The 72,089-nt window shown below is 40.3% G+C and overlaps 2 protein-coding genes across 2 annotated transcripts in view; both read right to left on the bottom strand.

The window, feature by feature from the left end:
- Positions 1 to 5,846: 5,846 nt before the first annotated feature.
- otog (otogelin) lies at positions 5,847 to 55,800 on the bottom strand. The gene is made up of 53 exons (XM_034116372.1): positions 55,719 to 55,800; positions 55,157 to 55,258; positions 54,302 to 54,459; positions 52,824 to 52,945; positions 52,363 to 52,571; positions 51,733 to 51,863; positions 51,546 to 51,652; positions 50,562 to 50,671; positions 49,392 to 49,517; positions 48,391 to 48,499; positions 48,002 to 48,048; positions 46,920 to 47,065; positions 44,918 to 45,050; positions 44,023 to 44,200; positions 42,801 to 42,925; positions 42,285 to 42,497; positions 38,846 to 39,011; positions 37,425 to 37,499; positions 37,096 to 37,139; positions 36,583 to 36,748; positions 30,549 to 30,656; positions 29,774 to 29,912; positions 29,282 to 29,416; positions 28,890 to 29,036; positions 28,531 to 28,650; positions 28,033 to 28,149; positions 27,688 to 27,844; positions 27,441 to 27,467; positions 26,857 to 27,036; positions 25,124 to 25,402; positions 23,671 to 23,788; positions 23,355 to 23,434; positions 20,326 to 23,132; positions 19,818 to 19,995; positions 19,566 to 19,717; positions 19,377 to 19,466; positions 19,080 to 19,266; positions 18,627 to 18,847; positions 18,271 to 18,409; positions 17,594 to 17,782; positions 16,966 to 17,175; positions 16,769 to 16,873; positions 15,795 to 15,899; positions 15,581 to 15,682; positions 14,872 to 14,970; positions 14,667 to 14,707; positions 14,381 to 14,456; positions 13,974 to 14,152; positions 13,543 to 13,647; positions 12,864 to 12,983; positions 11,674 to 11,719; positions 8,708 to 8,787; positions 5,847 to 7,425 (listed from the first exon to the last, which is right to left on the bottom strand). The coding sequence occupies exons 1-53, from the start codon at positions 55,798 to 55,800 to the stop codon at positions 7,225 to 7,227; spliced, it is 9,588 nt and encodes a 3,195-aa protein (XP_033972263.1). The 3' UTR covers positions 5,847 to 7,224.
- A 9,104-nt stretch (positions 55,801 to 64,904) lies between these two features.
- aph1b (APH1B gamma secretase subunit) overlaps positions 64,905 to 72,089 on the bottom strand; it is a 7,635-nt gene continuing 450 nt past the window's right edge. Inside the window, exons 2-6 of the mRNA XM_034116759.1 lie at positions 70,645 to 70,815; positions 68,076 to 68,149; positions 67,755 to 67,877; positions 67,425 to 67,552; positions 64,905 to 66,513 (exon numbers count right to left, since the gene is read on the bottom strand). Coding sequence (XP_033972650.1) covers positions 66,346 to 66,513; positions 67,425 to 67,552; positions 67,755 to 67,877; positions 68,076 to 68,149; positions 70,645 to 70,815 — 664 coding nt within the window. The 3' untranslated portion in view covers positions 64,905 to 66,345. The remainder of the gene's footprint in view (positions 66,514 to 67,424; positions 67,553 to 67,754; positions 67,878 to 68,075; positions 68,150 to 70,644; positions 70,816 to 72,089) is intronic.

Genomic DNA, 72,089 nt, shown 5'->3' on the forward strand with positions numbered 1-72,089 from the left:
TTACTATATGTAAAAATGCCCAAAAGGTTATTGAATTCAGATTTTCAAAAATGTGCATGGTTTGCAAGATAATAATTAGTAAATCAAAATGTTTACCACTTAACTTCAGTGTAATCAGAAATGAAGAAATACTGCAGCAGCTGATCGCCAGTGAGGATGAGTTTGGGAAGTGTGTAGTGCCCCCCTTCCCGCAGCTGTGTGTGTGTGTGTGTGTGTGTGTGTGTGTGTGTGTGTGTGTGTGTGTGTGTGTGTGTGTGTGTGTGTGTGTGTGTGTGTGTGTGTGTGTGTGTGTGTGTGTGTGTGTGTGTGCGTGCGTGCGTGCGTGCGTGCGTGCGTGTGCAGCTGTTTTGGGCTTTGACAGTCACTTTCCATTAAAGTCACTGAGCCCTCTCCCACAATGCATTTCTCTCTTGCTGTGGGCCAGCTCAGGAGAAGTTCAGGGACAGGTTGGCTGGGGAAAATTCACAAATTGTCATTTTATTCTTTTGAATTTATACATGTTAATCCCGGAGGCCGATATACGTTGTTTCTCTCCTTCCTGACCGTTTTTTGAAGCCACTGCTGAAAGGCATCATGGGTCATCGGGACAGTTTATGCACATGTTACACTACTGTACTTTAGGTTTTGTTGTTAGCTGTTTACCTTAAACACAAATAATGTTTGAGTTACAGTTTTGCAAAAAAGATCCTGAAACCTTCCATCTCAGTTATTTTGATGTGATTATTAAAATGTTTGTATTTAACTTTTACCAAATGTATCTTGAAGTACCAGTGACCCTATAAATGTATTTTATATTTTTCTCTTTTTATTCTAATTTGTCTTTATCTTATGTCTTGTCTTAAATAAATGTAATTTTTGAAGTGGCAGAAAATAGAAATTCTAATTTGAAGCACAGCTACCTCTTAAATTGTACCTGTACAGTACTTGAGTACCTTTATGTTGTACTTAAGAACATGACTTTAGTTAAACAATTGTCTTTACTGAATTAATGATGACTAAATAATGGTTATTAATTAATGGTTTTGAAGGCATTTCAGAGCTTTAGCTTTTTGGGTTGGCAAAATGAATGCAGACATGAAGCACGTAAAGGGTGGGTGTCGTTTGAAGTGGGGAGGGGCTGCAGCTGTTGTAGTGTAGTGGGGTAAACTTCAGCCCCCGTCCCCCACAGCTGACCCATAATACAACAACGCTATGCAACCACACATAACATTTTTATAAATCCCAATTCAAGTGCACTAAACTTGTCATGAATGTTTAACAACTGTGTGTTTTGCACTTTGTTCCCCCAGGTCCTCGCCTTCTCCTACTGAGTTATTAGTTGATTATTGACGGTAAACTAGAGAATTTTATAGAAATTAAGTCAGCAACAGCCGCTTTCTAAACATGATTACAGTCGTGGAAAAAATATTTGGATGCTTTACCTATGTTAAGGTAATAATATTTAACCGTTTAAATTCTTTACGACTACTACTGCATTCAAGATACGGCTTCAGAAAAGAATATAAGTAAAAACTCGAATTGTGGTGGTAAAGTTTTTTCTGTCAGTGTTTTATGATGCTTCCGTATTTATATGAAGTGTGAATTTTACTGCTGTGGATTTTAAGGTTGAGCTATTTTTAACTCCCTTATATACTGTTGGGTAATGTAATACAGTGAATCATATTCGATAAGATTATTATGTTTGTAGCCATCCTTTGATATCACTCACACGTTTGTCAACATTTCAAGATGTCAGAAAAACTGCAGTTTCCCGCTTGGGGACTTTTCTTAAATGTTCAGGTTCATATTTGTATTTTGTTCCTCGTCTACTGTGACATGTCTCCATGCTTTAATGTAAAAAAAAAGTATTTATTTTTCTCATACTGCCTGTGCTGCAGCACCTCTTTTCACCCTCTGTCTGAAACCAGAACCAAACCAAATATAACACACTACATCATAGGGCCTCCATACTATACTATGATACTTTTATGGCAAAATATGGTACGAAAAGTAAAACAATTTCTGATGGAGTTGTATACAAACTATTGCATTGCATTTATGACATATATGCTGACATTTTTATAGAACGCTTAACTATGACTGTTTTTTATTGAATGCCATAAGTTGACTTTAGTATTCAAGAACACTTCTCCCACCATTGCTCCCCCTCCTACGGCTGAGTATGGGGGAGGTTTCCAAAGTCGGGGTCAGACCATCATGTAAACTAAAGTTTGTGCTTTAACCACTTCACATGATTATCTGGGTAGATCTGCACTGTTCCTGAAGGACTTCCCTGCACTCCACTCTCCATCTGAGCTCTTTGTGATCTCCTCACCCGCCCTTTTGCAGCTCATCAGATATAAACATTGATGGCCCGGCTTACATGTCTGCTAAGAAATCCCTGGATTTGTGGGTTCACGGCTCGGTATCATTTTCCCGTCTGCCCGTGCCAACACACTGCAGCATGTAATCGGCCGTCCAGCCAGTCTGGAGTCTGAGACACAAGAGGAGGAGGAGGAGCAGATTTACTGGTCTGACTTCCTCTGGTTATCCATCCTCACACATCTGGAGGAGTGTTTGATTGATAGGGGACACTGAGCCTCTGAAATTAAAGAAGTAACAGCAGTGTTTTCATGTTGCACTCAAATCTGCTCAAATCTGACTAGACACAGCAATCAAGGGAGTCAGAATACTTTTTTTAACAAAGTATACGGTCTATAAACAAACACTATTAAAAAATTAGAGCATTCAAACAACAATACTAAAACATAGTAAAGTGTTGAAATATTATAAATATAGCGTATACTTACACTGAAATATATTTTTATTAGGTGGACGTTTCTTTTAGGTGCTAAAATGCTTTCGTTGCTGCCTCCGTCTGCAGAATTGCGTTGGTTTGCTTATTTTGCTGTTCCTCCTGCCTGCTTCTCCAAACTGTAGGTAAAACACGCCAAACAACCCGACTACATAAAACTTCACCTATCCTGTTAAAAGGGGCCCTACTATGGTTTTTAGGGTTTTTTATTTCCTGTAGTGTTATTTAGGTTTTTGTGCATGTAAATGGTCTGCAAAGGCCCCCCTGCCTGAAACGCCTCGATTGAAGTCCTTTGTTTACTTCTGTAACATAATGACATCACTATGTAACACTCGTGCTTCTATAGAGTGGTGCAGGGATGATGTATTTACCCGGAAGTAAGCTGCGCATGGGTTCCCTCGACAAAAAAGCAATGGGATTTCTCCATAGGATTTTGTAAAATAGCTCGAAATAAGGTCTGTGTAAAACGAACCTGTTAGATAAATGCACGTTTTGTTCAGCCGGATAATATCCACATGTCTACCCTACTTTTATAATTTTATAATCATAAATCTAATCGCCAGAAGCAAAATGCTAAAGTTATGCTATAAACAAACTACAGCAGGGTCGCACGACTTCAACGTCACGCCAACTTAAGATCCATATTAAAAAATACAGATTTGAAATTGTACAAGTTGAAGCTTTTGTTTTAACAGTTTGCAAGAGCGCAGGTACTTGCTTTCAAGCAGAACAGGGCAAACAAACTTAGCGGGAGTGTTTACATGTTCGGCGTAATGACGTACAACGTCCTCGACAACTTCTGTAGTCCTATTCAGCCACTTGTTAACAACCATCGTTTTTCAGATACGTAAACTCTTCAAAAATCACCAGTGGGGTCACTGCTGATGTATTTAATGTCGTAGAACAAAACGTGATCCGTCTCTTAAAGGGCCCATGTCATGCTTCCGGTTATTACCCGTCCCCTTGTGTGTTATGAAGGGTTTTATGCATGTAAACGTTCTGCAAAGTCACAAACCCTCAAAGTACACCCTGTAGCGAGTAAAACTCTAACACAGAAAAGACCTGTCTATGCTGCCCCAGAACGCCTCGTTGGAGATTTCTCTTTTTCTTCCTGGGTACAGTGACGTGACCATACCCAAATGGACCAATCCGTGGAGCTCCTCACACACACACACTCTCTCAGAACAACTGTGACGCGCTGGGGGGGAGGGGGTGCTAGTGGAGCCTCACAGATGCCTCACGCGTCCATTCACGATGTCTCGTGGTCTCGCAGATCCCACGCAGCAAGCGCTCCTCGCCGCGCAACGTCCCACCAACACGGCACCCAGACCCCACGCAGCATTCTCATCTGTTTGTCCTTACTGGTGTCATTTTCTGGTTGCTAACGCCATTGTGACACATAATCACTGATGTTCCGCCTGTAACAGTGGTGGACTCATCAGAACAGAGTGGGCGAGCTGACCAATCAGAGCACAGTGGGCTCATAGGGAGGGGGGGGCAGGAGCTCCAACAAGCCGTGTAGGACAGAGAGTGAATACACGTACTATACGGAGATGCTGTATGAGAAACCAATGTGAGTTTGGAAAATTGCACAATATACATCTATTCTAGTAGACCTTAACAATGGAATTATGATCAGTAGAAATGGCCATGACATGGGACCTTTACATTTGTGTCAACCACAGACCTTATTTCGAGCTATTTTCCAAAATCCTATGGAGAAATCCCATTGGCTCTGAGACGAGGGAACCGGTAGTGGTAAAATGCTAACTCACTTCCGGGTCTTAGGACTCGTCACTGCACCACTCTATTGGCAAGCGCTCCAACACATTGTACGTGAAATCTCCTAAGGGGCTAAGGGTCTGGACTTCTCTAAGGCCCCGCTCACACGGGACCGTTTGCGTTTATGCACAGTATGCGTATTCAAAAAAGTGTTCCGTTCACATGCATTTGTTTCATTTAACGTGTCTGTTCAAACGAGACCGCTGGAAACGCTGTAGTACATATGCCGGGACTGTAAGTGGCGCTGTAACTTCCGCGACAAAATACACCAAAAGCAGTGAAGAAGACTCCGCAGCAGCCCCGCAGCAATGTTGCCATGGCTACCCTTCTGTGGATTTAGCAACATGTAGTTCATGTAATTCTCCATGTCCACTTGTTGCTGATGGTTGTGGTAGAGGAGCTGTATATGTTTGCACTAATATCTGTAGCATGGTCAGTAGCAGTAGCACTAGCAGTAGCTACTGACAGGAGGAGGAGCATGTCTCCGTGGAGAGGACTCGCTCAGAGAGATATTCTCTACAAACACCGGGTGAGATCCTCCTTTGTCAATATAATGGATCAATGCATGAAATCTGACTCTGTTTATTTTGTTTAAGGAGTATATTGGGCGTTAACAATTCTGGTTTGCCTTTTATAATATTATTTCATTCAAGAACCCCTTGTGCGTTTAATTAACACAGCCATGCTACAGCAGTGAGCAGGAGAGGTGGGGAGAGGTGGGGCTATCGTTATTTTTTCAGGAAATATTCGTATAGAGGTGATTACACGGACTCGGTTGACCCCCCAGAGCGTTTCGTTTGCAAATCTATCCACCTTGGGACCCGTTATCGTTTGTGGGGTCAGTTTCTATCGGCCTCGTGTAAATAATAGGGCTATACGCACGCGAAACTATGCAGATACAAGCAGTTTTCTCCTCGTGTAAACGGCGCCTAAGAGGTTGAACAGTCACAACAGAGCCAGCCATCTAACCAATCAGAGTAGACTGGGCTCTGGTTTCAGACAGAGGGTGAAAAGAGGTGCTGCAGGCAGTATGAGAAAAATAAAGAGCTTTTTGAACATTAAAGCATGGAGACATGTCCCAGTAGAGGTACTGAATACAAATATGAAATGTAAAAATGTGCATAATTGGTCCCCTTTAATTAATCTTAACCAGCCAAAAGAATAAAAAGTTAAAATGTGTTCATTATGTGCAGTAACAACATTATGACATGAATAGAAACAACATCATCTCTACTGCACACTGTCCTTTTCTAATAAACAGAGTAAACTATTTTTCCAAAAGAAATATTTATTGAAAACGCAAATGTACATTTGTATGATACAAATCCTCGACTATCCAGGAGGGTCTGTTTGATCTGAATTTAGTCCAGAGAGAAACCTTTATATTGCAATATCAAGCCCTCTTCTGTAAGGAAGGAATACAACCAAATCAAATGTTGCAACATGTCTGTCTGGATGTTCTCAGTTGGTCCTAATGCTTCTCTTCTCTCTCTGTATTTGTCCATAAAATTACAACGTTTGTGCTCTATCAAACTCCAATAAATAAATAAAGTGCTCCACATACAGTTGGGTTTAAATCAGTTAAACACCTCACTAGTGTTGATTATATAAAGTACATTTAAAATCACTAAATATACAGTTGATAGTTGCTTTTTCTAAAATTGATATATATAAGAATTTGGTATTGCAAATCATTAAAAGAAAGTAAAGATATTTACAAAAAAGCACAACATGAGGAATTCTGGGTAAAATATGAATCTCTCTCTCTCTACTTTTAAGTCATGGAAGCACAGGAGCACTCTTAGGTTATGAGCAGAAACAGTGGCTCACCCTTCAAAACAAAATTCAACTTACTTTTGACATTGCTTAACTTTGACCTTTCTCTGCAGTCTGGCAGGGAGGTGGCAGTGCAGCTGTGCAGCGGGGGATTTGGGACCATGCAGAGGTGTTCAAATATTATTTTGATATCAATTAGATATCAAAATAGGGACAATGTGTCTGATGATTACAAAAGTGCTGTAACTACCAAGTGTTTTGTGACTTCCTTTTAAATAATTTGCATTACTTGTTATCTCCTTTAATTTGATATATTAAAGCACATAGGCTTAACTGAGAAAGGCAGCTTTTTGTTTAATAAAAAATAGAAGGAAGGGAAGGAATGATGGGAAATTTGACCATCCTGCTGAGTATTGCAGTATTATAATCACTGCTATGAATTACATGCCACCAGTCTTGCTGCTCTTATTTTACAATTAACTTAAAGGAACATTTAAGCTGCACAGTAAATTAACTTAAAGCTTTTTTTTTTGTAAATGTTGATCAATTAAAATCCTCAAAATAGTCATATGAAGGCTACACTCTTGTTTTACTTCCCTTGAAAGGTAAATATCAGAGGTCAAAGGTCACCTTTAGGGCCCTGTCTGCAGCTGGCCTGCAGTACCACCTCTCTGCCAGCAGAGGCAGCAGAACAACTAACTGGAGAGCAAGACCGTCAGTCATGAAGTCCAGACAATCCCAGCTCAGTATTCCACTCTCGCAACATCCTAAAGCAACAATGCTGAGCTTTCATCTTCCTCTTCATCGTTTTGTGGTTTAAGAGGATGTAGATCTAAACACCATCTGTGTGTCTGTCGGTGCAGTGTGTGTGTTTAGGACCACTGGCAGGAGCAGTCGGTGGGCTCCTGGATGGTGTAGCTGACCCAGGTGGCGTTGCCGCTGCAGTAGAGCTGCACGGAGCGCCGCTGCAGCCCCGTCTCTCTGCAGCACTTACAGAAGCGAGCGTACGTGTTGATGTTGTAGTTGTAGATGCTGGCGGACGGACACTTCCCATCACATGACACGATGTTCACCTGCAGGACACAGAGAGTCAGTGAAAAGGAAGCAGGGCTGCAATAACAGCAAGCAAACTCAGTATTTAACTAAGCATAGTTCAAACAAACCAAAACTAAAATGTGTGCTACAGGTGAGGCGGAGTTGCCAACTTCACTTATTATTCTGGCAAATGAAGCCCAAACTGCTCAGATTAATGCTAAGGGAAGACACTGCCACATTGTTATCTTCATGGGTATCATTTTAAGTTGAGATAGATAGATGATGTATTGCTCTCAGAATCTTCTTAATTTGTTCTTGTTATATTTTGGTATTAATAAGTTATGTTATCGACAGTATGTACAGGAAATGAAAAAGCTCGAATACACTGATTTTTATTCTACATCTAGAAAAGAGATTTACTTCTTTTTTTTACACAAAACAGGAAGAGAGCAAACAGAAATACAAAAATAAGTGAACTTTCCATGAGCAGGAGAGAACATTAAACTTTTCTGTGACTTCTATGTATGAGCTCTATTAATAAGGGCCCGGGCACCCATGCTGCTTGATGGCTTCAGCAGTGATGAACTTAGTAAACTGATATATTTATTTTGTTTCTAAAAAGTTAGTTTCAGACAAAAGGGGGGACCATTTTTCTAGAAAGTTAACGTTAGGACTGGACAAAGTTTCTGTGTAAACAGCTGTTTACACGGAAATTCAATAGATTTTTAAGCATGGGTTATCTAGCGCCTCATAGTGGACACCAAAGGTAGGGTGACCAGTTGCCACATGCCACATATGGTTGATTTGGTGGCACACACACAGGACACGATAAATGTTTTAAACATATTTTGTTCATTTGATATTTTTTCAACAAACAATGCAGTTATCAAAGGAAGCCTAAGTTAGACATTTCTTATGGGATGGGTCGCTTTTTAGTGCATCACACTCCATGCAATACGTAATTTTGTGCGAGGGCCAGTTCATCGCTGCTTTCAGCTTTAATTTATTTTATAATTTATAAAATGGCCATACATTTTCAATGAATATAAACTGAAGAAAAAAAAAAATTAATTCAGAATTTAAAAATGCTGTCGAACTACACTGATAGAAGAATATAAAGGACAGTTTGCATTTTGTGACTTCCACATCATTTCAAGTTGAGCGCATACAGTATGCAGATGATATACTGCCCTCCCTCACTTATTTTCTTTACCTGTGTTTGAATATTGCTACTGTGTTTTATATTTAGACATTTATTTTTCTTTTGTTCACAATAAACAAACACAATTAGCAACACATCACAAAAGTCTCATAGCTTACAGGCCTGTTACTGCGACAGTCGTTTTTTCTGATTGTCATCCTCACCGTCACCTTCTGACACGACTTCCCATCTTCTTTGCCTGTTAAAATGACAACAAACCAAATCGGTTGAAATAAAATTGACATGTGATACCCAAAACTAATCATTTGAACTGCTGCATGTAGAGACACAGCAAAACACCAGGAAGGAGAGGAGAAGGTCAGAGATGAAAAAGGATCATGCACAAGCTGTCAAGCTGTTTTAGTGGATGGGTAAGTTTGCTATGGCCTAAATAAATCCATTGAGCTTCATTAGAGTAAGAGTTAGAAAGCAACGATGGAGAACGTTTCCCAGTCAGTGAGTAAAGACTCATTTAAGCTTCTTTGAAATTAGAACAAACTAAAATATCGAAAAAATAAATATAAAGTGATGGATATTTTATATGTGTAAATTAATTAAATGAATTATAGGCCTACCGTTTTTTGTGCATAAAAAAATGCAGCTGTGTATCATTTTGTCTTTTTTGTACAACTTTAAATTGAAAGTAACAATTAGCCCCGCCCCTTTTCCTATTTCTGGTTAAACGCTTATATCTTAGTTCTTCCGGTTTAGCCTTACCAGCATTGAGTGGCAGGATGGTATAAGAGTAGGGCCGAAAATCTTGAATGAGGACATTTTTTTGTAATAACTCTAATGTCTTGTGGTGTATATGGACCATGCTATGAGGAACTACGAAAAGTAACAACAAATATCTGCCGGTCGGCCTGCCTGTATACTAAAGCTGATGTCAACAGTTTATCATTACTCTCACTGTCATAGTCAAAGAAATGTATTAAAAAAAAGTTAACTTCAAGGTTCAAGGTTCAAGGTTCTTTATTGTCAAACTAACATAGCTACAGAGTAATTATGTCGTTGAAAATCTTAGGTCACAGGCTTCTCCAACAATGCAACACAATAGAGACCAAACTCAATTAGCCAGCAAACGTTAACTATTTACTATGTTGGCTCTCTATCTAACAGGCTTGTTATCTATCTAACACGCTGGCTATCTAAATATCTATCCATCTATCTATCCATCTATCTATCTATCTATCCATCCATCCATGTGTAAATAAAGCTATCTAACGTTTGTCATCTACTGAGTTAGCTAGCTTACAATAGCTATCCATATAACAATCTAGCTAGCGAAATGTTAGCTATCTAGCTAGCTTATCACCAAATTGTTGGCTCAATATAAATTGGAGTTATTAAACACCTTATGGGTAGTGCAGACCTGTGTCTACCGTTCAGGATGTGAGAGTTTTTACGAAAACATTGTTGACGTGTTTCTTCTTTAAAGCAATCTCATACAGCCAACAGCTCCTCACAGCTCCAAACATCGAAATTCTCAAATATACGTTTTTGGATAAAGCAATCACATAGTGGCAATCAAAATAGTTAGTTTTTTGCCTAAAAGCTGTTGTAATTTAATAACAGGCAGTGGCTCAGTCAGTAGGGGCTTGGACTGTGAGCCATAGGGTCGCCGGTTCAAGTCCCCGACCAGACCTAAATATGGAATGTGGACTTCTACTTGGAGAGGTCCCAGTCCCTCACAATTCTTCTTCAAAAGCTTAAAAACTGTTTATTTGCCAAGTATTGGCTGATAAAGATGGCGACGCTATGCAAAGTAATAGCAAATACACTTTAAGCGCAAGTATCAACACATTATATGGCGATGTGGAAATGCCCTAGAGCCAGCGAAGAATAATGGGAATAAGTTAGCGTTGTTAAATATACAGTCGAGTGTTTGCACTGATGATACTTTGACAATAAGGATGCATCACATAGCAGCTTCAGTTTACCACACAGCGCACCCTGGTGGCGGAGCAGCACAGCAGCTGTGGTGCAGCAGCAAGCAGATCTTCTACAGCGGTTACATGAAACACAGGCCCCGTCACCAACCCACATCAGTATCTACTCACACATGCAGACGTCTAAGCCCGACTACTGGGCCACTACCAACAGTACATTGTTGGCAATCAACAATGCACTGCCCAGACAGTGCTAAATTGGGAAAGAGTTTAGCTCTCGTACATGTACATGATCCACAGGGATGGGCGGGGGTAAATAATTAATTGTGACTGTCCTCTCAAGTGTGCCATCATTTTTGGCCCATACCGACCAAAAATCGTTTAAAAATGTGCTATATAAATAAAACTTGATTTGATTTGATTTGATTTGATATGAAGGATTGTGTCCTCGCCTCCTTTTTGAGGTGATAAATCACCTTTAATTCCTTTGTTTTAAGATTTTAAAAAGGTAAATCCCTAAAAATACTGAGAATGTAGATTTAAACATATATTTTTTCATTTTGTTACCCTGTTTTGGCTTTATTCTACTGATTTTTGTTTCACCCAGACCCTGAAATGAGACAGCACTTGAGAGGACGCTTCTGGTAGGTTGCAGTCAGACTTCCTGTGTGTTTTATCATAATGTAATTTATTTTTGGAGGGAGTACATTGTTGAATATCAACAATGGCACTGACAAGCCTTGTTGTTTTGGTACCTCGTTCACAGTTTGTGTTAACTGTGGGAGTCAGGGGGCTAACGGGGAAAGGGAACAGAGAGAATCCAGTACCTGGTGGGATTGGTACATGAGGGTAAGCTGCAGCACATAAACCACAAACCCACTTGCATTTGATCAGATGTTTTTCAGTGACTCATACATCTCTCTTTTGGCACTTTGAAAAAGATATCCGTTGCCATTTTTTCCGAAATCACTGAAAAGCACACTGACATTGACTAACCTGAATAAACAGCAGACAAAATGTTACAGGATCCAATTCAGAAACTGTGATTGAATATTCTGGAATGAAATGGACAAACTGAAGGGCAAACATGTTGGAAACATGTTGAGCGGCAGGTGGAGGCGCTCTTCAGTGTCAGCTGCAGCCTACAGCTCTACACTAACTACACAACTGCTGCTATGCTCAGATCAGATACTCACAAGTTTTGCAGCATCCGTCCATGTAACTTATGACCGTTCCACCGATCTGAGTGCAGATGAGAGTAAACATGTTAAGGAATAATTTGACAAAAAAAAAATTCTGTGAGAAACCTTATGCCTTTTTATCAGAGTTTGTTGTTTGAAAGTTGATATTCTTTGACTGAAATCATTGATGACTCTATTTTGAGGTGTTGTGTATTTATCACCTGAAAAAGCTTTAAGAACAGTGGTTCTCACACTTTTTTCAGTCAAGTTACACTACAAAAACCTGCTTAAAGTGGACCTATCATGCTATATTTGAATAATATAGTGTAGGGCCATACCTATATAAGGTATATTTATACTTTTTTTTTTTTCAAAATACCAAACAGATCATGCATTTTAGCCATGCCTCATTTTGCTCAATTTGACATTTTCTAGCTCTGTTTTAGCAAGGGCAGATTCTGTGAGAACAGCACCATCTAGAGGCCTGGCATATGCACTACAGCGTCTCCAGCGCTTTCGAACGGCAATGGCCGTGTCTGTCTCCTCCTGATTGGTGGAGTTGGCCCAATAGCCGTAGCGCCACTGTCCTGACGTCAGGACAGTGTTCAAATCTGGATCAGTTTTTATCAGATCCGTTGCAGCCCCTTTTTTAGAGATTTGGGTATGGAGGAAAATAGAGAGGGTTGTGTTTTCTGACACTTGGTGAGTTCCCTGGAACACCGGGGACACATATTCATGTATAAAAGACGTACAAAAGTGCATTTTGCATGATAGGTCCACTTTAAGTTAAGGGCCCAATTATGCTTTTTTGAGTTTTCCTTTTCCTGTACTGTATTATATTGTTAGTAAAGAGCAGGCATAAGAGTTACCTCTCACTGCTCCTTTACATCATAGTCCAAACTGCGCTAAGTGTACAGATGTTGTATGAATTATCTACCTTGATCGGAACAAATAAAGGAAAATGAAAATAATATTTGTTTGTGCATGTAAATGGTCTGCAAAGGCTAAAATCCCAAAGTTACCTCCAGAGGGAGTTTCTCTACCACTCACTCCCCGCATGCCTGAAAGGACCTATGAACTGTCACTCTTCGTCCCTCCTTATTACCCCATTACACAATAAATATGTAAAAAATATAGTTTTGCCAGTTTTATGTTAATATCGCACTCATTCCTTCGTGTGTATGTGTGTGATGCCTCAAGCTGACCTTCATACACTCTGTTTCGTTGAAAGGTGGGCAGCTGAAGGAATAGGAGATGAGCGTGGGTCCAGACAGAGTATCTGTGCAGTCGAACTTCATGCAGTTTGATACCCAGGACTTCCCTGGCTGAAAACACACCGACAGCATCAACAACATTACCTTAGGTGTACAGTATAAATACTAATAATAATAATAATAATAATAGATAACGTGACTCTGACTAAGGAATGAGACCGCGTTTCAGGATTGTCTAAGACCTGTTGAGACAAGATCATCGTTCAAAACAAATGGTGGTAATGTTCATTTTAAATTGAAAGATACACCATTTTCTTTCAAAAACATTATGGTTTTATCAGCAGATAGTTTGCACAGTTATCATAGAGATTCCCTGTTTTATACAGTACAGGGTAATACATGTGGTCACATACTGTTCAGCACTTGGCTTGGGTCTCGATATACAGTAATGACTGATGAAACTACCTGCTGATCAAGACTGTGACTCGATTGAAAGCTCCAGAAGAAAGCTATTAAGTAGACCTGGTATTAAAAATGTTCCCAAGATGTCCTTTGTACAGAACTCACGTTGGTTCAGTTACTTGGTTTAAATAACAGATTATTTAAGAAAATACTCAGAAGTAGTGTTTATTGGTAATATACAATTATTGTATAATAGTCGACTTCCTACCTTATAGAGAACTGTTGTGCCGTTCTCGTGTGCGTAGATGCAGGAAATATTCTTACAAACACCGCAGCACGTCGTCTGGTCCTTTGGAGGAACGTAGATCTGATTCTGAAGCACACAAAGTTTTGTGAAACGATGAAAAGAAAAGTAAAAAAAAAGAAAATCAGCAAGAAAATAAGAGAACATACTGTATATGAAGATATGTGTTTATTTACATATAGATATGCGAGTATGTGTGTTTCTCTCCCACTGTAATGAGTGCCGCTGTCCAGATTCACAGATATTTGTTATGCCGACGGGTTTGTCCCTTTCAGTGAATGATATGAAAAACGTTTTTATTTAAAAATATTTGTTATATAAATTCTATTATGAATCTATATTACTTCGTATGTACTTTGTATGTGTGTACTGTAGGTGTGTGATTGTGTTCCTACTGGCTGGCAGTGGGCGGAGCAGTTGAGGCTGCTGGAGCGCAGCAGGTGGAAGCCGCTCGCCGGGTCCAGGCTCCGGCTGCACGTCCTGCTGTGACACAGGCCGTCGTCCTGGTGATCCACCAGAGTCTGACCCGGTCTCAGGACGCCACGCTCCCCAAACACACACACCGCCTCTCGCACTGAACACACACACAATAATGGCAAAGGTCAGCGGTCAATGTCTCAATGTTAGATGGCAAACTGTCAATTAATATAATCAATAATTAAAACGTTTTTAACTTTTTGTACTTTTCTTCATGTTAATTATTTTAGTGCTTTTAACATTTCTAAATTGCAATACATTTCCTTGCTTTTGGAAAAATGAACTACATTTTTGATTGTCTATCATTTGAATTTGCTGTTCTTACCACACTTGTATCTTTTGCAGGCGCACCGGTTCTGTGGGTCAGATAGGAAGGCCCGGTCCAGTTGGGCGGCCTCTCCCTGCAGAACACAAAGTGACCAAACTGGGTTCACATAGAGTATAACACACATGGAACCAAGGACACAGATGAACAGAAATTACTTCAGAAATGGCACAAACAAATATGAGAGTATGTGAGAATACAAACTGTAAATAAAGTTATAAATAGATAGTATATAATATACATCATTACATGTCCAAACACACTTAATAAATAAGTCATGACTTACCAGGCCACATTTTGGCGAGGTCATCTTATCGCAGGAGCACTCTGAAAATAAAAAGTGTGACTGGTCATCATCTTCACATTTCAGACTGTACAGCTTTAAACCAAATTCTACTCTGTCATATACAATGTCCCAAGTCAAGGTAAAATCTAAACTATTTAAAATGCAGGTGGCAATTGTTTCTGTGGGAGGTTTTTAATAGTCGTACCGCATGTTTGGTTGGGACAGCAGCGACTCGGACTGGACACAGACACCACCGACATCCCAACAGGACAACTGAGCTGAGGGCACCTGTAGGGCTCACACACTGCACACACACACACAAAGCTAAAATATGCCAGTCATTTATGAATTCATAGCATGCTGTATTCAATAGAGCGAACCCTGACACTAACTCTCATCACGCCCAATTCACATTACACGCTACATTAAAGTCTCTTTTTCATCACAATTCATTACATACAAGGTTCAGTTGGCACCTTTTATTAAAGTTTCCAACTGTGCCTTTACCAACACCTTTTGGATTATAATGTCACTGCACATATTCTCTCAAATGTTTCCACATTCCCTGGTCCATTTTTAGCACGTCTTTGCAAAACTGTACAGCTGTCGCATTGAAAAACAGATACATTGTGTTTATATATTTTTTATATTTTTATTTTTAACTATTATATTGTATTTAGCTTTCTGTGAAGCATTTTCTTTTATCTTTTATTTGCTTCCACTATCTTAATTGGTATGCACCAAAACAGCAAAGCAAATATAACCCTTACTCTGGTTCCAAACTTATGAACCAAATATGAGATTTTTAACAGAAATCCTCATCTTATTTTTCAAATGTTGAAATGTCCACCCTGTAAATGTAGAAATAGAAAAAGGTAACAAAAAAATGACAAAGTGTGTGTTTGTTCCCTGACCACATTGGTAGGCGGGGCAGCATCGGTCCGTGGCGTTAGCGTCCACTGTCAGCACCTCGCCGTCATGGCAGAGAGGAGGCATCTCCGCGCAGGAAGAACATACTGCATGAAACACACAAATCATTCATCACACTGATGGCATCAAGCTAACCTGCTAAAGTTACCCTCATCATAAAATAAGAAACAGAAGATGGCAGTTCATTTCTGTACTGACTGCAGATGTAAGCAAGGCAGCAGCTGCCGTCGGCTCTGGTGGCGATCAGCGTCTGGTCCTCTCTGCACGAGGGAATCTCCGACTCACAGAGTTCAGGATCACACTCTGCAAAAAAGAAAATATTAAAGTAATAAGAAATATATATTTTAGGAAATATCCTTATTCGCTTTCTTGTCCAGAATTATATACAAATTTGACTGTTCCCATATGTACATTCAAGATTAAACCGGTGACGATTAGCTAAGCTTAGCATTAAGAGTCAAATGGTGGGAAACAGCTAACCTGGCACTGTCCAAAGGTTCAAACATCTCTGAAGCTCCTGAAATCAACAGGTTATATATCCAACATGAAAACAAATATTGACATCTTGTATTTTTTGTATTTAATCTAACAATTCATTGCACTTTTAAAGAGCTGAGAAAGGTTATTTATTATTTTGTTGTTGTAGTTCTCATTTTGGACACATGAGGAGGAAGTGCACCACTCCCCCTGCTTGAAATAAAACCATTTATGTTTGGTAGACAAAAGGATGACATGACAGTAAAGTTACATAACTTGCTAACACACAGTATATTAACCTTGTTTTCAGAGTGAATGGAAAAATGACCTCGAAAAAAACATGGATGTGTTTGATAGTGGTGCACTTCAGCCTCTTGTGGCACAAATCAGCATTACAACACAACAGAAAAATATTCTGATGAAAAAAAAAGAATCACCTGCCAAACTTGTTCACCCACCTGTTTTAACGGATTAAAAAAATCTTACCCTAACCCTCAAGTCAATAACACAGTAGATAAGATGTATTTTTTCACTTTAAGTCAGACAAAGAAAATGGGTCACCAGAATTTTTGATTTCTTCACTTTCCTCTCAGAGCTTCCGTACATCGAAGATGGAGAACATCACATCTGACACAGCTCATCCGTTTGACAACAAAAATAAAGCCATCACTTTACTGATCGGCGAGGAGACTCACCACAGATGAAGTCCGGACAGCAGGAGTCCTGTCTGTAGTACGACACCACCTTCTCTCCGTATTTACACTCAGGAGGGAGCAGGTCACACAAGCTCTGGTTACACACTGTAAACAAAAAACACATGCAATGAGCCTTCGATTTGATGCTGTTCTCTAGCAGATTTTAAATCAGGGTGCAGGAACTCTGGTGGCCTCACCACAGACTTTCTGCGGGCAGCAACTGGTGTCGTCGGCCAGGCTGATGATCACCTCCCCTGCCCGACGGCACACCAGGGACAGCATGTTGGAGCAGTTGTACTCCACGGGAACGATGGTGTCGTTGTCGCAGCGATACATGCAGCATGCATCTTTGGAGGCTTTCCACACCTCACCGTTTGCACGAGGAAATCCAGAACTGTCAGTGCAGGCTGCGCGCGCACACACACACACACACACACACACACACACACACACACACACACACACACACACACACACACACACACACACACACACACACACACACACACACACACACACACACACACACACACACACACACACACACACACACACACACACACACACACACACACACACACACACACACACACACACACACACACACACACACACACACACACACACACACACACACACACACACACACACACACACACACACACACACCATTTTTAGTTTATGGTTTGTCATTTCAAGAGTGTACAAAAAAGCACTGTTTAAAAAGATAATGACAAGTTCCCTTAACAATCTCATGCCTTAGTAATTTGCCTCGAGTTCAAGATCTCTTTCTCTCCCCTACAGGGAGTGGAGAGTGTGTCTTACCACACTTCTCAGGTGAGATGCAGATGGCAGAGTACGGCCGGTGGAGGAGCGTTCCCGCGGGGCACACGCAGCCTTCAGTCAGGCCTGAACACTGATCCGGGTCCGCGTCAAAGTCGTGGTTGGGGCAGGACTGAGAGGTGCAGGCCGGCAGACAGGCCTGATACCGCAGAGTGTCGGGACACATAAAGGCTGCAGGATGACACACAACCACTATGTCAGTCCCTTAAACGCATCACTTTACTTTAGAATTAGGAGCTTAGTATATAATGGTGTTAATGATATCAGTCATATTTAAACATTTAAGTATTTATGTAAAAAAAAAAACATGATAGGATTGTGTAAATTATCAAGTGACTCTTGAATTGCACTTTTTTCAAATTATGATTATTCATTAGACAAAATGAATGATAACCTTTTTTATTACATTTTTCTATAGATATCAATATAATATCACAAAAGTGTATTCTTTTGGTCACAATGATTGTGTAGCATTAATTAAAAGGTGTCACCAAAACTCCAGGTACTAATAACTATGATAACATGAACATTGCCAACAGATAAAATCAAACAAAAACGATTGTGAATGATATTTAACCAGATGTTTTACCAGCAATATTTGGATGGCTCATTGTCAGAGTCACATTATTTGAAGGCTCTGTTAAAGGAAGAAATCTTACGGCAGTAATCTGGAGTCCTCCATTCAATGCAGATGTTGAATTTGTGGCAAGAAGCCACGTAGGCAGCCAGCGCAACACACTGGTTGTTGACGTACTCTGCATCTCGTACCCAAACCTCACAAAATGTGCTTGGAGGGACCTGGACACAATAAAACACACACATAGATACTGCTTATTATGTTAAGATTAAGGCTGATAAATTAAATACATTAGGATTTTTGTAACTTGTGTTTATTCATTTAGTGATTTTTTGTGTCCAAAAATACATCTTTAACAGCAGACTGTCTAAGTTTCAAGCTAACACTGGCTCCTGTGTGAGGAGAGGAACCTGAAAAAAGGTTTACAGATGAACATACGAAGGCGTGGCAGGGGGAGAAGGCGTCGCTCTGCAGCATGTGCATGCAGCCGGAGCAGTTGCTGGTGGAGCAGTTGAGCTCGCGGCTGCGGCTGTGGCTGATGTAGCTGGTGGTGTTGGGAACCTGCCAACTATCGATGAAAATAGCCGGATCCTCGCTTGCGCCCACAGTGGTGCCGTTGGCCATCATCAGGTCATTTGTTGGGTCTCCATCACAGAAACCTGGATTGGATGCGAGAGAGGGTTGAAAGAAATACCAAAAATGCAGTCATAATATATGAATGCCTGAGCATAGACATATGTGGATTTCGCTTCCAGATGTAATTGTTTTGTTGTTTGTTTGTGATCACTCTTGTAAGGAGAAACTGTGAGCAGCATATCATACAGGTGTTTAAAGAGAAACGTACAGTATTTTGTACAATGAAAATTGTTTGCAGAGTACAACTACTCTTACCACAGAGGCCCATCGGTTGAAGCTTGTTGCTGGAGCTGTCTGTGTCGATCACCATCATGCCCGTGCTGTGGTACCACTGCAGCTTGAGACCAGATGGGCTGCGGATCAGGTACATGTTCCCTGTGTCGTATATCTCAAAGCCAAACTTTTTGAATCGAGGCTTGGCGTAGCGAGAGTTGACGTAGAGCTGGAAGAGTGCATGTGATATCACATAGTCTTATTAGTTTTAGAAATCAATATTAAGCTTATGTGAAAGTGAATATACAAAGTAATAATCAAGAAAAGGGTGACTCTTACCCTCCTCTGCAACCTGTTGATTATGATGTGGTTGGATTTGTGCGTGATGTTGAGTGCCACCAAACAGAGGTTGGTGAAATTCCAAAGAAGCTTTGGAAAGAAAACCAGGTCAAAATGGAAGACAATCAATTAAGTCACTTCAATTTAAAATCACTTTACGGGAACCTGCTAAGTCAGATATTGACTCACGTTTGACTCTGAATCAGCAGGGCACTCCTGAACCAGTATGCTGACGGTCTCATTGGGCAACTGGGTCACTATGTATGAGGCAGCCTTGTAGATGGCAACGCTGTTCCCATCAAATGTGATAACATTCAGATCTGGAAACATCGAGCAGCGACCTAGAGCACACAGGAGAGACATCAATGAATGAACACTGGTTTGGAGAAATGTCAAAACTAGGACATGTACTGTCATTGGATGTGTGTTTGTTTTCCTCACATGGACAGTCCCACTTTGGGCAGCATTTGTCTCCATTGACCAGTATGGCAAAGCCAAGCAGTCCGCAGTTCGGAGGTTCAGAGGTGAAGGGGCAGCTTTCAGATTTGTTGAACAGGACAAGCTGGTTGCTAACGCAGATGTACTTTGTGCACTCATCCACTATCTCTGCATACGGAGGCTGAAAGGCAGGAAGTCAAAAAGTAAAAATCCAGAAGTCGCAAAAGAAAAATGTAAAAACAGAGATGTTTATAAGCAGAAAATAAAACTAACATTGAGTGCATCGTAAAGTAAGGAGTGACTTAACAAACAATTGACCTAAACTTTATTGGATACATATCTGGGAAAATATCATAAACTCATACGCTTTTTTTTTCTGAAACTTGTAATACCATGGCCTGTTTCAGCAAGAGGAATTGGCTACAATTATGTGTGATCTACTGTAATTTAAGCTGCAGTTGGTGCTCTTATTTTGAAATGTCTAAAATAAAGATGTATAATGTCAACCTACAATGCAACTCCTTGTTGGTGATACAGCCAAAGACGTTGTCGACTCTACTGTGTGTCTGGTTGTTTCCATCGTTGTGTGAGGTAAAATCAGTGCAGGAGGCGTGGTTGCACCTGGACTTGTACGATTGACTTTGTCCTGCTCAGTAGCTTGGACCGAAGTTGCTGCTGGATGTGAAGAAGTTGATGGTGTGTGAATACCGGGTGTCTGGGTGGAGATCAGGTGTGTATCATGTGGAGGCGTCACCGATTTGGATGTGAATGCTGAAACTTCACTCTCTTTGGTTGTCATGGTTTTCTCAGAGCTGGTTGTCTCTTGGTTGGTGGTCGTTGGAGCGGCTGTAGAGGTGACCGCTGTCAGAGTAGGAGAAGTGGCTGGAACGGGTAAGGTGGGCAAGATGGGAACTGCTGGGGTTGTTTCAGCAAGTTCTGTCTTGCTCGTTGGGGCCACGGACTCTGCAGTTGTTGGAACAGTTATAAACGGTTCTCTTGACGTGGTCATTGCGCCAGGGCTTGGTTTGACAGTTGGTGGGCTAAGAGTGGTCCATATGGAAGATACTTCTGGTACACTTGTTGTTATTGTGACCCTTGCTGTGGCTGGCCTGGTGGTTGACCTCTCAATCGACGTGATTCTGGGTGTAACTCGAGGTGTTGTTCTTAAAGTGGTCGTCCGTGCAATGGTGGTAGTTGTTGTAGCTGGTGTAGCTTTAGCAGTTGACACCAATCGGGTGGTGACTTTCTCCTGGAAAGTGGTTGGCCTTGGAACTGCGGTGGAAGTAGTCCTTGTGTGCAGGGGAGACCAAGATGGAGGTGGTGTCGTTGTAAATCTTGTTGACACTTCCACCCTGCCAGTCGCTGGAAGTGTCGTCTCTGTAATAGGTTGCACAATTACAGGTCTGAGCGTCGTGGTCACAATACCTGGTGGAGCTCTTGTAGAGATGGTGGTGAGAAGTGTCTCAGGACTACCAGGTGCAGGTGAATGTGAGGGTGTGGCCAGTTTCCTCGTTGTAGTGGCTGCAATTTCTGAAGTTGAGATTTCAGGCGACGTTGTAGTTTTGGTGGTCGGGGCTAGGGCAGCAGCTGATGTTGCAGAGGTTTCAACCTCCTTTGATGTCACGGGAATCTGAGGCACTGAAGTAGTTTTCGTAGAAGTTACTTCATGAATGAAAGTAGTGACCACTGGCGTTGTCTTCACTGTAGGGCTGTAGAATGGGGTGGAGAAGGTCTCCCATTGGGGTGGGACCCACGGCTCAGAGGTCCGCACGGTAGACGCAGGAGAGGAGGAGCTCTCAGTGGTTGGTAAAAGTGGTACAGCAGTGGTTTGTGTAGGAGACACCGGCGGTACAGTTGATTTTGTTGTGGCAGTAGGACCTCTGGACACTGTGGTTGCTTCCGGAACATCTGGGGGGCTTGAAGTTGTGGTCTTAGTTGTTTCTTCTGTTGGGACAGCAGTAGACCAGGAGGTTCTCTCGGCATAGGTTTTGGTGGTGGGCACTGGAGAAGTTGTGGTAATCTTCAAAGGGGGAGGGGCAGAAACTGTTGTCGTAGCTAAAGGTATTTCACTCACAGTAGATTCAAGTATGGACACTTGCTTTGTCGATGTTCCCCAGTGTGAGGTAGGAGCAGATGGTGCAGATGTGGTCTGAACAACCTGGATAGGGGTTGACATTGGTAACTCAGGAACAATTGTTGTAGAGGTTTTGAGTTCAGCAGGAGTGCTGGACGGAATCTTCTCTGTAATAGAAGTTGCTGATGTTGTCTCTGGACTTTCGTACAGTGTTGTTTTACTAGTGGTGAAAGGTGCAACTGGTGTGACTGATTCTGTGGTTCTGGTTGAAGTGACTTTTGGCAACGATACAGTTCCTGTTTCGACAGAATGCCAGGTTGGCAGAGGGGAGTAGGTTGTGGAGGCTGTGCTTGGTAAACCAGGAGGGATGGGTCTAGTTGTTGTTGAGGGTAGTCGTTCCACTGTTACAGTCTTTGTGCTGGTTTCTGTGTATGCAGTGGTATTAGTACTGGGTACAGTAGTCCTGTCTGTTACTGTAGACATCTCTGACACTACTGCAGGCCTTGGACTAGACGCGGTTAATATCGGAGTAACTGCTGCTGAATGTGTTGTAGCCTCCGTGGTTGCTTTGGTTGGTTGCAAGACAATGGGAGGAGGGTTACTTATGGTGGTTGGCTGTACAATGGAGCTTGTGATCTGTGCTGCAGGGGTAGGTGGTTGCAGGGTTGTGGCAGTGGTTGTGAAGAGTGTCTTCGGGAGGTCGGAGGGCTTGGTAGTGGAGGTGACCCAGAAGAGAGCCGTGATGGCAAAAGGAGCGCTGCTCGTCTTGGACGTGCTGGGGCCGAAGGGGCTGGTAGTAGACCTCACAGCTCCAGTTGTCCATGCTGTTGTACCTGCTACAGTGGTGGACGAGGCTTCAGTCACTTTAACAGTAGACAGCGGCTCCTCCACATCTGGCCTGACAGTTGGGGGCGTTGGAGGTCCTGCTGTTATAGCAAGTTCAGGAGCTGCCGAAGTTGAGACAGCTACAGGAAGGATGGGCTCGCCAGGGGCGGGTGGTGCCTGTGACAAGGTCGTCTGTGTGCTAACAACAGGACTAGTTGTGGTCATTTTAGTGGTAGGACCAGTGTGTTGAGGGGTAGAGGATGCAGTGGCGATGGTGGTGGACAGGAGGTGGATGGTGGTGGACTGGAGGTGGATGGTGGAGGGAGCAATGCCTCTGGTGGTTTCAGAAGTGACAGCTGCAGAGGTCAGTGGAGCAGTGGATGGCGTTACAGGCTGCACAGTAACTGGAATCTTAATGCCTGAACCCAAACAATAAAATGTGTGTTAGAGAAGCAGTGAGATTGACAGAGACACAGTTTATACCGAACCAATAACTGTCACAGTTTTTTATTTAATTGCCTCCTACTTTCAAACACTGTAATCCTGCCACAACAATCTAACCACACAACATCCTGTTTTACTTAAAAATCTGAAACATTTCACATGCAATACACCACTGAAATCAATCAGTGGATACTCACAGTCTTCAACATAGACACACCGACGGGTGATCTCATCCAATACCATGTGTGGGGGGCAGACAGGAAGGCAGCCTTCCACTCTGTACACAGAGCAACAAGGAAAAGCCATTAAAAAAAGAATGGTAATAGACAAAATTAAGATGTGGAGGGGAATCATTCTTATTACTCACTTAAAATCAATACAACATTTAAAGCTTATTGGTAAAATAAGCTCCATCAGATCACAGGTGGATGACATTAGATATCTAAATCCAGTAGAGAGTATGTACAAACAGTTTGAGATGAGTTGAGTTATGGAAAAGGTCAAAGGTCTCACTGTGGGATGCTGACGCAGGCTTCAGCTGACGGGTCACTGCAGGTCTTGAAGCAGGGGATGACGCAGGAATCATACCTCCACTGACACCGAGGACCAGGGGGGGCATCCGGGCTGGGGCCTAATGAAAAACAAAATACAACAAACATCAGTGTCACAAGACTGTTGTTTCTCAAAGATCCTGTTAACCCTTAAATGGGCATTCACATGGTTTTAATGGTTGCATTACATTAATTGAAATTAAATATTCAATGTATAATCATGTCATACACATGACAAACTTGGTATCTTTTGAACATTTGGAACATAAATTACATTTTAAATAAAGTTCAGGGTTTTTGAACAATGCTTTGCAACAATGCATAGCATTAATGAAACTAGGTTGCTGAAAAAGTGTTAAAATATCATTTAAAGTCTTGATTAAACTTCTTATACAGTGTTAATACAAGATACAATCACTCTGATGACACCTCAGTCTGCAGGGAATCTTTTATAAGAAGTTTCTAATCTAGCCTGGATAAAAATGATCCTTAAATGTTTTCCCAGACCAGTAATGTGATGAACTTAGAAAGCAATTCCTGTCCGTCTGTCTGAAGGCTGGACTTCATCCCTGGCTCTGAATGTGTTCGGCATTCACTGTCGTCAGCAGGAAATCCAATCTGCTATTGGCTCGGAGGCCGTTTCCAACTAACACAAATGCTGCTGTATTTTTAGCATCAGTGATTAGCCTAGGCTGCTATGCAGCCGGAGGAGTCAGTAGTCTTGACCTTTGAACCCTGATGACCAGCTGAACTCTGAGCAAAGCTTCCTGAATCCTCACTGAGGTTTACAAATATCACTAAAACCTCAACATGCCATTTACTATCTGTGTCTCCAACTATTGTCAGGTCAGCATCAAAGTTTACGAACAGTGTGTTGAAAAGGAAGCTCATTACCTTGACAAATGAAAAAAGCCCTGGAGATGTATTCTTGCAGGTATGCTTTCTGTATAGGATAAATATGACCTGAGACAAATATCTTAACCCTTAAATGGTTTCAGCATCCTGGGGATACAGTCATTTGACAGGGGTCTATGTGAATAGAATAGCTATCAATTAATTTCCCAAAATATTAATATATGATCGCACATTTAAGGAAACTTTGAAAGGATTTTTGTCACTTGTCAAGATGTATGTTAATTAAAATGAAATACATTTTGATAAATTGTGCCACAATGTAGATTCCGGCTGTAGACATGCATTGGAGTGCACTCAACAAACGTTACGCACCATACATGTTGTTGTTTTTTCTGGCTCCATACTCTCTGTATGGATTTAAATCAATTGGTACAATTGTTTTGCACTAAATGAAGCACATTGGTACTTCCAGTGTAGCTGCAGAATCTGTAGCTCTGACACTTCTGTTGAGTGTTGGTGTGTAGTGTTTGCTGAACATTGGTCATGTCAGTGCTGCTGACCTGTGAGTCTGAACAGCGTGGCCTTGCGGAAGCTGTCGATGTGTCTGTACTTGAGCAGGTGGAGGCGGGCAGGAGTGGCGTGCAGGAAGAAGCCGGGTTTAGCGTGGGACTCCAGCGAGTCATAGCCGGGGATCCAGGTGTTCCTGTGGAGCACGAAGGTGGCTCCGTCCCAGAATGCTTCGCTGTCCTCCCACTTGGCCAGCTTCACCTGGCCGCTAGGGCTCGCGTACAGGAAGTAGTTGGGTCGGTCTGATGCCTCAAAGGAAACCCGAGATGTGTCTGGGAGATAGAAGCAAAACATATTGTTAGTACATCGGGAGCCATCGGCACAACATTCATTCAAAACTTCATCATTCTTTTTCTCTAACTGAAAGTGGCTTAGTCTGAATACATTTTGTTTGCAGAAGCAGAATCTGTTAAAATCCTTATATTCCTATTTATTGAGCAGTTGCAACAGGGGGAAGCAGCTGCAGAAAAAGATGCAAAACTCCTTTTTATTTGTAGTGAAATGTAATAAATAATACAATTTAAACAGTGAATTTAACATTCCAGTGCTAAAGCAGAATTTAAACGCATTTCTATGAGTCCTCTTCTAGTAACTCACAGAACACAACAAAAGCTTTATTGTTGATAAACTGTATATAAATGGGTGTCTGAGCCAGAGTACAGCAGCATTGCAGTGTACTCTCGAGTCCAGCTTGTTCCAGTCTTGGCTTTCTGACCAGCCTGCAGCTCATGTTGCCATATTAGCATTTGGCAATCTGATTTCAGAGCCCTTCTGCCAAAGGAAGTCAATGCAAGTCCATCTTCTCCATCAGTGTTTTCACTGAGGCGCTCAAATCATCCAAAACAGTTTAACACAGAGGAAACAATGGAAGAGGAGAACGCCGGCTGGCTGGATTAGAGGCTCTTTGTAACTCTCAGATCACAGATTATGGTGTGATTGAATGTTTACGACTGCTGATCAGAAATCCAGTGTCAAGATGACATTTTAAAAACTTGTGATTAACATTGTTATCAAATTGAAACCAGGTCAATAGGTTTTCATTCACCACTTAGGTCCAGGTGTAGTAAAGTAAGTAGTGTTTGCAGTGACTGCCAATGAACTAACCGGACTCAGACAGAGGTAACAATTAAAAGGACATTTTGTGTCGTTTAAAGGTGTTATTCAAGTTAATTCCCATAAAAGGCTCTTGTTATAAATTGACATTTTCAATCATCAGATTCATCTAGTATTTCTTTCAGTTGTAGGTGTTCTTGTAAAATCAAGAAGAAAAAATATTGAGAATATCAAAATATAGTGTGAAAAGCAAATACAAAAGCAAGGATTTTTTTAAAGATATCACTCCTTAATATTGGAAAATGTGCAGAATGCTCTTTAAAGACAAGGGGTAAAACAGTGCTCAGAGTTTCCACAGTAGGTCTTGAGTCTTGTGAATTTTTAAAATGCTAATGTTTTTTTATTTGGTTGCTATGGCAATACATCTTCACTACAGGGGGTTTTTCAGGATGCTTCGATGCTCTCATAGAGAACATAGTCTGCGTTTAAGTAAATCTTTAAGAAGTGTTCTTTGTGCGCTTATTTGCATTATCTTATTCTCAGATAACTAGATAAATAGCTGTGAGTTCTGACCGCTGAAAAAAGAGAGAACTACTAAGTCAGTTCGACCAGTGAAGTGAATCCTGCTTTGTAAATGAATTGTAACCGTGCAGAGTGAATAGAGGTAACTCACCATGTGGTCGGGCTCTGCTGAGGCCCGGCGTCATCATGAACTGTGAGAGGACTCCAGGGGTGGGGGTGAAGGTGCTGAGGCTGCCCTTCTGCAGGAACAGGGAGCCGCTGGTCCTGCTGGCTGCCAGCAGCGTGGTCCTGTCCCTGAAGGTGATCAGCCTGTAGGGCCCTTTACCCAGAACTGAAGACAGGAGGCCATGTTAATGTATCTCTGTTACAAAGTAGTATTGCTCATATTAAACAAAGCCTGTATAATGTATCACAAAAGCTACACATTCTGTAAACCATGCTACTCGGTTTAATGTTTTTATGTATTTCTTTAGGGGTTCAAGACAAATACCGTTTTATTGATCACTTCTTTATCAAATGAAAATCAAACAGGAAAGTAACCTCTCCCATCAAATCTGTTTTTGCCTTCAAAATCAACCAGTTTCTCTCTGGAGCGGAAGCAAAAATGCATCCAGCTGGATATTAACTTCAAACAAGAAAGAAACTACTGTTAATTGTATTGTTTATATAAATGATTTGTGTGTGTGTGTGTGTGTTGATTCAATGGCTTTTAGATCAGTGGAAAGATTGTCGTACCTTTGTTGTAGAATTCACAATCATACGCTGTGAAAAGAAGCACAAAATTAATGATAGTAATAGCTCCTACAAAGTGCTCCATAATCAAAACAAATAAGAACCAAATGTAATGATGCATATAGGAAATAATAAAGAAGTTAATGATTATTACAAAAGATAGGGGTTATTATTGTTATAGGAAACCGTTTCAGATGGAAATGAACTCCTGGAACAGTTCAGGTTTTCGCCTCCTTGCGTTCTGACTTACGGCACAGAGACGGTGAGCGCCAGTCGACAGGGACGCCCTGGTGGCAGCAGCGCTGGGCGTACGCTGCCACGCTGGTGCAGAAACACTCACAGTCTCCTCCACGACTGCAGGCACACGTGTCAGCCAGGCAGTTCATGTAGAACCAGGTTACATCCACCTGAACATAAACAAGAACGAACACCTTTCAGTAATTTATTGGAAATAAAATAAAGAGTTCATTTAGAAATCCCTACAAAAGGATGAGTAGGACGAATAAAATAATGGTCCAGAATAAAGATTGTACTTATTTGGGATTTATTTGGGAAACTCAAAATGGGACAGAAGGCTTGTTGTGCTGTTACTCACCACCGGGTGGCAGGCCATGAAGACCTCACTGAGCAGGACGCCACACTGCCGCTTTGCAAAGGGCTCTCTGAGCGGACTGAGGCTGCAGGGGTGTCTGATATCTGGACTGTTCACACACTGAACACAAAAACACACGCAGAGGTGATAAATCACAACTTTTTATTAGAGGCTTAGGAGTACAATCAGGAAAGCAGTAGTGGAAGAAGTATTCAGAGCCTTGACTAAGGTAAAAGTATGCATCATCAAAAGCTGTAAGACAAATGCAGCGGTGGAAAAAAGACAATATTTAGTGGAGTAGAAGTATTAAGATGCATAAATTGGAAATACACAAATACAAGCACCTTGTATGTGTCCTCATATACTTGAGGTAATGTCCTTAGTTCAATTTAACACTGCTGAATACTTTGGTCTAGTGGTATTTGTAGGTTTGTGAAAATAAATTGATACATTTAATCAAGTGTGTGACAAATGTTTAATGATACAGCACATTTCACTCACCTCTGCTGCAGTCCAGCTGTTTCCAAACTCCTGTGAAGTTGAGGAGTCGATGTTGTCGGGTGTCCGCATTTCGTTCGCTGTCTTCATGTCAAAGTTCCCACACAGCCCACTCAGCTTTCCCTGAACACATCACCAACATCTTTTTCAAATATCTTAATTCCCTAAACATTATATCCTCTTAAAATAGTCCATAGTCACATTTTACAGAACAGAGAGAATATGTATATTCTTCAGGGAGTACCGGGGGAGGCAGAAAGCTGACTGATTGTAGTGTGAATATGGATAAAACACATATTGGTTCATGTTTTAGCTTTTAGTGACCCTTTTCTTCGAAAAAAATCACTGAAACAGCGTCCTACCTGCCAGCGAGGTCCGACTTGGATGTGGATGCTGGTCTTTCGGTCCCAGAGGACGGTGACTTCTTCCTCTGGGAAATGAACCACAGTGAAGTACCCGGCTGGCCAGATGAACATCCTCTGCTTCCTGTCAATCACACTAGATGGATTCTGCAAAAAATGGGATGTACATTTTACTGAAATGTTCTTGAATACTATTCTAGAGTTGACTTAAATATAATCATCCAACAAAAGCAGTGACAATGACTTTCTTTGCTACTTAAAGGTGAGACAATAAAACCAGTTGCACATATTCTGTATTTTAGAATTGATGCTTCTTTTCATGCAGCAAATGTGCTTCTGGCCACCTATGTCATTAATATATACATGAAAAATATATTGGAAGTGACTCTTACTGGCTTTCCAGAGTCATCATCGAATACTACGACGGATCTGCCGATGTTGATCAGCAGAGACTTCCTGCAGATGACTCCGCTGTCGAAGCAGTCGACGTTCTCGGCTGTCACACTGAGCATCACATCAGCACTGCTCTGTGGACGAGAGGAAACATAATCACAGAAAATACAAAAACTCCTGACACTAAACCTAACATGATGTGTTTATACTTATAAATATATATATGATGGGGTCAACATTTGGACAAAAAGAGCTGCCATTCTCACAAGAAGATCTTTTCTGAAAAATGCAGTGATCAACCTTTGTTGCGTTTGGACACGGTGAAAATCAGTTTGTAAGTAATTTTCTATTAGAACTGATAAAACCCTAACCTAAAAGCAACCTCAAATTGAAAACTAAACACCTTAAGTGTACAGAAAGAAAGCTAATGGATTTAATTATTTAAAAAACACACTTTTGTTTCCCTTAGTATAGATAAATTATTTCAATACCTTTACAAGATAGACCTTGCATGCACCAACGTAGTCAAACAGCAGTCCGTCAAACGTCCTGTAGTGGCGGTCACCGTAGGCCATGCACATGGATGGACACGGATGAAACACACACTGGAACGTCCCATGCTGGCAAACACTACAAAGACAGCAAAGCTTCAGTGATTCAGCATCAACTTGTTCCCACTTAGTGAGGGGACATTTCTTTCACGTCTAATGGCCTCTTTTTGTCGAGCACCTCAGGTTTACAGCAAGCAGAAAAGTGGCCGGTGAATTGTCAAAGGCTGAATCACTTGCTCATTGCGCTATAAGGCTGTCATCTACATCTTCTTCCCTGGCTATGGCTTGAAGGAGAAAATGGGAGGATGGGAGAATGACTGAGATCACTGGGAGAGTGTTTCCTTTCACTGGCGATGAACAGTCTGAGGCAGAGGGAATCAAAGAGTCATACAAGGGCCCGCTCTGTTTTCAAGGCTCTTTCTGATCTGTGATAGCAGAAAATTATGGATATCAGGTGGCCACTTTTGCTGCTCTGACGATCTCAGGAGTCCACGCTTTCAGGCAAAATCTGACTTTGAAAAATTAGCAGAGTTGTTGGTGATATGTCTTAATTCTGACAGATATTGTTGGCGGATGATTGGTGGAGATAATACACATTTGTATACCCTGACAAAATGGATGATGGCCAACGGAAGAAAGGAAAAGATCATGTGGAATCACAATACCAAGTTTTACATAAAAGCTTGATCTGATTTGATATGTGGCATGAACTTACCACTGATGGCAAGGGGAGGACACTCTGTCGCCGGGGTAATACTCCTTTCCTTTCCACAGGCAAGGGCAGGATGCGGGTTCAAAGCACTCATCTCCGTGTTTCAGCAAGCTAGGGGCAAATATAAAGTTGTTAAAATGCCTAGTTTGACATCATCAGACAGTATTGGATTAAGATCACTGATGTTTTCTTCTGGTAAATGTTGCCACTGTGGCTCCATAATCTTACAGGAGGCCTAGATCTTTCCTGTTCAAACATACATAAGCAAGATGCTAACATCAGTTGGCTTGGTCCATTGAGAAAGGGGATATTTACCAAAACCATTCAGTCAGACGTTTACAATAATCCACCAGTGACCTTTAAGTAGCACAATACGCAAAAATCCCTCCATAGAGCCATTGTTTGGTTTGTCCTTTCTGAGCTATTATAGAAACATGGCCGACTCAGTGAAGAGGACCTGCTCCCTATGTTAAGATATGAATGGCTCGAAAACACAAATATTCTTAAAATGACCAATCATTGCGAGATGCATTGAACGCAACTTGTGACATAATGACACGTAACTGAGCGCAGTCCCAAGCAACTTACTATTTACTATAAAATGCCCATAACAGTTTCCCAGAGCCTAAGATAACATCTTCCAAATATTTGTCTGGTCAAAATCTATATCTAAATCTAAAGAGTCTAAAATCCTAAGAGAAAAGCATTAATAATTTAACCAGAGAACAGTTCCAACATTTTTGCTTCAAAATCGATCCTAACTTTGACGTTGATCGTCTGATGTTTGCAGATTCATTTTCTGTTGATCGAGTTACTGTTTGAGCTCTAGTCAATGTGACACCAGACACCAAGTTTGTGAAGCCTAACAAACTCCGAACCTTAACACAGTTTAGGGTAGCAGACCCTTTCTAGACTCAATCCCAGAGGTAAAAGAACATATTTTTTATTTAAGCAACTTCTCATCAATGGACAAGCAGCAGACTAGTCCCACATGGAGATCTGTGATGTGAAGCCAATGAGAGTAAGAGTGAAGTGATTGAATTGTTGACAGAAACCATTGATAGGCCAACAACAGAGCCTCGTAAGTCAAGTTTGGAGTTTTATTCAAGAACTGTCGTCTAACACGATGCAATCATGTTATATGAGGACTGTTCTTTGCCAAAAGATCAACAGAGGCAGAGCCAAAGCAGGTTAGCTTCTAGAGTGGAGCGATACCAGGAAACAAAGAGCGAGTGAGTGTTAGGAGTGGACGATTGTGGATGAAAAGCGGTAACACTTGTTAATACATGAGAAAACCAGACAATTAGGATTCTCAGAGATAGAGAGAGAAACAGTCTTTGTCTGGATGACTCCATTTGCTTTCCGCTCTGCGAGACGAGGCTGATAAGTATCTTGTAATATCCAGGGTTGAGCTATATCCACTGGCGAGGCTGCAGACAATGAAGTGACATACTGAATGGTCCCGCCACAAACCTCAGGTTCATCTGAGTAGAGTTACACCGCAGATAAAACAGTGTTAACAGCTTCCTTTATCTGCACGCCAAGCTGCCGTATCAATTACTCTGATCAAAGATTCTGCAATCCTTCATTCTCCTGACCTACGTGCACATTATGAATAAATCCACATAAACACAGCGCTCATTTTCATTTTAATTCCATCAGATGGTGTTAAAGTGACTGAGGAGGATGTTGTCGCATAGACTGGCGACAGGCGAGCCAGACAATGCAAAAGTTTGACTGCAGTCTAGTGAAGATCACAGGTTTAATTATACCAGATAACAAAAGCAGACAGCCCCTCACAAACTGTTAACATAACATTCATTGTTTGGCAGGCTTTAGTCCTTGTCATGGATTTTAAACCTACTAAACTACAACCAGTATCATTGTTTTCTGTCCTGCTGATATTGTTCTTTCTTATTCTTTTGAAGTGTACGTGAACGTGAGATATATATATCTATATAGTATGCTGAAATTATTATTATTTTTAATAATTTGTTGTCTTGGTTATACAGATGCAGTTGAAAGATGGTGGTTCCCTTTGTGTTTCTTGTAGTAGTCCATGTAGGGATGTGACAACATGGCCTGACAATTACTATTGGCAGCATTACCGGCTGAAAGTATCCGATACATTAAGTTAGGTAAGATCTTCTGACATAAACATTTTTCTTAAACCAGCAGAGATTATATATAAATGCAGAATCTGTAGGCCATTCTAGATTTTGATATCGGAAACACTCTAGTTTCCATATTAGTCTGTGTATAATTAACCAAAAGAGGCAGGACTTATTGGCCATATGGCAATCCAAGACCCCATCACCTATCGTCTGTTGATAAATTCGCTTTTTATCAGTATGTAAAGTGGCTTTTTGTGAAACACTCCAGTGTTATACGATGGAATCTGTCAACACCAACTAGATTTTTGCGTCGAAAGTTGCCAAACGGACAGTAACCAGAACCCCACAAATATAGCCCCTGAGGCAGTGGACTTAAGTCATCAGACACATAGCCAATGAGTCGCGAGAAACACAGGAATGGCGATTTCATGTTAGATATCCTGAAGTTCAGTGGAAATGGGCTGCAAGTGCACATATTTAAATGTTGCATCAGGCCCAATCCTTAAATGACTGATTATTGTAAAATGAATAGCTGGTTTACTCACATTGTCTGGCAGTGGCTCAGTAGGGGATTGGACTGGGAGCTGTAGGGTCGTCAGTTCAAGTCCCCAAACAGACTTAAAATATGGAGTGTGGACTGGTACTTGGAGAGGTCCCAGTTCACCTCCTGGGCTTCACCCCCACCCCCTCACTACATTGCTCCCCGGGCGCTGTACAATAGCTGCCCACTGCTCCTAGTACTAGACTCCTGGTACTAGGATGGGTTAAAAGCAGAGAACACATTTCACTGTGTGTGCTGTGTACTCTGCATGTGTGACCATTAAAGAGGGTTTCATCCCTCCCATTCTCTATAGATAAATTCTCTCTATTGTAAGCTGTACTAATTCTAACACAATCGGAAACTCAGCTGTAATTGTATAAATAAATGAAATATAAGGAAGTATTTAAAAGAACAATGAAATATAAATTGTTGCAAGATCTGCATCCGTACTCTAAAACCGAAACCATCCAGTTTGCAGGAACCAGTTGAGTATTAATTGAAAGTCACCAATTTTTCTTAACTGGGAGTATTGAAAGTTAAATTAAACATATACTACTGGGTTTTGTTGTGGCACCTTATAGGATCCTCAAAACCCAAACATGTTCGTCCAGCTAGCTTTTGATGTTCCAAAACCCAACATAGTTTACAGTTGAGTCATGTCAATTATCACCGCCCAACCTGCATCTTCATTGAAAGGCTAAACATTTTGCGTGTCTTTATTCCATACTGTAACACTTTGTGTTCTATTAAGTCACCAAGCCTCTCAAGGTAAGCCCACAGGCAAACAGCAGGCTTTAACAGTTGTATGTATACGTACTGTAACCAAAACCAGATTCTGGTATGCTGCACCTGAAAGTCCAGGTTCATATGAGTTCAGCTGGCTAATTGTCACAGAATGAATGGTCTATATTTTGATCATACACAAAGTGTGCCATTGTGAATGAAAACACAATGGAGTCTTCTGTCAGCACCTCAGCTAATTATTTCCCATTAGAGGTTTTTAAGTCCTGCTGCAGATGAATACCTTGCAGTTGACTTTTAGTTTTTTTTTTGTTTCCATGATAATCATCTTAGTTTACAGTAGTATTAATATGTCAGATGGAACACCTGTTTATCATCTGCTGTCTGGTTTAGAAAGGAAACCAGTTGAAGTCTTTCGCTCATATCCACCATCATAAATGAGAAAAAAAGGGGCATCTAAGTTTTAATTACGTTAATTACAGAATACAGGTTGATTCCCAAGAAAAGTAGCTTTCTGAATACATCCATAAAAGCATCATCTGCCACTTCATCTTTTTCACTTTGAAGTTTTTGGGGTTTTCCCTTTCCTGTAGTGTGTAATATAGGTTTGTGTGCATGTAAATGGTTTGCAAAGACTAAAATCCCAAAGTTTCTCTCACGCACATCCCCCCCCCTGCCTGAAACGCCTCCATTGAACTCCTTTGCATACTCCAGTAACGCAGTGACATCACTGCGTAACAGTTATCTGTCTGACTATGATTTCACTTTGTATGGGTTCCAAAATTAGTCATTAATCAACTTTATTTAGTTTCATTAATACAATCACCACCATCAATTCATGCCAAAAGCTAAAAGTGTGTCACTGTTAAAACAACTGGATTATTCTCAATCTGAAAAACAAGTATCTAAAATCAGAGTCATGACTGAACCTTCAAACTATCATTGCCCTTATAAATCCAGCCGTCACCAGGGAGCTGAAAGAGATCTCTTTGTGTCTATATTCAGCGTAACAGTTAGCACACAAACTCTTAGGCTGGTGGACATTATGAATCACCTGTACAAAGACTGGCAAAATTCTCATCAACACAGAGGTCATCTTTCTCAAAGGTGAGTAGGAATAAATGAATCACAGCGGCGAGTCAGAGGAGTTTGACGCAGGATCAAAATGACTGTAGCTGGCTAACCTTTTCTTTGTGTTTTAAAATGCCCACTGCATAATCACACAAGTGATTCCATTCATAGACCGTGATAGACTTGGGAAAAGGGGAGGTATAGCTATCAACAAAATCAGTGTATGTATGTTGCTCAACTGGCCTTCGCTGAAATTGTGATTCTAAAAAGGTAATGTTTCACTTTAGGGGATTTTTGACTAACCACCCAGTTTTTACCTGCTACAAAATATAATTAAACTCATCTCTGACCTGAATCATTGATTATTTATGGGATCTCAAGATAGTAAAATCCCAATTATTCTTTTTGTAGCTCAACATATCCATGTTTAACTGTGTGTTTCTTACCATTCTTGCCTTTGAATTTTCAATTTAGTGTTCTTAGTTAAATATTACATTTTAACCACTTAAATACTACTTGTGTTTCTTCCAAAGTTTTTGGTGAATTATATTTCAAATGACCATTCTCTGTTTGTTTGTTTGTTTGTTTGTTTGTAGCCTTTATTTAACCAGGTTAAAAAATCCCATTGAGATCAACGATCTCTTTTTCAAGGGAGACCTGCGGTACATTGGTTACACATAAAAACAACAGAAAACAAAGAGGACATCACAACATAATTACAGAATGTTGCAATACTTTATAAGGCCCGCTGTTGTCAGATACCTAACCAGCTGTATAATCTTCACCAAAGCGTCATAAGCGAGGATATGTTTTGCAAAACCTTGCCAGTGCATATTGTTATCATCATGACTCTTGGTTGATGTCACAGAATGAAACCACTTAACCTTCCTTTCAGGCCGACATCAGGAGGGGAATTACAGGGATCAGATTACTGTATTCCACTCCATAATGTCTGTTCACCTCATCGGACGCTTATAAGTATTTTTGACTCCCACAGATGACCTAAGACTCATAAAATAAGGCTGCCAGCAGTAAAACAACACTATGACTGAATAAAGAAACACAGTCAGAACTTTAGATTTCACCAAACCTCCACACTCATTTCTTAACCTTTATTTATCAAGAAAGAGGGTCACACTCTTTTTCCATACCAAACAGACAGCAAGACAGCTAGGCTGTATCTCAATTTGCGTACTTCTGTACTTACTTGTGCTATTTTGTGTGCATAATTGCATCCTAATGGAAAGTATGGCTTAATGCAAAGCACTATAAGCACCCCGCTGGTGCACTTATTATGGTCCAAAATGTGATTGTGGAACTGCTGGACACTTCTCACACACTCAATGATCGCCATCTTTGATGTGTAACTGAGTTGTGGGACCAGTAGGGAGAGCAGTAGGTCCGGTCAACACAGCACTATACAAATAAAAGTTATACATGTGGGGGTTTTTTTCTAAGTAGCACTGGACAAGTTTAAAAAATAATCTATCGTTCATTTTATTGTGTGATTCGAGCAGTCTGTAATGATTTGCCAGCACAAATTATAACGGGACTAAATAACTCCACTCACCCATGGGGGCAGGTACACCCGGCCACACAGGGCTCGTGTGTGGAGCAGGTTAGGTTGAGCAGGTAGGATTCGCAGGTGCGCTCGCAGGCCACGCCCCTTCCCGTCAGGAGGCCGTCGCCCCCCTCCGAGCAGTTCTGGTAGAGCTGACCAGCTGGACACAACATGTCTATAAGATGAGAACAAAAAATCACAGGTGAGAAAGACTCAGCAGGAAGATGGAAAAATGCATAGGATCCAGTAGCTTCAGTTTTATTCTCTACAAAGCTCCATCCATCCTCTTTCATCCCATGGTTCGTGTTTCGTCAAGTTTCTCATAATTGTATGTGCTTTATGTGCTTTTTATGAGTAATCCCTTTCAATTATAGAGTATGATCTGCTAGAAGTGTGGTAGTGTCTTCCAACTTTTATAATAATCATTAAATTACATACTTTAATGTGACTCATAATGTGAGATTAAGCAAAAGGCAAGCATCCCTTAATATCAATTTAGCTAAAGAAACTAAAGTTACTTACCACTGTTTGTTGTTTGGGACACCAGTTTACCATTCAGACAGAGTCTGGAAGGTAACATAGGGAGAAAAGGATGGTGGTTATGATGATACATGATGAAGGTAAATACAAAAACTAGCAAAGAAGTAGGTTAACAAATTCATAAACATGACTTTATGGTTTTTTCAGCTTTGTTCTTACTTATACTTTATCTCTACAACTAGTAGGCTTTATTCTGTTACTTGTTCACATTAAATATTAAGATATAAGTTCCTCCAGTTTAAAAAGGAAGCAGCACTGTGACTGACAGAAGGCAGAACTTTAGATGGAGAAGATGGAGGAGAGGATCTTACTGAACACCTGCTGATGTCATGATCACATCCCCCGGCTCGTAATCTGCTCCAAGGAAACTGCAGGGACACTCGCTCCTGTAAAGACACACACTCATATATATATAAGGCATATAGTACAGCGAGCTGGTCAATATTGGGAAATAAATCCCAACTAAAGAAAAATATATTATCCGTAAAAGATTGATTTAAAAAATAGTTTTTGCTACCACTTAAACAAATAGTGCTTTTGTTGTGTTTTCTAAAATCAAACTGCGTTTATAGACACAGTCTGTTATAAGGAAATAACACAACAAAAAATGTCCTAGTTGACGATTCAGAATAGTAATCATTTGTACAATAACAAAAATAAAGCACACAGAAACAGTTGACCGATGAATAATTACTGATGCATACATGTGACTGAGAGAGAAAAACAGATGCAGAGATTGTTTGTTGTGCACCATTGCATTGTACATCTCAGCATAAGCAAAAGGCTTTAAATCGGATGTCCGAAAGACCTTCGAAGACCCCTGAAGCCATAATGACACACCAGGCTTTGGGGATGTAAACTAGACACTGCTCAGTTTGTTCATTATTGTGTAAAGAGTAATGTTAAAGAGGGCTTTGTGTTACCTTAAACAGAGTATTACAGGTAAGTGGATAGGGGACAGATAAGCAGGCTTTAGGAGGGGAAATTAGTCCGTAAAGTGTCAAATCCACAACATACTTACTCTAAAAAACGTCACCTTTTTGGGGCGATTTTTCATTGTAAAAATGTAAAATAATTATCTACGTTGAGGTAAACGGTGCTTAGCAGAGGCTGAAAGCCCTGTAACATATAGGCCAGCGCCACACATTGGCCTCTGTACTACAAATTCTTTCTCACTGGTTATCAGATATCTGTGTCGTCCCCAGCCCGAGCGGGAATAAAAGGGGGGTTTCACGGTGAATTCCTTGATGTAACTCTATCACATGGTAAGTAAGTCACCGCGCTGCACTAGGATGTAAAAACCTGGGACATTTAAGAGGAATTAAGCTGCATGTCTTTTAGGGCAGAGCAGGCTGAAAGGGAGAGCACAATTACCGAGGTCCTCTGGCTCTGTAGCGTCTGCAGGAGAGATACAAGGCTCTCCACTTAAAGGCTGACCTAAACTTCAGAGCAGATACAAATATCACTTTGAGAGGATTTGTTTGGTGGAGTGACTCCAGGCTTCAAAACCTTTCACAACAGGCAGAGCTGGCCCGATTCACAACAAGGACACATGGTCACTCATTCCCTCCTGCCTAAATTCAAATAAAATAAATATTAAGTGTAATAAAAAAGAACCTCTTACAGTGATACACATTGCATCTCGCTTTCTCTGCTTGTTTGTTTGATCAGCAGTTAGAAAAGGGTTGTTTTTTTTCTTAATTTATACCCCCACCACCTCGGCCGTTCTTACCTGTGCACACAGGTGTGTGTTCGATGGTTGTAGAAGGTTTCCTGGGGGCAGACGCAGCCCTCCTCACACTCCTCCCCACAGTGCTGCGGGATGGAGAGGGCGGAGCAGCGGCGCTGGCAGGACGACACACAGGTCCCGTACTGCATGGTGGGGGGACAGGTGACCGCTGCAGAGAGGGACGGGGTTAAAAGGGTGGTTTGAATTTGCATATGAACTCATCATTCTACATCTGCACAGTGTAAACACAAAGTATATATACAGAGACGGCTGAGTTGACCGCAGTACCGGAACGGACGACAGTATCTTAATATCTTCTGAAAACAAATGCCGCGCGCGCGCCTTTTTTCTTATTTTGTATCTATTTCTGTGTAACTTCGTAATATTAATATTAATTCCTTGTTATTGTTGTCTTTCCATCTGTCTGTGATGATTATACCTAGCTACTACAATGAAACACATGGCCTGATTTGCATATTGGAACTTTATGTGTGCACTAGAACACATTTATATGTAAAATTAACACTTATCACAACATAATGTGGGCTCGCAGGCTGATACACTAGGATATCTGATCTCGGTGGGTCTTAAGGCTTGATACAGATCTCAGTCAGTATACTATTTCTAAGCAAATGCCTACTATAATATGTATATTATATATTATATGGCTTAAAGTGTACATACATTCGCTCACATTATAAATGATGGTCGGGTTGCATTTTTCTGGAACTTTTTAACAATGTTAATGTAACAAACTCAGCTGTGGTGTTTCAATACGTCGTATTGATCCGCGGCGCACTCATAACGCGCAGGGCTCGAGTGATTTTTACTGTTGGGTTAGGGTTTGAGTCAAGCATGAACTTTTTTGTTATTTTCATGTCGATGGACACTGAATATGTTTGAACAGAGGATTCCTAATATTGTTTGCCGAGACCAACATTCATGACCAACCAGCATTTTAAAGTCTAAATATCCCTGCACATGCAGCAATGACATTTCTGCTGCTATCTTTACAAAACGAGTTAACACAGTCACATCTTATCTGGATGAGTGCTGCAGAATACCGTTTTTATAAGGGATAAATGTGTGTGTAGTCTTTCATATTAAACATGATCGCTGGTAGATAGCCACAGAAGTCGTATCACAGTTTAACCTGGGCGGATCCCAGTTTAACCTGGGCGATCACAGTTTACCACAGCTGAAGACTTCTCCACGCTGCTTTCAAACTGTGAGTTAACAACGTACGCTTCACTTGGAGGCTGTCTGAAGGTGTACACAGGTCTCAGATGGACTTGGTATCACATTAAGAACGATATTCAGTAATAACTCTGGCAACAATAGCTGGTTTAAATGATTTATTGGAGCTCGCAATGTTTTGAACAGACATCCCCAGTCACCTCGTTTGTCTTTTTGTAGTCCTCGCTGTACGCGTCCGGATATCGCCATCGTAACCACAACCTCACACACTGGTACTGAATGTGCATCAAAGTGTTCCTATCGAGCCAAATATGCCAAAAGATTTATGTAAACGACAGAAGAAGCGATCGAAATTTGTATTTAAGTCGAAGGCCACGCCCCCTACATCTGCCTGCTATAAACCATTTAATTAAAAAAAACAGTTAATCTCGCACACCGGCGGTCTATCCGCCAAAACAAACTTAAATTTGTGTCAATCACTTGCACGTCACTTCTGGTATGATGGGCATTCCCTTTCCGGTTTGATTCTCTAGTTTGTTAAAGTGTTTCGGCACATGTTAAAGTGTTTCGGCAAATGTTAAAGTGTTTCGGCAAATGTTAAAGTGTTTCGACACAATTTGTCTCTAGCTTTGTAAAAGTGTTTTGCATCTTGTTAATTTGTTTTTGTTAATGTTAAATCGTTTTGTTTCACACTTTGTAATTGTCGATTGCACCTCTCAGCCACCGTAGTACACACATCTATGGAATCAGAATAGCTTACCATTAAATGACGGATATACCTCAGATATTAATGTGTAGAACTACAATATGTGAAATAATTTAGCAATATCCTGTAACATTATGTGAAAACATGAATAAAACTACACATCTTCAGATGTTATACATACATAAGTGTCCTACACTAATAATACAAAGTTATTATGGCATTGTATGCTGTGTGTTATTTGTAAGGGGTAGTGGTGGTCTAATGGATAGTGAGGTGGGCTGAAGATTGGAAGCCTGGAACACCACCACTAGTGTGCCCTTGAGTAAGGCACTTAGCCCTCAGTTACTCCAGGGAGAATGTCCCTGTAATTGGTCATTGTAAGTCGCTTTGGATAAAGGCGTCAGCTAAATGCAATGTAATGTAATGTAATGTAATGTAATGTAATGTAATGTAACATCTTCATAAAGTATAATTTATTGTGGGGCTGGACACGTTCGAGTCCAGTTTTGGATAGTCTGCCGTGGTTTCATTCCATTTCAAAGAGCTGTTTGACGCTCAGCGTAACCTATCCAATCACAGAGCTTGAAGATTAATCATGGCGTTTGTCAAGCAAAGGGAATGTAGTCCCAAACGATAACTGAGGATTATAGGTAGTGTAGTGTCTTCGGCCACCCTAAACAGCAAAAAAACTATTTGTTTCTCCGAATCGAAGGGGGAAAACACAAAAGCATTGTACACAATTTAAACCAATCAATGTTGTGTAATTAACAAGGATAAACTGATGTTTTTAGTTGATGAGTACTGCAGATTACGATGCAAACTTCGAGACCGGAAATACTGTTTTCACCCCAAGCTGTTGCCTGGCAACGCAATTCTGTTGATAGTTATTTCATATCGCATTAACACCATATCCCAACGTGCATAGTGGCTAAAACATCGAATCACCGAGCTTCAACCATAGCTGAGGATCTTGGGTAATCAGTTCAGTGGGTGTGTATCGCCTACGTCTGTTTCCGGTGACTTTATTTTGAAATTCAGTTCCTGCCGGACGGCAAAAAAGCCTGATATTATAGAATTAAACAAATAAATAAAAACAAGGATAATTGTGTGTTATTGTTGAGTAAATAACAGTGTGTTATTTAGAAAATAATAACAAATTAGAAGGAAAAAAAGAACCACACAGCTTCCGATCTTCCAAGACCCGACCGGACAAAAAGACGTGGTGCAGGCACGAAACATACTACCAATAGAATACATTGCTTTTAAAATCGTTCTGTGTGACACGAAAAAAAGGGGAAAATCGTGTTGGTGAACACGAATCAATAGATTACATGTCGTGACTATAACACGAAATGCCGTGAGACTGGGTTGCATATTACTTACTTTATACTTTCCCTTCTCTCAAATAATCTTACAAGTTTTACAAGCAACACCAATCAGATGTGAAGGACAGTACCCTTTATACCTGTGCCTCCCGGTGCAATATGATTAAGACATAAAGGAATACATTTATTATAAAGTCAGCTGCTGATTACTCACCACAGTCCGGTATCTGTGACCGAAAGTCAACGATGATGGAGAACCTGCGGCAGTGGCGAGCGTAGTGGGCCAGCGCAGAGCAGAGGCAGGGCGTCCCGCACTTACAGGTGTCTGAGCGGCACTGCTGATGGAAGGATGTCGGGCTGAGGTACTCGTGGCAGGCGGAGAACAGATCCTGGTTCAGCACATCACACATCTCTGAGGCGTAAGCCACTGAGCAGGGCAAGGAGCAGCAAGTTAGTACTATATGCACAATTCCTAACTCCTGTATCTAAAATATACAAACAAAAAGTGTAGCACTGCACATTTATATTTAGGAATGAATTTGAAATCCAGGCTGATTCAAACACATCCATGTATATGCACGTGTCTACAGTATGTTTATACATTCATATTTAGGTAAGTTAATAACGCTCTAGATATTTAAAAGTGGTTTAAAGATATATAAAAAGGAAAACAACATCTAACACTATACTTTTTGAAATAGGGAGAGCTAACAGCATGAGAGGAACTGACCGGCCTGCTGGTGTGTATCACAGGGGTCGAGCTGAGGCGTACTCAGAGTGGTGGAACAGGCTGACGAGACCCTCCAGGCGTTTCCAAACAGGTGAGGAGTGCTTTCAATCATACCTGATGGAGATCTGCAGGAAAACAGGAGCACAGATTCATCACATGGAGCTAGAAACCAGCTAGCTTATTTTGTTTTGTTGAGTCTCAGGGTCGTACTATACATTGTACCCCTGTCAGTGCCGCCTTTGAATTGTTGTGTTAATACTCCCTATTGTTTCGACTTGTTTCTCAACATTTCCACTTTGAAAGTGTAAGCATCAGTGTTCGGGGTAACGCGCCACTTTTTTTACTAACTACCCCAATAGCCTACTGGTAAGCATCATCAAGCCTATTGTGCTACAACAACAACATTAGCATTAGCACTAGCTATAGCACAACAAGCTACTTCTACCTCTAGTAACCTTGTGATAAGATCTGTTTAGTGCCATGATCTCATTTAAATGAGGTACTTTCCTGTTAATACGTGGAAGATAAACCCAGAGAAAAGCAGCACTCATTATTAAATTAAATTCAGTCTTTGTAAAGATAAACATATTCTTGTAACCTTTAAAAGGGGAGCCGGAATAATATGTACTGTACTACTAGTTATAGACATTGCAGGTTCCCACCTCTGCTTTTAAGAAGGAGCTACCACTGTCTGAGTTTCTGACTAACTCTCCCATTTGTTTTGGCCAATAAAAGTGTCTAAAACAACTGTTAATCCTTATATTTGAACTACTTTATCCTAAAGGATGCAAAGTCCTTTCTGGAGATCTTCAGGCAAAGTGAGTTCCAGTTTTCTTCCTAGTAGGATACGACCACTTCAGTCTCAAACTGTGATGTATATCCATTTACAGCTGTTAGACAACATCCGCCCTTTATGGTGGGCCATTACAACGAGGTACAGTGGAGCCCCTATTCCACTAACAGTAAATTCCTTGTTGAAGTGGCGTGTCCAGTTGGGCGCTCATCTGGCCCGCCTTAAAAAGCTGATCAGAGAGCGAGGCTTTTGATGCCGAGCCGCCAAACCAGTGTGCATTACAGAGAGCGAGTGTGAGAGAGAGAGCACTTCACCATCACCTCCCTGTCCACCTCTGAAACAGGAGCATGCTCTCTCTTTTAAACATAGGAGGGGGGGGGGTTAGAAGAGGGCGCGGGACGGGTCAAAGTTGGGCCGTCACACACTTACAGGAAGTCATCTTGGATGTTGCCGTTGAAGGTGCCACACAGGCCCACCGTGTCGTCCTTCCACTGCTCGTCGGCCTGCAGGTAGAGGCGGAACTCCTTCCAGCTGTACTGCAGGCGCAGGCCGAACGCCGTCTTCACCTGGAGGAACATGGACGACAGCTCCTGGATGTGGAAGATGTCTGGGAGAGATGAGGGAGTATGGCTTTAAGATGGTGGTAGATGAGATAATACAAGGTGCATTTCCATTCATGTATGCACAAGAAAATGACATTTGTTTTACATCCGTATTCATAAGCTAACTAAACACATCAAATTGACTTTGATAGAAAACATATAATAAATACATGATTTTCCTAATAACTGCTTAAATGACTGGCTTTCAAAAGAGCAATTGAATAATGTGGTGCTGAAAGTAGTTTCAGATATCGTCTTTTTTTTCTTTTGTTGTGTATCATTTTTATTTCCATATGACTTAAAGACATATTGACTGACTAATTGACTGATTTATTGACTGATCGACTGATTAATTGATTGACTGTAAACTAGTATATAGTCAGAAATGTATTTCTTCAGAACAGAAGATATAGGTGTTGTTTTCTTATTCCTTAAGGTACCAAAACATCAGATCATTCTCACACAGTTCATCACAAATCAAACAAAAGGCTGTTCACTCCATCAACAGACAGCGGCAGACAGTGAAAACATTGGTGTAAAAAGGGAATAATAAATACTCAGAGGGACAGCATTTTGTGAAACACAATGCAAGCGCTAGTATTAGGAAAAAATCTGTTCAATGGCACAGCTGTCATTCAATCCGTCTAGAATTGCATAGTGCTGGAATAATGCTGGCGCTGGATGTCGAAAGTAAAAAAAGGGATAAAAGGGTAGGAAGTTACCGTCAGAATACGGCAGAGAGATGCGGTACTGTCCTGCCATGAAGACCTCGCCAACGTGGCTCAGTGTAATCTCTGTTCTTGGATCCTCGTCAATAACCAGGTTAACTGATTGGATGCAGGCCCCATCCAAATTCTGCAATTGAGACAAGATGGCTGGATAAGGCAGGCTGGCATTATCCCAAACAGTAGCAGCAATTTAGATACGCAACAGGACACACAATGAGGGAGATAGTGGTAAATGAGACAGAGAGAAAGAGAAAGAGATAGATTAGAGAGGAACCAAGAAGTGAATGGAAACTTACTCACACTATAATCATAGAAAAGTGGTGGTAGAAGAAGTACTCGAAAATTCAAACTAAGGTATTCGATTAAAACTGATGAAAGATGTTAAACCCTTCTGGTTTTGCAATTGTGATGATTCCTTAAGTGTGTTCATACAGTAGCTTCAACATTGTATTCACTATGTGTTTATTCACCCTTTACAGCCAATGCACTGTGCCAACTGTTCAGTTGTTAGCTGGCTAGCTAGCACCAGCCTGTGGGAGTTAGCATGTCTGTTTTTGTTTAGTTCAGCCTCTTACTGAACACTATCATTTAACAAAACACTCTGGTTCTTATTTCCCACCGTGTACCTTTTTAAAGGTATTTCTGGGATACGCACTTGTGTTTCTGTCTACTTGAAACTTGTTCAACTTAGTCCTTCTGTCTATGGGTTGGTCTATAAGGTTACAGCATTACTGTTAGTCAAGCTCAAAATGAAAGTGATAAAAGTGGTGTGACAAGGTAAGCAATGAAGTAATTTAGAACAATGTGTTCAGTGAACATAATGCACTGAAAAGTTGACTTTAAGTGTATTATGTCAACACATTTCATATAACTATATTAGGTTAGTTGAAAGCAATAATATTAAGTTGAAATAGGTTCAACTTAATATTATGTGTACTATGTATATAGTTTCAGTGGTAAGTCTGCATATTACATTTAAATAGTTCTTAGTGTACGTAGCGCAAACCCTTCTTGCAAGTCCATTTGGAACAATAAACACAGGTTTGAGCTTCATAACCAAAACACTACAGGGGTTTATAAAACTATGAAACATTGACGCAGTTACACACTCCTTTGTCAAGACAAACTTAACACTCAACACGTATCAGACAGTGCATCATATTATGTAAGCATATTGTACATTTTGGATTTCAAACATGCCAGTGTCATGGAAGTACTTAAAAAATGTACTACAGAGTATGATTAGTTAATCTGCCGCTCCGATATTGTTAAAGTAAGGAAACCTGCCCATCGCTGACAGTTAGTGATCTGCCTCTATGAATCGTCTCTTTCATAGGTGGCAGAGCCTCATAGCCGAAAGGTTTTAGCACCCCCCCTCCTCCTCCTTTTACTCTTCCCATCATTCACCTCCTGTTTTGCGCATAACCTTCTCTCTGTCCAAGTCCCCCACCCCTTCAGTGCCTCTCTTCACCTCCCTCCTCACTACAAAGCCGTCCACAGCTCTGTCAGCCAGGCCAGATAAGGTAATCCTGTTCACTTGGCTGTTAGAGGTCTCGGGCCTCTGCTCTGATGAGTGGGACATCTTATATCTCGCCTCCTCCCCTACATTGCCCGTTTGCCGAGCAGCTCAAGATCAGCTGGGAGACGAAAGGCTCAGTGAGAGGGGAGAGAAGAAGCTCCCAGTCTTTTGTTGCTTTTCATGCTCATTATCTGCCCGGGTTTGATTGACATTTCCAGAAGGCTTTCAATTCCCTAAGCATTGAACAAAAATGACCTGGCCTCAGCAGGGATTATTGAGCACTTGAATACCGATATGATCTACATGACAGACAAATTGCATAAACCCTGTAAGCCAAGACAGGTGAACACTTGCAGAGGCTAATTGTGGAAGTAGAAGAGTTTGAGATGTAAAGATATTTCTCTCAAAAGCAGGAAAAGAAAGGAACTCAACAAGAGGGTGGATAGATAACATCATGCAGATTAAACGCCAACTCACGGCTCCACAGGGGGCGTTCTGGATGGTGACTGTGAACTTCCCTGAGTTGTGACTTTTGGCGAGGACATACTGACATGTTGCAGGGAAGGTGTAGATCCGCCCGTCAAAGGACTGAAAATACATATCGCCAGTCACCGAGCATTCGCCTGCAGAGAGAGAGAGAGACACTTTCAATGATTACCTTGGCCCTAAAATATAAGTTTTATCCGTCCTCGCTGCATGTCTCATTCCTGGCTGGTAATCCTCCTCCTTCCTTACTTTCTACCTAAAAAGCTCCTGTCTTCACACTTTCCTGGGATGTCACCTCCTTTATCTTTTCTCAATAAACAATGCTTTCTTAACATAAAATTATAGATAGCTTGGGCCAAAATTAGGGAGCTTTCTCCTTTTTTGTTACCTAACTAGGAGCCCTGGAGCTTTCTTGCTTTAATCTGCAAGTACTTTTTGATCTCTTCAAAATTTAGGAGATAACTTCTTCCTTCTTAACTAACTAGGAAACTTCTGCATTCAGATAAACTTTGTTATAAAACTCACAGGTAGCGTTGCTGTTCCTTAACTATTTCAGATGATTTTGGCATTGACCCATACCTACAGGAATTTCAAAATTGCGTCATTAACTATGTTTGACATTCTCCTTGCCGTTTTCTTAAAAAATAGCCCTTCTACTTTCCTCTACTTTTATTTTCCTCAGGGTTCATACAAGCCATGATAGAAACAACAACAACACCCTCACTCGCTTGCTGTGAATGCTCTGGAAAATAATCAATTTTTACTCAGACATGGGCCCAATCGAACATTAGAAAAACGTGGTACTAGGGAGCTGGCAGGGTAAAGTCAGTTTGATGACTGGTCCGAATGATTCCGACATTGCGTTCTCAAACACAGCTCCAGTGGGTAATGTCAAAATACGTTGCCTTCGAAAATAGGAGACATCGTTTTTAACATTTGCTATCACAGTATGTTCTTCTTACCAGTACCTTAAGTAATGTCTTTCCAAATAAAAAAACAATCCACACCCATGAATGTGACCTGCAGCACAGTTTGAGCTAAAGTTAAACCACCCACAGAGGGAAGGCACAAACCTGGGCAGCTGTAGTCGGTGCAGTTCCACACTCCACCAACACATGTGCTGAAACAGAAAGCAGAGACTTCAACAGGTGGAACATGAAAGGCTGTACTAATCAGCAGGATCGCTGATAGAAACTGGACACACAGAGCCCAGGTGGTCAGATCTGAGAAGATTAAAAGGACTGCATAGAATCTGCAGAACAATAACCTGCTTTTTGTTTTTGCTAATAGATGATGATGACGACATCTAATGTAACATAGTCTAACATGTGTTCATGTTTTGTCCAAAAACACATGAAGCTGGTTCTCCTCGCACACATTTTTGTGCAATATAAGGACAGCGTTCCAACAGGTGAATCAAAGTTTTTATCCTACTTTAAAACCGGAGTTAAACACTGCTCACCAGTTGTTGCACTCCTCCTGCAGCGTCTGTCCAGAAGGATAAAACATGCCGTGGTACTCGCAAGGACAGTCGGAAGGCGTTACACAGCCTCCATCTTCGAAGATCATACCTAGGAAAGGCAAAAGTGTAGACAGACATAGAGAAATTATCAAGCTTCATTTTGCCCTAGAATAATTCATGAATTATTCATTTATGCCGAGGAAACGTGATTTATTTTAAAGTGGACCTATCATGCTATATTTGAAACATATATTGTAGGGCCATACCTATACAAAACATGTCTGTGAAGTTTTTTTTTCAAAATACCAAACATTTCACCCATTGTAGCCATCCCTCATACTGCTCAAACCCCTCTTTTGAAGCCCTGTTAGAGAAACGCGGATCTTGGGTCCTTAGCTTGAACAAAAAAAAGAAGAGGAGGAGGCGGAACTAATGCCTGATCAGAATTCTACCGGAGATAAAGTTAAATTCTGCTGTGATAAAACGCCATCCTGTTTAAACCACATCAAGGATTATTTCTGAAACAGTATGGAGCTCAAATGCTTTTTCTCTTGCGGGTTTATCACAAGGTGAGTTCTTTTGTTATTTCCTGCTTTTTAAACACATGTGCTCTCCAGTACAGGTTAGCTCTGAGTGTTAGCGAGGCTTGCTAATGTAAACAAAGACAAGATTACGTCCAAAACACGTCAGGCATTGTTTCTGATAGCAACTTTCTGTGGGTCCGCTGCCGATTTGACGTCAGTTCGGATGGAATCTGTCTCCGCTCGTTGTACACCCGTTTTTAAAAGATTTGAGTACGGAGGAAAAGAGAGAGGGTTTTATTTTCTGACGCTGCGTGAGTTCCCCGACGCACCGGGGACACATATGTATGTATAAAAGACATCACAAAGTGCATTTTGCATGATAGGCCCCCTTTAAGGTTGGAAGACACGACAGAAACAGTAATAAAAGGTGTATTTGCAGCATCTACGACAGATAATAGACTCTGATTTGAAAATCACCATCAGGACAGTAGCATCCATCCAGGCAGGCCAGTTTGCTGTCGATGCATGTCCGCTCCAGGTTGCAGGACGCTGGGCAGCAGCTGATGCATTCCCTGTACTGCAGACCAAGGGCACACTGCTTTGCTGGTCGCAAAAAATTAAACACAACACGGATGTCATAAACTTTCTACTGAAAAGACTGGGAATAGAATTATATGACCGAAAATTGACACCTGTTGTGCCTAGAGATATCATGTCTGCCACAAGTGACGTTGTAGTATATCTATTGACAAATATAGCTAATTCATAATAAGTCCAGCTTATCTGTTGGCTTGATTAAAAGTAAGACACGTTTTTTTCTGTTATGCAACGTTAAATTCACGAACCTTTCTGTCGTTTGCAAACTTGCAAAAACTAGAAAAATGATCTGGTGCAGTTAACCTTAGCAACAATAGGCTAGCGGTTTCGTTAGAGAGCTGATACAGAAATACCATTTTAGTGAGTTTTCAGTTCCTACTAAAGATATTGAAACAAAACATTGAGATAACATATCATAATATGTTCACAACATTAACAGAAATGTTGAATGTGTGTTGTTTTCAGTTGAATTTTAAGCAACATCTGTAAGTTAATTCTACAGCAGCTAACCTTAGCCACATTAAGCTAACGGTTCTTAAGCTAACGTGGCTTATAGGGAGGCTATGGCAGTAGCCTATGTGTCTGATAGATGTAAATAATTGTAGTTATAATTATTATAATTATTATAATAATTTGATTATAAATTGTCCTGTGCCTATAGCAGTCAGTTCAACTTTAACATTTGTAAGCTAAGTACGTTTTTACACTGTATTCTAATTTAATAAGGTATCTTCTCTGAGTTCCCTTATCTCCACAACACCCACCACCAGAGTTGCACTGCTTTCACAAAAGGCAAATAAAGAATACATTTTCAAGTAATTATGATTTCTATATCTGTGTCAACCTTTCAGGAATACAATATGAAGGTCAGCAAAACTACAATAACTTTGCAATGTTATGTGATAAGTCATATTCTTTTCAGTAACTATAATATATTTCCGTATACCATGCAGTGATGGAAATTAGCATAAATTCATATTGTGTTTTGTTCAGTCGACCTGAAATGTGCAGCTCAGAGGCACACAGTTTACAACACCTGGAAAAACGTACCACACTGAGGAATGTGCTGCCTCCAGTCGTGCAGTGGGTGGTCAGCGTGGGCACAGGCCCGGGCGTACTCGCTGAACACCTGGCATACCACATCCCCGTTGGGATCCGACCTTCAACAAAGTAACGAACAGAGAAGGACTCATTGAGCGGAGCCAGGAGCCAGGAGCCAGGTATGCTAAACTAAGAAATAACTACACAGCAGCTGCGTCTCCATCGTAGTTAATTAGTACATCTCCCAACTATAGGCTTTAAATGTAAAGCTGAGTATGTTTGTTGTATGGCTGTATCAGTCATCTGATTTTTGTCTGAACACAGTAAACTGTTTTGTCTTTATCACCCGTCTCTGTTACACATTACTTAAGTTAACAGACTGACTATCATGGCTAATATTACTCACAGAAGGACGGCAGGTTCAGGTTCATGGACCTGAGCCACCAAAAGACACAACTGAGAAAGCTATTAGTGAGATCATTTCAAACAAGAGAGTAACTAAAAGTGGCCACATTATTCTTTGTGGACCTGGACTGTAACGGAGAAATCCAAGAGATCTCAAAACATGAAGAAGAATGACACCTAGCAACACCTTACATTTTACTGCAGCTTGAACTATAGATGTTAAAGATTCAAAATACCCAGTGCAGGAAAATTGTATTTTTAAGTTGGCCACTGAGGTACCTTTGTAAAGATTTCAGTTTTTTTAAGCTCAATTAATACAAAACATAGATAGTAATGATCCACAATGGATTAATGTTTACGATTTAAGTAGAAAGATGGCGCAGTGGATGGCTGACGTGTCTCTAGCTCCTCTCCAAATGTTGTTTGAGGACCTTTGTACTTAAGATTTCCATTGCCATTTCTACACTGTAGCTACTGTAGCTACATATGACAATAAAGCCTTTGATTTCTGTGCTATCCTGACATTTGATCATTAGGCCACCATAGGACAAATTAAATGGTATCTCAACAGGAATCTGGTGTTCTCACATGCAGAGGTCGTTGGAGCAGCTGGCCATGTAGGACAGAGGGCTGACAAAGTCGTGGCAGCTCTGAAATGGAGGATCCAGCAGCATTGCACACACCTCTTCCACTTTCTGCAGGCACAAAACACATTCAGTTTTTCACTCGAAAAATATATGCATAAACGTGTCATTGTAGCATGGAAGCATCATACCAGCAGGACATGAGCTTCCACTGAATCACAGGGTGAAGAGAAGCCAGAGGGCACCATGGGACATCGAGCCTCGTGGGGCTCCGTCTCCACCCAGCTGTTTCCAAACAGCTCAATTTCATGAGTCAGCACACCTGGGAATGACAGAAATACATTTAAAAACTTGTTTCAAAGCATGATTCATGTTTTAAGTTTGCTTTCCTGATGTTCATTTCTGTCACTGGGACTGTATGTGTTGCATTCACTGGGTCCCTGAACACATCCTCAGATGGTTGGATTGATCAGATTGCAATCAGTCTTCTAGATGTGGTTAAGTGCTTACTGGTAATAATCTGATCCACCCAAATGTAGGTAGATGCAGGTGACAGGAGAACTTAAAGCAAGCAGTGGTGCTCTCACGCTTCATGGTCAGATTTTACTACCAATGACTCTTGCTGCATTTGAATGATTAGATATCAATGTGAAGCTGGTTCTAACTATACGTTTAATTAATACCCATTGAGAGTAGTAGGAAGAAACTTCAGAACTGTACACATTTTAGTTTTCTTTACTTTTACTGTCACTATATCTTGCAGAAAAGATATTTTAGCATTTACAAGTACTGTTTCATATCTAGACTGAAAATGATCATACCATAACTCGTCTTCAGGTCGTCCTGGACGTCTGCGTTGAAGTTCCCACACAGGCCGCAGGTTCGGCCCACAAACTCCGGGCTGAGTTTGATGTAGACGGAGCCGCTGCGACCCTCCCAGGCCAGCGTGAAGCCGTGCTGCTGCGTCACCAGAACGTACTGCGAGATCTGCTCCAGCTGCAGGTCGTGGATGTGGTGAGGCAGCTGCAAACTGAAAACAGAGAGCGGAAATACACCCTGGTACCACCTTCACTTCTATAGGGAGCTAACACTGACTGATATACAGCATTAATCTTGAACGAAATATAGAAATACACTTTTAAATCATATTCCATTTGTGTGAGAGAGGGATAGCCTTATACAAACTAAAAATGTTATATAATAAAGGAAATACTTTAGTAGAAATAATAAATACATTTTGGATATCAAGGTGTTAAGTTGTGTCTTGTGCTACACTGCTGACCTTTGGCCCTTGTAGGTCACGTTGGTGGCGTGCAGCCGAACCTCACCCTCCCACGGGAGGAAGAGGCTGACAGAGCGTTGGCAGGTGTAGGGGGCAGAGCTGCAGCCCGGGTCATTGTGGACCTGCGAACAGCAAGATGCAACATGGAAATTATATGACGATAATATTGATCTCCTTTTAAGAGATAATACGGAGGTTTTCCCTCCATTCATTTCCAAATTCGGATTTAACAGCAGTGATTTTTTTTTATTGGTTTCCTAAAATCCAGGCAGAATCATTTTTAGTACAACAGGAAAATTAAATAGCAAAGGCTTCATTTTTGGTAAAGAGAGAGTAACATCCATCATAGTACTGATATAAACAAGTTATGATATCACAAGGATGTAAAGCAGTCCCTGTTCTTTCGTGTCGCTCAATTCAAGTACTCTCAGACATCAGGGATTTGACAGCAGGTTGCTGTAAGAAAACATGTCCATTTCATTTTTTTGATCTGTCAGGTAACTCATCGAATCCACCCTTGTTTATTAAGAGGCTCACAAACACCTACTAACAACCTGTCCTTATCCAAATCTGGATTAGTCCACTGCTGAAAAATGTCATCCTGTTTTAGTAATGCTTGCTAAACAATACAGTGAGCAGCTGTTTTAGTCAAAAATAAACTCTGTATTTGTAATTAATTATGACGGTTTTCTTCAGTAGGAACCAAGGGGGGCTGAGAGCCAAATTATTAAGGGACATAATTACACACTGTTGGTTTTGATCATTACGAGATATTTTAGTTGACAGCAATGCAAATGTTTACTTTAAAAGTCTCTACTTAGCCTGCTTTTTCTCTACTTTGATTTAAAAATACTTTTTCTTTTTTGACAGATAAAGTGATGTTGAGAGAGTTGTTATTTTGATCATGCCCCAGCTCTCCCTGAATGACCGGTCTAAATGCTGAAACTTGAACTTAAGTAGCACACATTCCCCAGCAAAGTGTGGCTCTGGCTACTACAAAGGAAAATGTCATCTCAACTCCTTTTAACACTGTCTGCCTGGCAGATTTGGAGAATCGCAACTTTTTCTTTTCTTTTGTTTATGAGGTGCTCCTTATCATTAATACCAGAATTAATGGACAATCAATATTCATAATGCATATCTTTTCATGTTCCCTGTTTGGGTTGGTTTCCAATACACAGATACAGTATCTGCAGCCTTTTCAGGGGAACAAAGTCCCGGTCTGTTGCAGATGCTTTCAAGGCATGGTGGGTAATTGCAGTATTTAATGGTAATTGAATCTAATAACCAGATAGCTTTCGCTAATCTTCAGAGCAAATCTTTCCCTCAGGCTGAGAATGAACCCTGCAGAAGTCAGAGAGGAGAGTGTTTTAGAGCCATATGCCTCGAGCACAAACTTTCCTCAACTGGAAGAAGGCGTCAAACCAAAGCAGTCCGGGCAGCTTCTATTCTGAGGATTTATTTGAGTTTGAACTGACCTGGACGACGATGCTGGCCTGAGTGGTTTCCTCACAGTCCTTCAGCAGGGTGTACGTGCAGCGACCGGGGAAGTAGTAGTAGAGGCCGTCAAAGGTCTCGAAGTTGTACTGACCCCACGTCCGACACGTCATCTCCCTCTCAAAGCCAGGATTTGGAACTGTTAAAAAAGGAAAGAGTATGAAAGGATTTGCCATCGCTGAAGTTCAGTCTAAAGAAAGATGGTCAATTACTTCATACAAAATACATTTCACGTAGAAAAGTAGTTCTTCTTGAGTTTCATATTCTTCATGACATACTGTATCGTTCTTAATGCTTCATTGTTTGCCTCTTTTATGTTTAACCTCTTTGTGTTTTTGTCTGGTTCTACTGTTTTTACCCTTTTTTAGGTTATTTTATTGATTGTAAGGTGAAGGTTAAGCCTCCAGATCAAATGTATTATTATTATTATTTTGTTTCTGAGAGGCACAGGGGTTATCGAGACTTGAAAACTCCAAATGTAAATATACAAATATTTATTTATAATGCTTTTTGTGTCACTGTTAGTTGTGAGGAACAAAACTGGTAGTTTTTGGCTTGAAATAAGATGTGTTATTGCTTAGTTGGGTGAAACCTAAAATGTTGTTATTTATATTTTAAAGTTCAAATGAAGAAACAAACTTTGAAAAACTGGCCTCATAATAAGCCCTGAATAAAACTGAAAAAACTGAACCGAAGCTAAATGTAACAATGTAAATATAACTCCACAATTCTAAAGTATATATAATTGTGTAATGACTGATGATTGTTATTCCCCTGAGAAACTTTAAAATTGACTTTTACTTTCTAAAAAGAAGAATATCAGGTGTGTGGTTTACCTGTCTGACATCTGTCTCCAGTGGCCTGATACAGGCTGCAGTCACATGACTCCGACTGAGTGCACTGTCCGCCGTTTAGACAGGGAAACACACACGGCTCTGCTGAGAGAAAACACACAAACATACAATTATACTGCTGTGTGTGTGTGTGTGTGTGTGTGTGTGTGTGTGTGTGTGTGTGTGTGTGTGTGTGTGTGTGTGTGTGTGTGTGTGTGTGTGTGTGTGTGTGTGTGTGTGTGTAATTTAACATTTGCAGGCTTTTTTACTGAAACTTATTTCCCCAATTTCATTATTCCGTACAGTACTTCATATTAATCTTGATAAAAGTCTACTGATTGAAATCATAAGTGTATAAAGAGAGTAGAAATACTGACAGTGTGCAGGATTTCTTGTTCCTAACCATTTAAAACTTCTCAGGCTAAAAACTAAGAAAGAAAAAGTAAGATTATAAATGACTGTTACGTTGTTACATGACAATTTATGTCAACCACTGCAACAGACAGCTAACTTTGAGAAACTGCAGGTAACAACTTAAAGGAAGTCCCCATCTGTCAGCACTCACACGGAGTGATGGGGCCCCAGCAAATGTTCCAGTCACTGAACGCACCACCAAACGAGTGCTCCACATCCTGCAGTAGCACCATCTGCTCGGTGGGCTTACAGCATGTCTGTTCAGCCAGCCACGTCCCCCACAAGCCCAGGTAACATACAGAGGGTTATGGGGGGGGGGGATTAATTATATAAAAGCTATTTTCCTTTTGTTCATTCTGTAAGGGGAAAGTTAAACAGAGGACACACTTGTTTTTTGAGCTTCTAAAATGGCTTCAGGGGGTTTAAAAAACATTGGACATTTTGGGCAGAACATCTGTCCGGCCTGCAATGCTGAGGGTTGTCAGACTTATTCACCATTACTGTTTAGTTCAATACTTAAGTCCTTCAAACTTAACTTTTATTCATGTATTTTACAGCTGTGTTATTCATGTTTTATGTTTATTTTATTATTAGTCCACTATGCCTTCATTTCTTTGAGTGCTGTAAATCACAAAACATAAAAACCTTCCCTTTTCACATTTGTTTCTTGTGCCATCTTAAAACTATAACAAATAATACAACTTGATGGCTTTAAGTATGAATTTTTCATATCACCCTTTATAAACATACCTTCAATCCGGCGAAACGATGACCTCAGGGCTTCCTTCCCCTGCCTGGCTAACAGGGAGATATTAAGTTGAGGCCCGTCTCTGCTGAATGTGTTTCCTGGTAAACCAGATGATGATTGGTTTGATGGCGATGGGTTGAACAAGGACTGGTCAGATGTTGATGAATTGGACAGTGATTGGCTATGTGATGTCAAGCTTGACGATATGGGGTGTGATGTGTTTGAGTTGTTTGAGGTTGTATTAGCTGCTATTAAAGTGCTTGGTGATTGATTAGAATAGGTTGAGTCGAGGGATGATTGGTTTGATGTTTTTGCGCTAGTTGATGATTGGCTTAATGGTGTCTGACTGGATGAAAATTGGCTAGGTTTTGTAGTACTGCCTGCTGAGTGGTCAGCTACGTTTTTGGCAAGGGCATTGCTGATTGTTGATTGACTGGCTGGCAATGTGACAGTTGGTGATTGGCTGGATTTGGCTGTGCTAGTTGAAGACTGGCTAGGTGGGGCCTTCTTTGTTGGTGATTGGCTGGCTGGTGATATTTTAGTTGGTGTTTGACTGGCTATTGTTGTAGTCCCTAATGATTTTCTTGTGATTGTTTGTGATTGGCTGGATGGTACTTTTTGGGTTCGTGATTGGCTGCCTGGTGTTGTGCTGCCTGGTGATTGTCTGGCTGATGTTCTGCTTGTTGATGATTGGCTGGCTTGTGTTGTGCTGCCTGGTGATTGGCTTGCAGATGTTTTGGTGGTTGGTGATTGGCTGCCTTGTGTTGTGCTACTGTGTGATTGGCTTGCGGATGGTTTGGTGGTTGGTGATTGGCTGCCTTGTGTTGTGCTGCTGTGTGATCGGCTTGCAGATGTTTTGGTGGTTGGTGATTGGCTGCCTTGTGTTGTGCTGCTGTGTGATCGGCTTGCAGATGGTTTGGTGGTTGGTGATTGGCTGTCTTGTGTTGTGCTGCCTGGTAATTCGCTGGACGATGTTTTGATGGTTGGTGCTTGGCTGCTATGTGTTGCGCTGCTTGGTGGTTGACTGGTTGATGTTTTGGTGGTGGGTGGTTGACTAGCTTGTGTTGCGCTGCTTGGTGGTTGACTGGTTGATGTTTTGGTGGTTTGCGATGGGCTAGCTTTTGTTCTAATGCCTGATGATTGGCTTGTTGATGATCTGGTGGTTGATGATTGGCTTGTTTCTGTTTTGCTGCCTGGTGATTGGCTGGCTGATGTTTTGGGGGTTGTTGATTGGCTGGCTTCTGATGGGCTGCCTGGTGATTGTTTAGCTGATGTTATGGTGATTGGTGATCGGCTGGTTTTAGCTATGTTGCCTGGGGATTGGCTGGGTGATACTGTTCTAGATGGTGTTTGACTAGATGGAGCTGTCGTTGAAGATGATTGATCTGAACTGAGGGTTCTAGAGGAGGTTGGTGTGCTCTCCATGCTGGAGGACGTCAGGTTGGACGTCAGGTTGGACGTCAGGTTGGGCGTCATGTTGGACGTCAGGTTGGACGTCAGGTTGGACGTCAGGTTGGACGACAGGTTGGACGTCAGGTTGGACGTCAGGTTGGACGTCAGGTTGGACGTCAGGTTAGACGTCAGGTTAGACGTCAGGTTGGACGTCAGGTTGGACGTCAGGTTGGAAGCAGTGGTCCGGCTGACCAGTGAATGACTGGAACCAGACGTGTTGCTTTCTAATGCAGCAGCTTCTGTCTGGAGGTCCTTCAAGGAGAAAAATTGTATAAACAGGTATTTCTTGCATTATTTGCAGGCATTCAGTCATTCAATAAATGTATCTTATCCTACCAGAGCCTTTTCCAACAAACTATATTGAATCTGATGATTTTCATATTGGACCTTGGCATTGTTTGGCAAAGAGAGCAAGAATCTGATTTGAGCAAACCAAAACATAATCCATGCAACGCAGTCTGATTCTTTCAATTAATTCCATAAATTTAATATGAAATCAAGCAGATAAAAAAAAAAAAGCTAATCTCTAGGTGGGCGGATCTATAACGATCTGATTAAAATGTAAGACACCAAAAGCTTTTACAATTCTGTGTTTCATTGGGGAATAAATTCCTCCCAGAATTGTACTGGTTGCCGCACTAGTGAGGATGAAACTGAGACAGTGCTGGGAAAAGAAGAGGCTTGAGAGAAAAGAGCTGTCAACCTGTCTCATTAATGACTCCTCTGTGACTTCAAACTCAGCTTTCCCATCCATGTCGACAACCCCACCCTCTCCTCCACCACCTCCCCCAGTGTTTTTTCCCATTTTGGATCATCTTTGTTGTACGAGATATGAGGCGAAGTAGACAGGTAGTCTGTTGAATTTACATATGAATTCTCCCCAAGTTTACCAAATTAAAATATTCAGTTTTGAAAGCTTTCTTGGAACAAAACTATTGGGGGAAACTAAATATCTGTATTTTCTGGCACTGAAAATTGTCAGATTATTACAATTAGATTTTGAACAAAAATGGTTTGAAAACCTTTTAAAACATTTGCATTCACAAACTGATCAGTCAGAAGTTGTTTCTAAGTTTTGAGCCACCCTAGATAGGCTACCTGAGCTCTCAAATGACGACTTTCACCCCAAAGAGCCCAAACAAAGCAGATGGCAAAGGTTAGGGGTAGGGGTTATACGAGGGGTGTGCGACTATGAATCATTAATCACTGATTGCTATCAGAGATATCGATACTGAGCAGGTCAAACGTGAACACAGATACAGCAGTGTTGAGCCACGTGACAGAGATCTTACACAAGACAGATCCGCTCTCTATACCTATGGCCTACGAACTTTGCTACTAATTGCTTTGTTAGTTTACTAACTTCTATAGTTTGGACCGGATTCTCACGCCTCTCTAAGCCAAAGGGAATCCAGACAAAAGGAGCGACCACATTCAGGCTGATCGAGGCTCTGATAGCGAAAGGGTGAGACAACAGACCGGCTACTGTATATCCCTGCTGGGACTACCTGACATGTCGGTTTCTGAGGAACAAATGTCCCTGTTGAGCAATTTTACCTACATGCTGAATTGCACATTAGTTGGAGACAATGTGCATTTTGAGTTAATATCTATACATGTCATCTAGGTATAGTCTCATTCTGATCCCATGCGTGATTTTTACTTTTTCTTTGCTGAAATACATTTAAGATACCAAACGTGCATTTCGTCTCGGACTCGATCCGTGTTAACCTTTCAATGAAAACAAAAGCATACATTTAAAATACCCCACTAAAAGCAAACAAAAATATTCAAATTTTTTTAATTTGACATTTGGGAATTAAAGTCAAACTGTCGTAAGAATAATGGCTGCCACTTTTATCTAAACTTATTCTATTATTTCTGAAAACATGCATGATCATTTGCATCTATAAATTATATATATATACTGTATATAGTATTATTTATTAATGTATGTACATCTTAATGTATATTTACTTTATATATTTTTAACTGAACATCTACCCAATCTAAATCTTTGATTGAATTTGTAGGCACACAGTGTATTATTAGAATAAAACCCTTCAGGTGACGGTAGTTTTCTTTTATCCAGCTCTGTGTTTTGGTGTGAGCTTTGCAGATTTTTTGGTGATCTGCGGCTGTGTGCTTGCCGCTTGAAGCAGCTCCATCAGCATCAATGATCAATGCGGCTGCCTACCTGCCCTCCCTGGGAAGCGGTGTCCCATTTCTGCTGCTTTATCCCGCTGCTCCCGCTGCTGGGACAGAGAGAACAAGGAGAGGTTTGTTCCTGTTGCAGCTTTCCCCCGGACACCACAAACCCAACAACCAGGAACCAACCAAACCACCAAATAAACCATACAACCCCCCAAAAAACTACCCATCAATCAAGCAAACAATGTCTGCTCCATGATATTCCAGTGACAAAGGGCCACCTAAAAAACAATTAGGGCTGCTACATTTAATCTTCTTATTGCTGTTATCAATACATTGATTAATTGGTTGATCTTTAACATGTCAAAAATAGTGAAAATGCTTACAAGATTACACATTTGAGTCAAAATGTTTTGTGCAACCAACAATACAAAAGTATTCAAAATTCCCTAACCCTAAACCTAACCCAAAAAAGACAGCAAAATGTAATTTTGATAAGCAAAAGAGAAGATGTTTTCTTTTCAGTTTGGTATAATAAATAACTTTTATGACTAATTGATTATCAAAATAAATGCTTATTGATATTATGTTGTTGCACTAATTGATTCATAAACCAACTGTTTTAGCCCTAGATAAAACTATAACATATTTCTGATATCATTATCTTAAATGTATTAGTATAATACCAAAAAACTGAATACTGTACATTTTATATACAAAAATACTATTTACTGTATATAGGTATTAATGCAAATAACCTAGAAGGATTTAAATGATGATGAAAAATAATAAAAACAACACAATGCTATTGAAATATATATAAAAAATAACTCACTTATTCAATTCATTCCCGTTAGAAACGTTCACTCTCTCAACACCGAAGGACAGATGCGCTGAAATCATGGGAAATAAAGAAAAAGTCCAAATAAATACACATGTGAAAAATGTAAAAAGTAAAATAAATATAACTGAGGAAGTCAATATTACTTTAATAAAATGAAAAAATAAAATCAGATCAAGACAAGAGAACAATTTTGACTTGTTAGTCCTAATTTTCTAAGTCCTTCAAAAAATGTAATGGACATATAGGACTGATTATTGTACTTTCTCTGAGAAAAACACACTTCACTATATGTGCAGAATAACCAGCAGAATATAGTCCCGTGTAAGGATGTGACTCACCTTGATAAATTAGAATATAATACAAAGATAATAAGTGAAGAAGCCTTTTCCAGCTCCGTCTTAAATAGGGATCCATTCGTGTTTCGCGGATCCGCAGTCAGTCGGGTTTGGACAGCATCACCTGGTGAAAACCCTCCGGCTGGACTCCCGCTGCTCCCTGCGCTGCTCCATCCGGATCATCCGCGAGCGACCCGCCGCGCGCCTCAAGAACCGCTGCACCTGCTCATTAGCATAAATTATGCGCAGGTGGGCGCGCGCGTGGGCGGGGCCGCAACTGCAAGCAGAGATGTACTACTAATTAACTGATGCATGAAAGTATTCGAAAACTACAACCACTGATAAGATATTTAACAATTCAATTACATATAATTAATATATAACTTACAGACCACCAAACCCAATGAGACGGCTGTTATCTACGTGTGCTGTCATCAAATCAAACCTAATGTTAAAAATAATTCAGCACAGGTTTAAATGTAACTGTGCAGTATTTACAGAGAACAGTGCCTCTCTGTGGTCCACTGCGAGGGAAACATCACAGAACCTGCGGGGATTCAAATGGCCATGCCAAATGAAACATAATCAAATGAAAAAAACTCAAGCTCTTTAGGATAATACAAACACTAACACACTTTCAACATCTTCCAATTAACTGATAATATCTTCTCTACAATTTTACATTATCCCTGCTTGATTTTTTGCATGACTTGCACCGTGTCCACTTCACTTACTTGGCACAGTATTGCACATGTATATGAAGTAAAATGTAAAGGTATAGCATAGGCTGTTTTCTACATGACGGTAGATTTCCACCGTAGATGAATAAATAAAGTGTGGTGCAATAAACTGAAATTACTTGAAAAAAAAATACATTAAATTGTACAGATTTCAACTACAATAATATCATATCCTTTGATTGTGGAGCACAGGGCCGGCCCTTGGCATATAGGCAGTATAGGCGAATGCTAAGGGCGCATCAACCCATCGGGGGCGCCAAAGATTGGGGAGAAGAAAAAAAGAATAAGAAGTTAGAAATAAAAAATATATATATTTTTTAATTTCATAACACAATTTCCCGATTTTGGACCAACAAAGTACATCTTATTATCTTATACTAACAGAACTACGCCTATATTGCGTACAGCACCCCCCCCCCCCCAAAAAATCAAGTTGAACTGCCCCAGCCCCAGTAAAAACCAGAGGTTTATGTGAAATAGTTCTTTTTTTGAAATAATGGTTTTAGTGTGCAATTATAGGTTTTAATTGTAATCTGCTTACAGTTCTGTTTCATATTGATGTTGAGAGATGTATCCATAGATCTCTTAATTTTGTTCTCAAAGTGCACCAGATTGATGCTTTTAACTTCAATATTAAAAAAATAAATTATCTTCCCGGGGGAGCATGCCCCCGGACCCCCCTAGAGGATGTTAGGTCCACCCCCCACTTAAATCATGTTCACATGGATAGGATACTAAATACATTTGCACACATTTTGTGTCCATATTTTTCTGTTTTAGTGGTCGTGCCACAAGGGGGTGGGGGGGGCGCCAGCTAAAATCTTGCCTTGGGCAGCAAATTGGCATTTTCTCTCCAGCCACCTGAAAACCAAAATGTTGAAAAATCATACACAGGCAGTCAGGTAATTTGATCAGTGATAAACACATGAACCTGAAGGCATCACCTCCTGAACCTGACATGGAACACAAACCTTTAATATCACAGAGTTGACCCCATGTCAACAGCTGCATGGACTCATATAAGCATGAGAAAGTTTTGGGGGATTTTTTTTTGCAAAAGAAACACTTCCTGCCCTGTCTGTCTGCTGTCTGGGTGAACAAGGCCTTTGACTGACTGAAGCCCTCAAGAGAGCCCAACAGGCTTTGTGTCGGCTAGCCAGGAGGTATCTGCTTTCATAAATGGAAACAAGACTAGGAGGGGGGGGGGACAGAGTGGAGGGACATTTTAAGAAGATTTTTTTTGTTTTAAAGTGAGTGATTTCTGATTAGTTTGTGCGATTGGCGAATCTCACACTCCCAGAGCTTGTTGTCTTTTTGGACGTGAGAAATTAAGCATCATCCGAAAGCATAATGCTTTCGCAGCATCACACACACACACACACACACTCATACAGTACTGGAAACCTGGCGCCTGCTTTGTGTCCTGCAGACGGCTCATTAAGAGGTGACATGAAATGACTGACTGTTTTCTGTATTTTATATTTTTCTGCATTAGCATTTGTCGGAAGACTTGTAAAGTAAATGTGGTATTATTTTATCTCAATACTGTTTTACTTCTCTAGCCTGTTTGTGGCATAAAGTCACAGACCTATACCTATTGAAGATGTAAAGAGTCTATTGCCATGATGTTTTTAAAGTATCTGGTCACAAACCAATATATTGGACAAAATAAAGGGGCCCTACTATTTTTCCCGTAGTGTTTTATAGCTTTGTGTGCATGTAAATGGTCTGCAAAGGCTAAAATCCCTAGTTCCTGCCAGAGGGAGTTCCTCCCACACAGCCCCTTACTATACTAAGTCAGCCTACTATCACCTAAAGAACATATCTAGGATTGAAAGACTAATGTCACAGCAGGATTTGGAAAAACTTGTCCATGCTTTTATCTTCAGTAGACTGGACTACTGTAATGGTGTCTTTACAGGTCTCACTAAAACATCTATTAGAAAGCTGCAGCTAATTCAGAACGCTGCTGCTCGAGTCCTCACTAACACTAAGAAAGTGGATCACATCACTCCTGTTCTGAAGTCCTTACACTGGCTTCCTGTGTGTCAAAGAATAGATCAAAATACTGCTGCTGGTTTATAAAGCTTTGAATGGTTTAGGCCCAAAATACATTTCTGACCTAATACTAAATTATGAACCATCCAGAACTCTCAGGTCTTCAGGGACTGGTCAGCTTTCTGTCCCCAGAGTCAGAACTAAACATGGTAAAGCAGCATTCAGTTATTATGCTCCAAATATCTGGAACAAACTCCCAGAAACCTGCAGGTCCGCTGCAACTCTTACTACTTTTAAATCCAGGCTGAAGACTTTTCTTTTTGCCGCTGCTTTTAATTGAGCTATTCACATCTTAAACTGCACTGTAACTTTTATTCATGTATTTTTTATTTTAATGTTTATTTTATTATCTTTGCTTTTTAATGACTGATTTTAAATGCCATTTTCTTAATGTTTTTCATTGTTGTAAAGCCCTTTGAATTGCCTTGTGTTGAAAGGTGCTATATAAATAAACTTGCCTCTGCCTGAAACGCCTTCATTGGACCACTTTGTTTAATTTGGTAACCGTGACATCACTACGTAACACTCTTCTATTGGCTAGCGCTCCAACACATAGTACATGATAAGTCAAGGGGGGGGATTGGCCAGCTAACCAATCAGAGCAGACTGGGCTCTGGTTTCAGACAGAGGGTGAAAAGAGGTGCTGCAGCACAGGCAGTACGAGAAAAATAAAGAGCTTTTTGAACATTGAAGCATGGAGACTTGTCCCAGTAAAAGTACTAAATACTAAGATGAACCTAAAAAGAAGCAGAATAGGGCCCTTTTAAAATGTTGCTTTCAGGGTGATGCTATATAAAGAGAATATCAAAGTTATTATTAATCCTTCTGAGGAATGTTGAATGCTGTTGAATGTATTGCCTCATATTGACAGGGGGTTTGTCCACCTTGTTTATAAAGGTTGACTAAAGAACGGAAACACTTCGGAGTTCAACAGTACCACAAACTAAGCCCTCCAAAATGACCAGTCTCTTGAATTAACATATTTTTGAAATAAATAAACCAAAAAATATAACCTTTATGAAGGGAGATTTTATTGCAGGATTCTATTATGGTCTGCACTAATGAATCTGTAGGTGAACTGCATAAACTAAGTCTTCTCTATCTTTGTGAACCAGCGTTATTTGATTATGTTTGGAATAAAGTCAAAAAACATGTTCTAAGCATCACCTTAAGCTAGTTCACTGGTAGAAACATGGGGGAATGTCATCTATACAAACTGTACAAGCAGGTCAACACAAAAACTAAATCAGGTGCAAATGGAAAACCTTCGTTGATTTTGGAGTATTCATGAGAACTCCTGCACTCACAAACAAAAAGAAAAGGCAACAAAGAAATTCAACATTCAAAAATCATGGAGGCCAAATGTCCACCTGTTCTTAATCCTATTTGTGTTTTTATAATAGTGGATTTGTGTACACACGGGAGTGAGAAATAAAGTACATGAACCATCCGTTTATCTACACGGAAGCTGAGACTCTTCATTTGAATCCTTTTGATAAGGACTCACTTGGCGATATTAAACATTTGTATTCTCTCAAGAACAGGATTCAACTATATTTCATAGGATTTCAGGTCACTGAAAGCCGCAAAGTCTATCAATTAAAATGTTTTAATTCCTGTGGGACTGAATTGTGATACGTTAGAGCGATTTGGAATACCATGAGAAGTACAATTGGCCAAAAGCGTGCAAATTAGATGGAATGAAATGTTTATGCATTCAGCCTTCTAATTAGTAACCATTATCTTTGAGACATAAATACTCAAGCGTGGAACAAAAGAATCAACTAAAGGAAGTCATGGTGATTTCATTTAATTGCCCTACAGAAGTGAGAAAGTCATGGTCTCTAGATAACTGCGATCAAACAAACGGAGGTCATGTCCTCTCGGCTTCTGTCAATCTGTGTTCATTTCAAATCAAAGGCAAGTTCTTACACTGACTAAAAGATATCACATCTTGAAAAAAAGATTTCACTATCTACACAGCAGGGAATTAAAAATGCATAAATATTTACACAAAGAGTTCTGATCAGAAATGAGAAATCCACCCTTTGACACATTTGAAAAGAAGATAGTTGAAAACATTGGAATATTTACAGAATGTGAAACGTTTCCATCTAAAACACCTTTTGTCAGTTCGTTTCGAAGCATCAGGCAACAAACAGGGGACACTATCAGCTAGATTTAAGACATTTTGTATTTTTGAATTATACAAACTGAGGTGGACATGAATCCAAATATTTGGTTCCTTTCATTCAAGGACCTTTCTCTGATTCTTCTTTTACGTGTTTAGATTGAAGATGAAATACCTCTTAGTGAAACAGCAGATTAACAGAAGGTTAACTCTGCTTCCTCGCTGTGTTCTGTGTGTGTGTGTGTTTGTGTGTGTGTGTGTGTTTGTGAACTCGGTCATCTTTGGGTAAAGAGTCCTGCACAGCGCCCTGTGTGCTGCGTTATCTGGGCCGGTGGTTGGCGAGCAGGAAGTCCTTGTCTTTGCAGGTGAGGCAGAGTTTGAGGTTCCTGAGGGAGCCGCCGGCGGAGTAAAACGCCCAAATGCCCATCACGAACAGGATGATGTAGGTGGGGACCAGGCTGGCCACGTACTCGGGGTTCTGGAAGGTCTGCAGGAGAAGACGGGAAACACGGGTCAACATGATAGTACAATGAAAAAAGTTTTGCTATGAAACATTTTGATTAGCTCATTAGTTTGTGAAGGTTTAGATAATGCTATATGATGAAAGTCATAAATATGAACAAATGTCCACTATACCAAGTAATAATGTCAAAAAAGGTAATAAGCGGATATAATAAATATTATTCTCCGATCTTGGGAGAATAATATTCATTACGCAATAAAAGCAACATTAATAATTCATCGTGGGGAATTTCCATGATCTCCGAGTACCCTCATGTGTACCTTAAAACGAGCTGTTCAGCCTACTAACAGTAGAGACGTGAATAATAAAGCCTTTTAAAATAATAAAGCAATCAACAAATAAAACTTGCCATTTCAAAATCGTTATCAACGCAGGGGACCTTATCATTTATGATGACTTTATTAATGAATGTTTAATACCGTTTTTGGCCTTTAAAAAGTATGCATCCCATCTGTGATGCAATCAATATACATTTTGTTGAGCATATGTTGATGATTATCAGGATGTTATTGCAAATTGCTATCATTTTGGCTAAGAAAACAGTGACATTAAATGTTCATAACGCCCCATTGCTCATCACATTGAGACTCATGTGAAACGTCACAGAAAAGAAAACCATGAAGTTAAAACACATGAGCCCAGTGTGAAACTGAGCTTTATGGACAATGCATTAGTTACTAATATATAACAAAATAATTCTACATTTAATGCAGCGCTTTCGTAAAAGAGTGTAAAGATTTCATATTAACACACTTCTTGGACTTGTGTTGCACATATGAGAGTGAAGTCTACTGAAATCAGTTGTATTGCTCCGGTCTTGAAGAACAGTTCCTCCCACCAGCCCTCATCATGCTCAGACCCCCAGCAACACTCACCAGGCAGGACACCAGGAGGTGGCTGATGACGACGGCGGCCACCGCCCACCAGCGCTGCTTCTCACAGGCGTCGAAGAAGACCACGCCCCAGAACATGTGCAGCAGGATGATGGCCAGGGTCATGAAGGCTGAAAAGGGGTTACATTTCTTCATAAAATACACAATATGTTTCTTAATTGGCTTGTCTGCATCAGCTAGAACATCTTAATGTAAGAGTAGAGAGACAAAACTATTTATTGTAAAAGACTAACAAATGCATTTAAAAATCAAAGTACACATTGTAGCGATTCCATCTGGAACGATCCAAAAGGTGTTTGTGAGCTTTGGTACCTGAGGACAGGAAGTAGTGCTGAGAGTCTCCGTGGATCCCGACGGTCCCGGGCCCCACAGAGTCTGCCAGGATGTTCACCACTGAGAAAGCTCCGCTCATGAAGCCGAAGCCCAGGCCGGACACTGAGGTAACCAGGACGACAAGGAGTGGTTTATTCCACAGAAAAATGGACGATATGAGCATTTTTGATGTATCATATACACCTGATTAAAAAAGAATGGCTAAAAGAAGCAACAGAGTTTGACATATCATTATTCTTTAGACATAATAGTAAAGAACAAAAGTATTAGCAGGTGATGTGAAGTGCAGACTAACTGTACCGTAGGCCAGCTGCCGTATGGAGATGGGCATGGTTTCCTCCTGGCTGAGAGTGAGGAGGCCTTCATTTGCTTTCCTGAAAGAGAACACACACACAAACACACACATGAGCCTAAAGCTCCCGTTCTTCACTGTGAGCTGTAAACAAGGTCATCAGTCTATGTATGTCAGACAGAGGAAGACGATACGGCCTGCAACAATGAACCTTTAATAGAAAATGACTAATGGTGGGAAACTGGGACACAACAGGGGATACAGCTAGGAGTCAGGGTGTGATGATGATTATAACAGAGTAAAAAAAGTCAGCTATTGTTTTTTTTCACAAAATGTCTCTTGACATTGTGTAGGTCATCTTTTGGAACTGACACAAATACTTGAGCTACAGTGTTTACCTCAAAAACGCAAAAAATATGTGTGGTATTAAAAAAAGGAAAAGGCCCGTTTTCTTCCTAGGGCTGCTCAATTAAATCGTATTTTAATCGCAATTACGATTTTGGCTTGCAACGATTATGAAAACAACATAATCGAAATAAAACGATTATTTATTTATTTTTATTAATTTTTTTTAATTAATTTTAATTGATTTTTTAAAATTAATTAAAAAAAAAATTATTGGTTTTTCAGTTGAATTATACTTAAAGTTCAGGGTAATCAACTGTTAAAAACATACTGTTCACTTTTTTTTTTTTTTTAATAAATGGATGTTTTCAAAGTAAATGGATAATCGTTTTTAATAATCGTGATATCAATTATTGACCCAAATAATCGAGATTATGATTTTTGCCATAATCCAGCAGCCCTACTTCTTCCCATAAATAATTCCACTACACAATTAAACATACAGCTTTGCAGCAAAGATTTATGCATGTTCTTCTAAAATTGAGTAAAGTATTTGTAAAGTATAGTAGTAAAGTATTTTACCACTGGTTTCTATCCATTTCCTAACAGAATGAAAGTATGGCAAAAAGCGGAAATGTTGGTTTTAATCACATCATTCAGCCTCTTTTAAAGTACTGGTTAATCGATTGACACAAAATGTATTTGCAACTATTTCAAGTTTATTTAAAACAAACATTTACGGGTTCTATAATCTCAGATATGAATATTTGTGGTTTGTTTTTATTTTTGATGGGAATGAAGTGAATATATTTTGGTTTTGGACTGTAGTTAGACAAAAAAAGACATTTGATGAAATAGCCTTTTGGTTCTGGGAAATTGCGACATTTCATAAAAACAAACATTTCATAAAACAAGCATTTGATCAATTAATTGAGGATAAAAGTCAGATTATTAAAAATAGTAGTCATAGATGCAACAAAATACCTAAAATAAATAACATTGAAAGTGCATGCATGGTAATAAGTGGAGATTGTTATTAAAAGATTGTCTGCAACTGTGACAAAACATTAACCAAAGCTGTTTTTCATCTGGTTGTTAAAATAACTTTTTCAAGTCTCTGCATGTTAACTGTCATGTCAAACATTTTGATTATCTCATTAGTTTGTGAAGGTTTAATATTATGAAAGTCATAAATATGAGAAAATGTCTCTGCACGTTAACTGTCATGGCACACTGAAGATAAAACTATCATGAAAAACAAACAGATGGCTTATGGAAATAACCAAGAGTAAGACGTTCATGTATGGTCCTTTGAAGATGCACTAGCACATTAACACTGATGATATATATATATATATATATATATATATATTCTTGTGAATGTGATCTGTTGTTTAAACTAGCAAAAGCAAAGCAGTGTATTATTCTCCCTCAGTATTACGCAGTAGAGCATTATAAACACTAAGTACTTGTTTCGGAATCACTTTCTCTGTGTTAGTTCTGTTAATAAAAGCATAGACTGGGTCAGAGCCTATTATAGGGCTCTGGACTGGGTAAAGGAAGCACTGGCATTCATTTCAATACAGAATAGTTCATAGATTATTACACTGTAGTGCCCTCTAGTGGCTGCTGATGTTATTAACATTTGCTTTGTTCTAATTCCATCTAAATCTGTGTGATGATATTAAATTCAAAAAAGTCTTTGTGATCACATTTAAATATATTTTAAATGTACTGTTCATGGAAAATGAGGTAGATATTGAAGTAGAAATGACTATTGACTACAACAATTTCTTGTATAAAATCGCAAAAGCAGTAAAACAAAAAGTGTATTAAATATACACTTAGTGTATACTAGTATATAGCTGATCTACTAGTTACTGTCCTCAGGATTGTGTTTACACTCCCCTCCCTCCTTCAGTAATGTCAAACTTCTGTAAAAGTCTTTATTTTACATCAGATTTCTACCAAGTCATGTCAAGACTTTATAGGCATCTCAACACAAGCAGTACAAATCCCCTGCTGACTGATTATATTAAAATTCAATAAATGTGAATTCATGCCACAAAATACAACTCCACTACAAAGAATGTGTAAGAACTCTAATGGTGTTAAAAAGCTCAGGATCAGATGATTCCCACTGAATTTCCTCAGATTGAGTGTGATAACAGAGACTGTGGTGAGGATGAGGCGTCTGTAAAAGCGTCAGACAGTGTTGTAGCAGCGACTTACTTCAGCAGCTTGTAGTAGGCGAAGCGGAAGGTTTCCTGCAGCAGGACGGACAGCACCACTCCGAAGATGAGGAGCCCTTTCTGCTGCGCCGCGCTCTCCTTATTACTGATCTGAACCGAGATGAACCAGACCAGAGAGGCCAGCAGAAGGGACACCAGCCAGAAAAACGCTCTGATGAGAAATAAACAAACAGATACACAATCAGTTATATGAAAAGAGGCTCAGAAACAGGCCAGTGTGACACCCGAGAGGATTCCTAAAAGTAATATTTAGTATGATTTCAGTTAAATAACTAATATCCTTATTGGCCTACCATCAATTATTAGTAGTCACAAATGGCTTTACAGTCTAAAAAAATGGGTTAAAAGTAAGCTATTCCAACAGGGTGTTCATATTTCAACAGGCTGTCCATTTTTGGCACAAGACCTGGCCTGAGGGTCAGGTATAAAAAAACAGGCCAAAATGTCCTTTACTACGTTAATACTGCATTCAGCACTGAGTTAATCACATCTAAAACCTGTGAAAGCAGACCAACTGTAGTCATGTGAAAATGTGATACTTTCATGTTGGGCTGCAGCTAAAATGTATTTACATTTCCTATAATTTGTAGAAATAATGAATTAAATCGGTTGACTTTATAATGGCTGAAAATTGTGGAAAATCCCCCTGCAAATCCAAAGACATTTCATCTATAATAAATGATTTAAACATTTCAGGTAAGTCTACGTTGTCTTTTCCTGAAAATCTAACATCAGACTGTGAATGGGCTGTATAGGACAAACCAAATATCACTATGGGATGGCCCCAACATCATACATGTTTGGGACATCGCTGTAATCCTTTCAAACCAGAAAAAAAGAAAACACTAACTTGATACATATCACAATATTAAAATGTCGAATAAGGGAATTCTGAGTTTTCATTTAAGTCTGATTTGATAAATACATTTTACTCAATGACTTTTACACATTTTGGTGTCAACATCAAGAAAACTATTTTTTTCTTCAGTTTTTCATTGTTAATTGTAAAAATGTAAAATATTATTTAAAACGGGTCTCATTTTGAAAAATAAAGAGGGCTGTGATTGGCTAAATTCTATACTCAAAGTTTAAACCATGGAGCAGCAAGTCAATGTTCCCCTTTTTGACCACAGGGCTTCAAAATAAAATGTTTTAGCAATTTAACTTGCAGAATGCCATAACTGTGCGGCCCGTGTACTCATCATCCTGCACTGATTGTAATTACAACAAGTAATGTCGTGAATAGCTGCTAGCTTGATTCAAAAATAAAATTGTTAAAAGTAATGCTAAACATACAAAAAGAGAAGAGGAAATGGACTCTAAAACTAAATATGTATCTTCCCATTGCATATTTGTCTGGAGAGTATGTTCTTTAAGTTTGTGTAATAAGAAAGAAACTATCAAGACAGAGTCCCAAAATGGAAG

Source organism: Trematomus bernacchii, unplaced genomic scaffold (assembly GCF_902827165.1).
Source record: "Trematomus bernacchii unplaced genomic scaffold, fTreBer1.1, whole genome shotgun sequence".
Taxonomy (NCBI): Eukaryota; Metazoa; Chordata; class Actinopteri; order Perciformes; family Nototheniidae; genus Trematomus; species Trematomus bernacchii.

Coding starts and splice junctions, on each gene's coding strand:
- otog (XM_034116372.1), bottom strand. CDS start 55,800: ATGGTGCTACTGCAGGATGTGGAGCACTCGTTTGGTGGTGCGTTCAGT. Junction 52,946..54,301: donor AGGCCAGCATCGTCGTCCAG/GTCAGTTCAAAC, acceptor TGCTGTTCGCAG/GTCCACAATGACCCGGGCTG. Junction 27,037..27,440: donor TTGTGAATTCTACAACAAAG/GTACGACAATCT, acceptor TCCTGTCTTCAG/TTCTGGGTAAAGGGCCCTAC.